The 72,089-nt window shown below is 49.5% G+C and overlaps 1 protein-coding gene across 3 annotated transcripts; it reads left to right on the top strand.

Moving 5' to 3' along the window:
• The first annotated feature begins 17,723 nt into the window (after positions 1-17,723).
• Positions 17,724-70,453, top strand: PTBP2 (polypyrimidine tract binding protein 2). Of its 3 annotated transcripts, none has more exons than XM_069967722.1 (14): positions 17,724-17,840; positions 29,442-29,472; positions 39,482-39,557; positions 47,772-47,944; positions 49,942-50,085; positions 52,406-52,570; positions 52,650-52,760; positions 56,641-56,836; positions 57,749-57,888; positions 59,617-59,650; positions 60,111-60,203; positions 67,259-67,475; positions 67,635-67,712; positions 69,075-70,453. In XM_069967722.1, the coding sequence occupies exons 1-14, from the start codon at positions 17,833-17,835 to the stop codon at positions 69,202-69,204; spliced, it is 1,596 nt and encodes a 531-aa protein (XP_069823823.1). In that variant the 5' UTR covers positions 17,724-17,832; the 3' UTR covers positions 69,205-70,453. The 3 variants fall into 3 exon arrangements, with proteins under 3 accessions (XP_069823823.1, XP_069823824.1, XP_069823825.1); XM_069967723.1 differs by lacking the exon at positions 17,724-17,840 and adding an exon at positions 17,968-17,988; XM_069967724.1 differs by lacking the exon at positions 17,724-17,840 and adding an exon at positions 19,818-19,840.
• Positions 70,454-72,089: the final 1,636 nt, after the last annotated feature.

Below are 72,089 nucleotides of genomic sequence, written 5' to 3'. Positions count from 1 at the left end.
CCAGGCTGTTGCACAGAATTAGGCATAATGGTGCCATTAGGCAGCCTCAGAGGCATGCATACATGCTGCCCCTGCTGTTTCCTGTCCATTTCCGTTGTGTTTCCATCAATTTCTGAGGTTGACAGGTTTTCACACGACCTTCTCTCTACCGAACTTGAGTCTCCTGCAAAAAGGCTCAAGTCTACCATTGACTTCAATGAGGTTTGTTACTCGAAACGAGCACTCGAGTATCGGGAAATACTCGTCTCAAGTAACGAGCACCCGAGTATTTTAGTACTCGCTCATCACTAGTCCATACGTATCAGCCTTTCTTTTTCTTTTATGTGTCAGTCAGTTGCGGATCATTGTATATTGTATATAATATATGGTATATTTTCCCATTACGCTTTTAATCCATACATATTTTTTTTGGTGCAGTTTTGATTGGTTCAGCATCTTTTCGTATTGGTTCTTTACATTATCTAAACGTCTACAGAAGCTGCCTGGCTTAGAAGACAAAAACATCTGCAGCAATTTGCCTCTGCTGTAAGTGATGTCTTTCCTCAAAAAGAGCAATAATGTCTTAATTTCATCATTAATCTTTCTACCTGAGAATTATTGATGAGGGAATTAGCTGAGGACGCCCTACAGCAGTCTGATCTGAGCGCAATATGTTCTATTCCTCCTATAGTGGCGGCTGCATCAGGAGCACATTAGTTCCCTTTAATACCGGCCCATTCATCATCACTTCTCATCACCCCCCCAAAACCACCAAGTGCTGTTAAAGAACACAGTTTTTTTTTTAAAGGTTTTATTTATTTTGTCATAGTCAACATTGACAACAATAAACATAATAAACAACCAGCCCTTACAGGCAGCTAGTCACAGCATGTATATTCAGAAAGTATGTCCCACCATTCAGCATATTGTATGGCAAAAAAGTCCCAGATCTAGAGAGTCCATGGTAGGATCAATGAGTCTAAGGCAGAGAACACAGTTTTAACACAAATTCCAAGGAATTTAGTATATTTTACAGAACAATGAAGAACAACAAATGAGCAAAGAGAAACTGAGGCTCCTCCATCTGACACCGACAACAGAAAGATGACTAGCAGTGTCCAGACTACAACATAGCAGGCACATCGCACTCACCAAGTATTACGTATATAGTAATTGTAACAGACAGCGAGCATGGACACCCACTAGGCTACTCAACTGTCTTGGGCCACACCAGGGAACAGAGTCTATGTGCCTTATAGGTCTTCACCCTTTATCCTGGTCCAGGATGCAGAAGCCGGACTTCTGCACCTAGAGGGCACCAGGTCACTCTACAAGGTCCGGGAGCAGACACTGGTTTTAAGGAACCAGACCAGAACCCAAGAATCAGTGCAAGGCACAGGGGTACAAGCCAGGTATATGTGGTCAGCAAGCTGAGTCCCAGTGCAGTACCAGGGATAAGACGGGTATCATAATCAAACAGGTGAAGGTTTAGGGCACTTTTGGCAATCAGCAACAAGAGAGGAAGGCAGTATACATAAGGGTCAGGCAGAAAGTGTAATCTAAACAGGGTCAGAATACATGGGAATACACCAGACAGATACCTTTGGATGGAAAGCTAGACTCCAACAATGCTCAGGCTTGGGGAAGGGCAGGTGGGGCTAGTTTAAATAGGCGCAAATGCCCCTGGATTGGCAGACGGCACTTGCAGGTAGAGACAAACTGCCTTTATAAATCTAGAGCAGTTGGCCGCCTGCGCACCCCGGAGGCATCATGAGAGCAGAAGGAGGGAGAAGATGGCGGAAGACACAAACAGCCAAAGAACAAGCATGGGGCACAGCAGAGAAGCTAGCTTAAGAAACGCTGTATATCATTTTCCTCCTAGGTAATGAAAGCGGATCTTCATGTTCCTTCTGACTAGGAATTCTGTTGCTCAACTTCCTCCTGGATAAAGGAACGTCACTCCTCATCTTTCTCCTGGATAAAAAACGTCACTCCTCGTCTTTCTCCTGGATAATGGAACGTCGCTCCTCGTCTTTCTCCTGGATAATGGAACGTCGCTCCTTGTCTTCCTCCTGAATAATGGAACGTCAGTCCTCCTGGGCAAAAGAGGCAGTTTCTCATCTCCCTTCTGGGTAATGAAAGTGGCAACTCATCTTCCTCCTGTGTACAGGAATGCTGCTTCTCATGTTCCTCCTGACTAAAGGAACTCTGCTGCTCATCTTCCTCCTAGGTACAGGAACAATGCTCCTTATGTTCCTCCTGGGTAAAGGAATGATGCTCCTCATGTTCCTCCAGGCTAAAGGAGGCAGCTCTTTATCTTCCTTCGGGGTAAAGAAACGCTGCTCTTCATGTTCCTCCGGGGTAAAGGAGGCAGCTCTTCATCTTCCTCCAGGGTAAAGGAGGCAGCTCTTCATCTTCCTCCAGGGTAAAGGAGGCAGCTTTTCATCTTCCTCCAGGGTAAAGGAGGCAGCTCTTCTTCTTCCTCCAGGGTAAAGGAGGCAGCTCTCCATCTTCCTCCAGGGTAAAGGCGTCAGCTCTTCATCTTCCTCCTGGGTAAAAGTGGCAGCTCTGCATCTTCCTCCAGGGTAAAGGCAGCAGCTCTTCATCTTCCTCCAGGGTAAAGGCGTCAGCTCTTCATCTTCCTCCAGGGTAAAGGATGCAGCTCTTCATCTTCCTCCAGGGTAAAGGAGGCAGCTCCTCATCTTCCTCCAGGGTAAAGGAGGCAGCTCTTCATCTTACTCCAGGGTAAAGGACATAATCTGGAGGGATTTTATTAAATTGGAAACTATTATTTATGTGAATTAACTCAACAAAATCCTCTAGAAAGATTAAGTCGGTGGTGGTTTCCCAGTGGTCAGTAATGCTTCTTCAACGTAGATCTGCCTGGATTGTAAAGCATTGGGCCGATACCAGAAACCTCACACTGCACATTATTTGCGGGTTTATAGAACAGAACTTTTTTCTATTATCAGCTGACCACATTACTTTACAGTCTAAGGCTATGTTCACACTACTGATGAGACCTGCCGTTCCATGACCCCGGCCGGGTCTCTGGCCGGATCATCTCGGCAAGTACCAGCTGGATGATCTTTCCGGCCGCAGAGCTCTGATGCGGGCACATCAGCGTGCGCCCGCATCAGAGCTTACCATAGCACACAGTGAAGCCACCCTCTCTGAATTCCGGCCGCAGAAAACTGACCTGTCAGTTATTTGCGGGGCCGCACAGATCCCGGCCGGAGCATATACGGTGTGTGTACGCTCCGGCCGGGATCCCATTGCTTAATAGGCTGTGTTCGACTGCACAAAAACTACGGCCGTTGTTGCCATCGGCAACAACGGTCGTAGTTTTACGTAGTGTGAACATAGCCTAAATATTAATTAAATGAAAGCTGAATGTTGATTTCTTTGAGGAATATGGGAAACAGATTACTGATCTCAGGGAGAGCAGCTTAAGAAAACACTGTTGACTGCCAGTTAAAGCGCTCAATGCAGTAACATCCAAGGTGCATTGCTCCCTGGGAAATACAAATATGCAAAAAAAAGTCTGCAGAGCCTCAGTTTAGAGTCTCAAAACACAGGACCAGCCAGATATCCCTCTGGGAAGAACCTGGCAAGGAGGCGGCTCCTGTGTGAAGACCACCAAAACCACCATATTAACCTCTTAAGGACCCATGACGTACCGGTACGTCATGGATCACTGTCACTTAAGGACTCATGACGTACCGGTACGCCGGCCCTTTAAACGGGCGCCGTGCGAAATCGCGCGGCACTCCGGTAAAGATGGCTGCTGATCATTACAGCAGACATCTTCCTTTGTCACGTAGGGGGCAGTTTCCCTGCCCCCCGTGACGACGATCGCTGTAATTGGCTAATGACTTCTCATCGGCCAATCACAGCAATTTCCCGGTTTCCGGGACCGGACCTCGGCACTAAGCTGTAATTGGTGCTGCACAGCAGTGTCCCGGCATCACCTGCCCGTGGATCCGGCCCCCAGATCGCCCGTGATTGGGCGGTAACCACGAGCCGGCCAATCACGGGTGATGTTTACTACTACACCCATCATCTCCTTCTCTGCTAGCCGGAATCAGCTAGCTGAGAAGGAGATGATGGGAGCAGCGTGGGGTGAGCCCGGCGCCCGGTGCGGTCCTGTGGTATGCCGGGCGCCTTCTCCCCCATGCTGCCTCCTCCTCCCCCTTCCCCCGTGCTGCCTCCGTTACAGGGAGATCAGCGAGCGGTTCCACGCTGCTTGCTGACCTCCCTGTGTTGTCTCCTCCTCCCCCAGTCCCCCATCACCTCCCCCTTCCCCCTCCGGGATACCTCCTCCTCCTCCTGTCCGGTCCACGGTGCCTCTGCCTCCTCCCCGTGTGCTGCCGCTGCCGCCGAGGTGCTGCCCTCTGCTCTGTTCTTGCCACCCTCCCTCCTTGCTGCCACCCTCCCTCCATGCCGACACCCTCCCTCCCTCCATGCCGACACCCTCCATCCATGCTGACACCCGCCCTCCATGCTGCCACCCTCCCTCCTTGCTGCCACCCTCTCTCCCTTCATGCTGCCACCCTCCCTCCCTCCTTGCTGCCACCCTCCCTCCCTCCATGCTGCCACCCTCCCTCCATGCTGCCTCCCTCCCACCCTCCCTCCTTGCTGCCACCCTCCCTCCATGCTGCCAGCCACCCTCCCTCCTGCCACCCTCCCTCCATGCTGCCACCCTCCCTCCCTGCTGCCTCCCTCACTCCTTGCTGCCACCTTCCCTCCTTGCTGCCACCCTCCCTCCCCTCATTGCCAATGCTGCCACCCTCCCACCCTCTCCTGATTGACACCCACCCACCCTCTCCGCTGCCACCCACCCTCTCTTGATTGCCTCCCACTAACCCTGCTGCCACCCACCCTTTCCTGATTGACACCCACCGCCCCTTCTGCCACCCACCCTCTCCTGACTGTCACACACCCTCTCTGTTGCCAACCACCCTCCCTCCCTGCTGCCACCCACCCTCTCCTGACTGCCACCCACCCACCCTCTCTGCTGCCACCCACCCTCCCTGCTGCCACCCACCCTCTCCTCACTGCCACCCACCCTCTCCCTGCTGCCACCCACTCTCTTCTGACTGCCAATCACTCTCTCCTGACTGCCACCCACCCTCTCCTGACTGCCACTCACCCTCTCTCCTTCAGCCTGCCGCCCCTCCCCTGCCACCCACCCTCTCTGCTGCCACCCACCCTCTCCTATTACCCTCTCTCCTCTCCTCTTACCCTCTCCTGCCACCCTTTCCTTTTTCCTGACACTGTCTCCCCTGGATCAGGGGTGTTACAGTGTCCCCTGCCGCTGCCCTCTTCTGGGTTTTGTTTTTCTTTTTTTTAGTGTACATTTTTTTTTTTTTTTAGTAAAAAAATATTTTTCTCCTCTCCCCCCCCCCTCCCCAGCTGTGCCCAAGCTAAAAAAAAAAAAGTCAAAAACACACACAAATAAAATGTAAAAACAGTAGTCAACAGTGGGGTCCATATGCCCACTATACTTCTTGTTACAATCTTTGAGGGGTGTAGTTTCCATAATGGGGTCACTTGTGGGGGGGTTTACAATGTTTTGGCAGCACGTACACTCTGCGAATCAGACATGGCCTTCGTCCTCCATTCTGGCCAAATCCGGCTTTCAAAATGCAAATTGCGCTCCTTCCCTTTAGAGGCTTTCCGTGCGCCGGCTTTGCACTTTGTGTCCACATGTGGGGTATTTTTGTACTCGGGGGAAATTTCTCTACAAGTTTTAAGTTTTTTTTTCCTTTTAACCCTTTGACAACCTGAAATATTTAAGGCTAGACCAAGTTTTAGTGTAAAAAAATAAAATTTTTCAATTTCAAGCCACATTGTGCCTGTCACCAGTGGGGTCCATATGCCCACTATACCCCTTGTTAGATTCCATGAGGGGTGTAGTTTCCATAATGGGGTCTTTTGTGCGGTGTTTACAATGTTTTGGCAGCACGGGGGCTCTGCGAACCTGACATGGCCTTCATCCTCCATTCTGGCCAAATCGAGCTTCCAAAATCCAAATTGCGCTCCTTCCCTTTGGAGGCTTTCCGTGCGCCGGCTTTGCACTTTGTATCCACATGTGGGGCATTCCTATAATCGGGGGAAATTGCTCTACATTATTAGTGGTTTATTTTTTCTTTTAACCCCTTGTGAACATGAAATATTCAAAATTACACCAAAGTTTTAGTGTAAAAAATTTAATTTTTAATTTTCACGGCACATTGTTCCACATTTGTGCCTGTTACCAGTGGGGTCCATATGCTCAGGATACTTCTTGTTACATTCCTCGAGGGGTGTAGTTTCCATAATGGGGTCATTTGTGGGGGGTTTACAATGTTTTGGCAGCACGCAGGCTCTGGGAACCCGACATGGCCTTCCTCCTCCATTCTGGCCAAATCCAGCTTCCTAAATCCAAACTGCGCTCCTTCCCTTTGGAGGCTTTCCATGTGCCGGCTTTGCACTTTATGTCCACAAGTGGGGTATTTTTGTACTCGGGGGAAATTTCTCTACAAGTTTTATGGGTTTTTTTTCCCTTTTAACCCCTTGTCAACCTGAAATATTTAAGGCTAGACCAAGTTTTAGTGTAAAAAATTAATTTTTTCAATTTCACGGCACATTGTGTCTGTCACTAATGGGGTCCATGTGCTCACTATACCCCTTGTTACATTCCTCAAGGGGTCTAGTTTCCTTAATGGTGTCCCTTTAGGGGTGTTTGTTAGGTTTTGGCACCCCAGAGCCTCTGTCAACCAGAAGTGGTACTTTTAAAATTGGGCAATTGTAAGAAAACTTCAAAATTCACTAGGCGCTCCTTTGTATCTGAGGCTTGTGGTTGCATCAAATAGCGCAATAGGGCCACATATCATACATTTCTATAAACTGCAGACATGGGGCGATAAAAATTGGGGTGCATTTATCTGGAAATAGGTTTTCCATTAAGAGAGATATTGGATCACAATATAATTTCTGCAAAGAAAATTGACATTTTCAATTTTCTAACACACTTGGCTTTTATTTCTGTGACTCACCTTAAGGGTTAAAAAACTTTCTGGAATTGATTTTGAACAGTGTGGGGGGGGGGGGCAGTTTCTGAAATGGGGTGCTTTGTGGGGCTTCATAATATACAGCCCCCTTAAATCCACTTCAAATGTTAACTGGTCCCTTGAAAAATCAGATTTTGAAATTCTTGTGAAAATTTGGAAAAATGCTGCTAAACTTTGATGATTTCTATTGTCTTAAACAATTGAAGGCAAGTTTAATAAATGCTGCCAACATAAGACATGTTGCTTATGCTATTTAATATATAAATTATGTGGCATATCCATTGTCCTTACAAGCACAACATTTCAAAGTTTGAAAAATGCAATTTTTCTCAATTTTACACCTTATTTTGGGGTTTTTCATAAAGATAGGCTGTAAGTATCGACTCAATTTTACTAGAAATATAAAGTACAATATGTCACGAGAAAACAATCTCAGAATCAACAGGATAGGTAAAAGCATCCCGAAGTTATTAATGGATAAAGTGACACATGTCATATTCCTGAAATTTGCTCCGGTCCTTAAGGCCATTTTGGGCTCCGTCCTTAAGGGGTTAAGTGGCCCTATAAGTCAATATTGAACTCAATTACGTTTCTAATCATATTAAAAGGGAAATACCAAGGCCAGGTATCCAACCACATACAGCTGCCCCAGGGTATTGCCCCACATCAGTGTGGAGCAGGATTCTGGCTAGTTGGCAGCAATGCATGGTAGACCACCAAAGTAAAACAATCATTGATCTCCGGGAGATCAGCCATAGAAAACCCTGTCGGCTGCTGGTTAAAGCGCTAATTACAGTGAAATCCTAGTTACATTGCCGCCTGGGAAACATGAAACACAGTCACTGTCAAACACTGCACACACCAACCAATCCCGGCAAGACTATAGTGTACAGCAGGCATAGGGAGATCTTACGTAAAGTGGCGCGTATGATGGCAGACTGTTACTGTGATGGAAGAGTATGTAACCATACTCCTGTACGTCACTACTGGCATGAGTGACGTCTTTTAGGAAGAGGAGACAGGGACTTTCAGGAGACTGGACCTGGCTACAGTAAGTATAGCTGTTATATAGCAGCCTTCTGGAGACTGGAACCTGGATACAGTAAGTATAGCTGTTATATAGCTGCCTTCAGGAGACTGGACCTGGATACAGTAAGTATAGCTGTTATATAGGAGACTGGACCTGGATACAGTAAGTATAGCTGTTATATAGCTGCCATCAGGAGACTGGACCTGGATACAGTAAGTATAGCTGTTATATAGCTGCCTTCAGGAGACTGGACATGGATACAGTAAGTATAGCTGTTATATAGCAGTCTTCAGGAGACTGGACCTGGGTACAGTAAGTATAGCTGTTATATAGCTACTTTCAGGAGACTGGACCTGGATACAGTAAGTATAGCTGTTATATAGCTGCCTTCAGGAGACTGGACATGGATACAGTAAGTATAGCTGTTATATAGCAGCCTTCAGGAGACTGGACCTGGATACAGTAAGTATAGCTGTTATATAGCTACTTTCAGGAGACTGGACCTGGGTACAGTAAGTTTAGCTGTTATATAGCTGTCTTTAGGAGGCTGGACCTGGATACAGTAAGTATAGCTGTTATATAGCATCAACCAGGAGACTCAACCTGGATACAGTAAGTACAACTGTTATATAGCTGTCTTCTGTTTAAACGCTTTTGCGGATGATGTGAAATCTCCTACCACAATACATGAAAGGATAGTTGTTGTTATGTTCTCACGCCGGATAACCCACAAAGCATGTTGAGGCTATGTTCACACTACGTAAGTCTCCGGACGTAGCACGTTCCGTGAATAAGCGGCCAGAGATTTACGTAGTTTTCGTACAATGTAAAGTATACGATGTACGGCTGCACAGTTCACACTACGTACGAACTTACGCCCGGATCGTACGCGCCGCCGTAAAAAATGAACCAGACCATTGTTTGAGGACAAAAATGCCGTAACTTACGCCCGTAGCGTAACATGCGGTCCCGTACGTAGTGGTGATTTCTTCATTTTTGCACTTTTCTTTGCAGATCCAAAAGGTTCTGTGGGGTGTCCGGAGCTAGGCGAAGATTTCCAAGTAAAAGACCGCTGTCAGATCGCTACGTAGGGCGCTTGGGAAGCGTAAGTAGACTACGGGCGTAAGTTCGCGGACCGTACGTAGCCGGGCCGCAACTTACGTAAATCCCTGGCCGGAGTTTAACACGTATATGTCCGGCCGGACATATACGTAGTGTGAACATAGCCTCAAGCTGCGAACGACTTAAAAGACAGATATGCGAACAATTGACAAACTACTAACAATGAAATCTTGACATGTTGAAAAATAATGACGAATGACTTATCATTTGTCATGTGATTGTTAGGTGTTATTACACGTGCAGATAATTGCTCATTTTTGGTCGTTATGGCAAGTTTTTAAACTGTGCAATTTTAATGAATATTTTAACTTTTTATCTGCTTCTTTCTGTTGGAGTCTTTTGGGCAGCGCTAACATTTATGGATAAGTCACAGACCATTTTTGTACTTAGACTAGCCTTATCCCCACGGACCCCTACCTGGGAGCATCCCGTTTGGACTATCCTAGTTGGCTTGCAGCTCTGCACCCTCCACGAAAGCACTGCATCCTGGTCTCTTCTGTAGACCTGGTACCCATTTGGGTGCTATGCATAAGGCTTCGTTCCCACTCAGCAAAACTAACGGAATTCCGCGACGGACAATTCCGTTAGCCTCCCTCTCATAATGGGAGTCTATGGGAGGCGCGCGCTCCTGCTTTGTCTGCGCTGAAGAATGAACATGTTCAGACAGAGCAGTGGGAACGAAGCCTAAAGCCCAAAGGACCTGCAGACACAAAGACTAAGTGGGAGATTTATCAAACATGGTGTAAAGTGAAACTGGCTCAGTTGCCCCTAGCAACCAATCAGATTCCACCTTTTATTCCTCACAGACTCTTTGGAAAATGAAAGGTGGAATCTGATTGGTTGCTAGGGGCAACTGAGACAGTTTCACTTTTCACCATGTTTGATAAATCTCCCCCTAAGGGTTTATTCCCATGTCCCGTATTCTACGAATGGGGAAGACCAATGTGGAGTCCCTTCCTGTCCTTCCTTATGTATAAATATCATGCCCCGAGCGGGGGAAGTGTCTGAATCTTTGCAGCAGTGTAATGACGCAGCCGGGCGGCTCCACTACAGGGCTTCCCCATCCATAGAATACGGGACATGGGTGTAAGCCCAAACAGGTGTACCCACAGGACCCACAGACACAATCAAAAGACTAACAGGTACAGACACAGGACTTAGGGCCGAGCAACCATGTAAACGAGCGCCGATCTGCTAGGTTGGCTCTCGTGTTCTGGGCCTATTCCACGGCCCGATGATCGTTAAGCAAGGGCTGCAGGGACATTGTTACCGGGGTCCTTGCAGCAATACTTTACCTGTCCGGGCTTCTCCTCCGCTCCATCTTCCTCCCTGGGTCCCGCAGCGTAGGATTTGCAGCTCCGGAGCGGCCTGAGTGAGCTGTCAGACCGCTCAGCCAATCACTGGCTGCGGCGGTCCCGGCCTGTGATTGGCTGAGCGTCTGACAGCTCAGTCAGGCCGCTCTGGAGCTGCTGATGCTGGGCACCGGAGCACCGCGATGCGGGACCCGCCGCTGGAACCGGGGAGGTAAGTGGACGTCTTTTCCCTCGTCCACCTCCTCCCCGATCCCAGCAAAAAAGTGCCCCCCCCCCCCCGCTGGAGTACCCCTTTAAGCCCAAAGTTCAGATACCCATCACTGACCTCTGTGCTGAAGACCTGGCCTCCTACTTCAATCTAACATGGACACCATTCACTCTGACGTCCCCTCCTAGCCCCAAAGTACCATAGGAATCTGCCTGACCATAGAATGGAGTCTCTGGGACCGGTGAAGATGCACGCGGGCGCGAGCTGTGGGATCAGTGGTGGGTGATCCGCCCAGATTCTTTAGTGTGCACATACCCTATCTCGGACGCTTCCTGTAGTTCGTAGCTGTACTCAGAGACTGACGGACCAGTCTCTGGACTGGCTGACCCACACTTTCCCATTTTATGTACAATACAGCGCCACACACAGTACACACTCATACACCCCTCACAGAGTACACAATCATACACTCCCAAACACAGAGTACACACTAATACAGCCCCCCACACACAGTCACAGTACACACTCATACACCCCCTGACACAGTCACAGTACACACTCATACACCCCCCACACACCGTACACACTCATAAAGCCCTGCACACAGTACACACTCATACACTCCCAATCACAGAGTACACACTTATACAGCCCGCCACACAGTCACAGCACACACTCATACCCCTCCCCACACAGTACACACTAATACACCCCCTGACACAGTCACAGTACACACTCATACACCCCATCCACACAGTCACAGTACACACTCATACAGCCCCGCACACAGTACACACTCATACATACCTCACAGAGTACACACTCATACACCCCCACACACACAGTACACACTCACAGACCCCTCACAGAGTACACACTCACACACACCCACAGAGTACACACTCACACCCCCCCACAGAGTACACACTCAAACACCCCTCACAGAGTACACACTCATACACCCCTCATAGAGTACACACTCATACACCCCTCACAGAGTACACACTCATACACCCCCTCACACAGTACACACTCATACACCCCCTCACACAGTACACACTCATACACCCCCTCACACAGTACACACTCATACACCCCCTCACACAGTACACACTCATACACCCCCACACACAGTACACACTCATACACCCCCACACACAGTACACTCATACACCCCTCACAGAGTACACAATCATACACTCCCAGAGTACAAACTAATAAAGCCCCCCACACACAGTCACAGTACACACTCATACACCCCCCCCACACACAGTACACACTCATAAAGCCCTGCACACAGTACACACTCATACACTCCCAAACACAGAGTACACACTTATACAGCCCGCCACACAGTCACAGCACACACTCATACACCCCCACACACAGTACACACTAATACACCCCCTGACACAGTCACAGTACACACTCATACGCTCCCCACACACAGTACACACTCATACAGCCCCGCACACAGTACACACTCATACATGCCTCAGAGTACACACTCATACACCCCCACACACACAGTACACACTCATACACCACTCACAGAGTACACAGTCATACACCCCCACACAGAGTACACACTCACACATCCCTCACAGAGTACACACTCACACACACACCCACAGAGTACACACTCACCCCCCCCCCCCCACAGAGTACACACTCATACACCCCTCACAGAGTACACACTCACACACCTCTCACAGAGTACACATTCACACACCTCTCACAGAGTACACACTTACACATCCCTCACAGAGTACACACTCACCCCCCCCCCCACAGAGTACACACTCACCCCCCCCCACAGAGTACACACTCACACCCCCCCACAGAGTACACACTCATACACCCCTCACAGAGTACACACTCATACACCCCTCACAGAGTACACACTCACACAACTCTCACAGAGTACACACTCATACACCCCCTCACACAGTACACACTCATACACCCCCTCACACAGTACACACCCATACACCCCCACACACAGTACACACTCATACACCCCCACACACTCATACACCCCCACACACAGTACACACTCATACACCCCTCAGAGTACACACTCATACACCCCCAGAGTACACACTCATACACCCCTCACAGAGTACACACTCATACACCCCTCACACACAGAGTACACACTCATACACCTTCTCACACAGTACACACTCATACCCCCCCCTCACACAGTACACACTCATACACCCCCACACACACAGTACACACTCATACACCCCCACACACAGTACACACTCATACACCCCTCAGAGTACACACTCATTCACCCCCACACACAGAGTACACACTCATACACCCCCCTACACAGAGTACACACTCATACACCACCACACACAGAGTACACACTCATACACATCCACACAGAGTACACACTCATACACCCCCTCAGAGTACACACTCATACACCCCCTCAGAGTACACACTCATACACCCCCACACAGAGTACACATTCAGACACCCCCTACACAGTACACACTCATACACCCCTCACAGAGTACACAGTCATACACCCCTCACAGAGTTCACAGTCATACACCCCCAGAGTACACAGTCATACACCCCTCACAGAGTACACACTAATACACCCCCACACAGTACACACTCATACACCTCTCACAGAGTACACAGTCATACACCCCCACAGAGTACACACTCATACACCCCTCACAGAGTACACACTCATACACCCCCACAAAGAGTACACACTCATACACCCCCAGAAAGAGTACACACTCATACACCCCTCACAGAGTACACATTAATACACCCCCACACAGTACACACTCATACACCTCTCACAGAGTACACAGTCATACACCCCTCAAAGAGTACACACTCATACACCCCCACAGAGTACACACTCATACACCCCCACAGAGTACACACTTATACACCCCTCACAGAGTACACACTCATAAACCCCCACAAAGAGTACACACTCATACACCCCCTCAGAGTACACACTCATACACCCCCTCACAGAGTACACAGTCATACACCCCCACACAGAGTACACATTCATACACCCGCTACACAGTACACACTCATATACCCCTCAGAGTACACAGTCATACACCCCCACACAGAGTACACACTCATACACCCCTTACAGAGTACACACTCATACACCCCTCACAGAGTACACACTAATACACCCCTCACAGAGTACACACATACACCCCCTCACAGAGTACACTCATACACCCCCTCACACAGTACACACTCATACACCCCTCACAGAATACACACTCATACAACCCCACACACAGTACACACTCATACACCCCAGAGTACACACTCATACACCCCTCACAGAATACACACTCATACAACCCCACACACAGTACACACTCATACAACCCCACACAGAGTACACACTCATACACATCTCACAGAGTACACACTCATACACCCCCACACAGTACACAGTCATACACCCCCTCACAGTCAGAGTACACACTCATACAGCCCTCAGAGTACACACTCATACACCCCCACACAGAGTACACACTCATACACCTCTCACAGAGTACACACTCATACAGCCCACACAGAGTACACACTCATACACATCTCACAGAGTACACACTCATACACCCCTCACAGAGTACACACTCATACAACCCCACACAGAGTACACAGTCATACACCCCCACACAGTACACAGTCATACACCCCCTCACAGTCAGAGTACACACTCATACAGCCCTCAGAGTACACACTCATACACCCCCACACAGAGTACACACTCATACACCTCTCACAGAGTACACACTCATACAGCCCACACAGAGTACACACTCATACACATCTCACAGAGTACACACTCATACACCCCTCACAGAGTACACACTCATACAACCCCACACAGAGTACACAGTCATACACCCCCACAGAGTACACATTCATACACCCGCTACACAGTACACACTCATATACCCCTCAGAGTACACAGTCATACACCCCCACACAGAGTACACACTCATACACCCCTTACAGAGTACACACTCATACACCCCTCAGAGTACACACTAATACACCCCTCACAGAGTACACACTAACACACCCCTCACAGAGTACACACTCATACACCCCCTCACAGAGTACACACTCATACACCCCCTCACAGAGTACACACTCATACACCCCCTCACACAGTACACACTCATACATCCCTCACAGAATACACACTCATACAACCCCACACACAGTACACACTCATACACCCCACACAGAGTACACACTAATACACCCCTCACAGAGTACACACTCATACACCCCCTCACAGAGTACACACTCATACACCCCCTCACACAGTACACACTCATACACCCCTCACAGAATACACACTCATACAACCCCACACACAGTACACACTCATACACCCCAGAGTACACACTCATACACCCCTCACAGAATACACACTCATACAACCCCACACACAGTACACACTCATACAACCCCACACAGAGTACACACTCATACACATCTCACAGAGTACACACTCATACACCCCTTACAGAGTACACACTCATACACCCCCACACAGTACACAGTCATACACCCCCTCACAGTCAGAGTACACACTCATACAGCCCTCACAGAGTACACACTCATACACCCCCACACAGAGTACACACTCATACACATCTCACAGAGTACACACTCATACACCCCTCACAGAGTACACACTCATACACCCCTCACAGAGTACACACTTATACACCCCCTCACAGAGTACACACTCATACACCCCCACACACAGTACACACTCATACACCCCCACACACAGCACACACTCATACACCACCACACAGAGTACAAACTCATACACCCCCCACACAGAGTACACACTCATACACCCCCCCACACAGAGTACACACTCATACACCCCTCACAGAATACACACTCATACACACCTAACAGAGTACACACTCATTCACCCCCCCCCCACACAGAGTACAAACTCATACACCCCCACACAGAGTACACACTCATACACCCCCACACAGAGTACACACCCCTCACAGAATACACACTCATACACCCCCTACACAGTACACAGTCATACACCCCTCACAGAGTACACACTCATACACCCCTCACAGAGTACACACTCATACACCCCCACACAGAGCACACACTCATACACATCTCACAGACTACACACTCATACACATCTCACAGAGTACACACTCATACACCCCTTACAGAGTACACACTCATACACCCCCTCACAGTCAGAGTACACACTCATACACCCCTCACAGAGTACACACTCATACACCCCCACACAGAGTACACACTCATACACCTCTCACAGAGTACACACTCATACACATCTCACAGAGTACACACTTATACACCCCTCACAGAGTACACACTAATACACCCCTCACAGAGTACACACTCATACACCCCTCACAGAGTACACACTCATACACCCCTCACACAGTACACACTCATACAACCCCACACACAGTACACACTCATACAACCCCACACACAGTACACACTCATACACCCCCCCACACAGAGTACACACTCATACACCCCTCACAGAATACACACTCATACACACCTCACAGAGTACACACTCATTCACCCCCCCCCCACACAGAGTACAAACTCATACACCCCCACACAGAGTACACACTCATACACCCCCACACAGAGTACACACCCCTCACAGAATACACACTCATACACCCCCTACACAGTACACAGTCATACACCCCTCACAGAGTACACAGTCATACACCCCTCACAGAGTACACACTCATACACCCCCACACAGAGCACACACTCATACACATCTCACAGACTACACACTCATACACATCTCACAGAGTACACACTCATACACCCCCTCACAGTCAGAGTACACACTCATACACCCCTCACAGAGTACACACTCATACACCCCCACACAGAGTACACACTCATACACCTCTCACAGAGTACACACTCATACAGCCCACACAGAGTACACACTCATACACATCTCACAGAGTAGACACTTATACACCCCTCACAGAATACACACTCATACACCCCCTACACAGTACACAGTCATACACCCCTCACAGAGTACACACTCATACACCCCTCACAGAGTACACACTCACACACCTCTCACAGAGTACACACTCATACACCCCCTCACAGAGTACACACTCATACACCCCCTCACAGAGTACACACTCATACACCCCCACACAGAGTACACACTCATACACCCCCACACAGAGTACACACTCATACACCCCTCACAGAGTACACACTCCTACACCCCTCACAGAGTACACACTCATACACCCCCACACAGAGTACACACTCATACACATCTCACAGAGTACACACTCATACACATCTCACAGAGTACACACTCATACACCCCTCACAGAGTACACACTAATACACCCCTCACAGAGTACACACTCATACACCCCTCACAGAATACACACTCATACAACCCCACACACAGTACACACTCATACAACCCCACACAGAGTACACACTCATACAGCCCACACACAGAGTAAGCACTCATACACATCTCACAGAGTACACACTCATACAACCCCACACACAGTACACACATTTATACAACCCCACACAGAGTACACACTCATACAGCCCACACACAGAGTAAGCACTCATACATCTCCTCGACACATTTTCCCCTCAGACTCCAGACAGCTTCAGTCCCCTTCACGGGATTCGTCCCTCCTGGCACCATATTCGGTAATTTCCGTAAAGTGTCATATTCAGCTCGCCCAGCACTCGTTAATTTCCGTACAGTTTCATGTTCGGCTCGCCCAGCACTCGGTAATTTCCGTACAGTGTTATGTTCGTCTCGCCCAGCACTGGGTAATTTCCGTACAGTGTTATGTTCGGCTCGCCCAGCACTCGGTAATTTCCGTACAGTGTTATGTTCGGCTCCCCTGGCACTCGGTAATTTCCGTACAGTGTCATCATTCGGCTCGGCTATTCCCGGCCCATCGGGCGGCGCCATTTTGTTTATACGTGGAGTCGGCGGCGGAGGTGCACTTTCGGCTCACATAAGGAGTGGCGACCAATCCGGCAATGGACGGGTACGTGATTGTGGCCCGAGGCCGTGGGGGTGAGGGGGACCGGGCTGGGCCCGTCTGTGGGCGGCGGGTGTGCGGGGCGTGACTTTACCTCAGGACCCTGTGTGTCCCGTTATGGCGGGAAGGTGTGAGGAGAGACAGCGGCGGCCGGGTGAGGGCCCCTGTGTGCGGGGAGAGGAGGGCGAGGGCCCCTGTGTGCGGGGAGAGGAGGAGGGCGAGGGCCCCTGTGTGCGGGGAGAGGAGGAGGGCGAGGGCCCCTGTGTGCGGGGAGAGGAGGAGGGCGAGGGCCCCTGTGTGCGGGGAGATGAGGAGGGCGAGGGCCCCTGTGTGCGGGGAGAGGAGGAGGGCGAGGGCCCCTGTGTGCGGGGAGATGAGGAGGGCGAGGGCCCCTGTGTGCGGGGAGAGGAGGAGGGCGAGGGCCCCTGTGTGCGGGGAGATGAGGAGGGCGAGGGCCCCTGTGTGCGGGGAGAGGAGGAGGGCCCCTGTGTGCGGGGAGAGGAGGAGGGCGAGGGCCCCTGTGTGCGGGGAGAGGAGGGGGGCGAGGGCCCCTGTGTGCGGGGAGAGGAGGAGGGCGAGGGCCCCTGTGTGCGGGGAGAGGAGGAGGGCGAGGGCCCCTGTGTGCTGGGAGAGGAGGAGGAGGGCGAGGGCCCCTGTGTGCGGGGAGAGGAGGAGGGCGAGGGCCCCTGTGTGCGGGGAGAGGAGGAGGGCGAGGGCCCCTGTGTGCGGGGAGAGGAGGAGGGCGAGGGCCCCTGTGTGCGGGGAGAGGAGGAGGGCGAGGGCCCCTGTGTGCGGGGAGAGGAGGAGGGCGAGGGCCCCTGTGTGCGGGGAGAGGAGGAGGGCGAGGGCCCCTGTGTGCGGGGAGAGGAGGGGGGCGAGGGCCCCTGTGTGCGGGGAGATGAGGAGGGCGAGGGCCCCTGTGTGCGGGGAGAGGAGGAGGGCCCCTGTGTGCGGGGAGAGGAGGAGGGCGAGGGCCCCTGTGTGCGGGGAGAGGAGGAGGGCGAGGGCCCCTGTGTGCGGGGAGAGGAGGAGGGCGAGGGCCCCTGTGTGCGGGGAGAGGAGGAGGGCGAGGGCCCCTGTGTGCTGGGAGAGGAGGAGGAGGGCGAGGGCCCCTGTGTGCGGGGAGAGGAGGAGGGCGAGGGCCCCTGTGTGCGGGGAGAGGAGGAGGGCGAGGGCCCCTGTGTGCGGGGAGAGGAGGAGGGCGAGGGCCCCTGTGTGCGGGGAGAGGAGGAGGGCGAGGGCCCCTGTGTGCGGGGAGAGGAGGAGGGCGAGGGCCCCTGTGTGCGGGGAGAGGAGGAGGGCGAGGGCCCCCTGTGTGCGGGGAGAGGAGGGCGAGGGCCCCTGTGTGCGGGGAGAGGAGGGGGGCGAGGGCCCCTGTGTGCGGGGAGAGGAGGGCGAGGGCCCCTGTGTGCGGGGAGAGGAGGGCGAGGAGGGCGAGGGCCCCTGTGTGCGGGGAGAGGAGGGAGAGGAGGGCGAGGGCCCCTGTGTGCGGGGAGAGGAGGAGGGCGAGGGCCCCTTTGTGCGGGGAGAGGAGGAGGGCGAGGGCCCCTGTGTGCGGGGAGAGGAGGAGGGCGAGGGCCCCTGTGTGCGGGGAGAGGAGGAGGGCCCCTGTGTGCGGGGAGAGGAGGAGGGCGAGGGCCCCCTGTGTGCGGGGAGAGGAGGAGGGCGAGGGCCCCTGTGTGCGGGGAGAGGAGGAGGAGGGCGAGGGCCCCTGTGTGCGGGGAGAGGAGGAGGGGGGCCCCTGTGTGCGGGGAGAGGAGGGGGGCGAGGGCCCCTGTGTGCGGGGAGAGGAGGAGGAGGGAGAGGGCCCCTGTGTGCGGGGAGAGGAGGAGGAGGGCGAGGGCCCCTGTGTGCGGGGAGAGGAGGAGGAGGGAGAGGGCCCCTGTGTGCGGGGAGAGGAGGAGGGCCCCGGGGTGAGGACTGGCGGCGTTGGCCTCCTTAGTCGGTGACTGGTGGTCGCGGTGTGTGGAGAGCTCTGGCCCCCTGGTAATCTCTGGATCTAGTGGGTAATAATTCATCACTTATTAATAATATGAACATTGGAGGAGATTTATCAGACATGGTGTATAGTGACACTGGCTCAGTCACCCCCGGCAACCAATCAGATTCCATCTCTCATTTTCAAAAGAGTCTGTGAGGAATAAAAGGTGGAATCTGATTGGTTGCCGGGGGTGACTGAGCCTGTGTCACTTTACACCATGTCTGATAAATCTCCCAGATAGAACCTAAATAAAGAGTGAGGTACTGACTGATGCCAGGGTCCATGGGTGAGGTACTGACTGATGCCAGGGCCCATGGGTGAGGTACTGACTGATGCCAGGGTCTATGGGTGAGGTACTGACTGATGCCAGGGTCTATGGGTGAGGTACTGACTGATGCCAGGGTCTATGGGTGAGGTACTGACTGATGCCAGGGTCTATGGGTGAGGTACTGACTGATGCCAGGGTCTATGGGTGAGGTACTGACTGATGCCAGGGTCTATGGGTGAGGTACTGACTGATGCCAGGGTCTATGGGTGAGGTACTGACTGATGCCAGGGTCTATGGGTGAGGTACTGACTGATGCCAGGGTCTATGGGTGAGGTACTGACTGATGCCAGGGTCTATGGGTGAGGTACTGACTGATGCCAGGGTCTATGGGTGAGGACTGTGGGCAGTAGTGACTCTGATACCATGGATATGGGGGGGGGGGTTGGGTTATTGGGACCCCCCCCCCCCTACTTAAAAATCACCATTGTGAATGGCTGATGGTGTCTCTCCCCCTGGATTCCCTATTAAAATGCATCTTAATGAGGTGGGGGCTGGGCGGTGGGGAAACAAAGCCTCCCTGGGTGACCTTACAATCGTACCCTATAGATATTTGCGACATTGGGCCTTGTTCCTATTACATCTGCAGCCTGTTCTGTAAGGTTGGGGTGTACGCAGCTGTATATGTTATTGAGGTGCCGTACACCTTAGGGCAGAGTTACCATAACAGTGGCTTGGGATGATATACATTGGTCTGAAGGCCTTATTTCCTGACAATAGGTTATTGTTACCCCATGTAAGGCCCCGTTCCCACTGAGCAAAACTAGTGGAATTCTGCGGCGGAATGCCGTTAGCCTCCCGTTCATAATGGGAGTCTATGGGAGGTGCGCGCTCCTGCTCTGTCCGCGCTAAAGAATGAACAGACCGATGTTAAAGGGGTGGAAAATTTTAAGGTATTGCATTTTCCCCCAAAAGTTATACAAATTTCTAATATACACTTATTCTCGCCGTCCCTCCGCTGGGTCCCGGCGCCTTCTCGCCGTCCCTCCGCTGGGTCCCGGCGCCTTCTCGCCGTCCCTCCGCTGGGTCCCGGCGCCTTCTCGTCGTCCCTCCGCTGGGTCCCGGCGCCTTCTCATCGTCCCTCCGCCGGGTCCCAGTCATTATCTCTGGCTTCCTTGGACCTGTTGTTTAGTAGCCGGTGTATAATGAAACAGTAGTCTTATGGTCACTTGGATCTGCCATCAGCTTTTAGCACATTCTCTGTGTAATCTCCTGGTTTACTCTGTTTACTTTGACGCTCAGTAGTTCTAGACATAAGAGAAGAGAGGCTTTGTTAGCGGACAGTCTGGCGGTGGAAGTTTCAGCCATATGGAATTGGTCATTTGTTTCCTGGCGTTGGTCCAGGGAGCAGTCAGCATATTACATGGCTGTGTCTGATGATGGAGCGGGGGAGGGGGTCGCTGCTTATTGTGACCAGAGCATCCGCCCTCATAGATGCAGCATGGTGGAGATCATTCAGCTTTATGTCCCTGCACTCCGATGCTGCAGTTCTGATGGCTCCCGGCCTTCTCACCGTCCTCTTGTGACGTGCCGCCTCAGCAATCACCAGCTTTCTTGTGTTTTTGTAGCACTTTCCCCATTTCGTGCATTTAATTTTTTTTTGTCTTTTTGTAGGTCAGTGGGAAATGGCTTCTGCTCATTGGCATTTATTTTTACATCTGCAGTATATTGTAGGGATGGGTCTCTCCTGTGGGCCCAGTATCTGCAGTATATTGTAGGGATGGGTCTCTCCTGTGGGCCCAGTATCTGCAGTATATTGTAGGGATGGGTCTCTGTGCTGTGGGCCCAGTATCTGCAGTATATTGTAGGGATGGGTCTCTGTGCTGTGGGCCCAGTATCTGCAGTATATTGTAGGGATGGGTCTCTGTGCTGTGGGCCCAGTATCTGCAGTATATTGTAGGGATGGGTCTCTGTGCTGTGGGCCCAGTATCTGCAGTATATTGTAGGGATGGGTCTCTCCTGTGGGCCCAGTATCTGCAGTATATTGTAGGGATGGGTCTCTCCTGTGGGCCCAGTATCTGCAGTATATTGTAGGGATGGGTCTCTCTCCTGTGGGCCCAGTATCTGCAGTATATTGTAGGGATGGGTCTCTGTGCTGTGGGCCCAGTATCTGCAGTATATTGTAGGGATGGGTCTCTCCTGTGGGCCCAGTATCTGCAGTATATTGTAGGGATGGGTCTCTGTGCTGTGGGCCCAGTATCTGCAGTATATTGTAGGGATGGGTCTCTGTGCTGTGGGCCCAGTATCTGCAGTATATTGTAGGGATGGGTCTCTGTGCTGTGGGCCCAGTATCTGCAGTATATTGTAGGGATGGGTCTCTGTGCTGTGGGCCCAGTATCTGCAGTATATTGTAGGGATGGGTCTCTCCTGTGGGCCCAGTATCTGCAGTATATTGTAGGGATGGGTCTCTCCTGTGGGCCCAGTATCTGCAGTATATTGTAGGATGGGTCTCTCTCCTGTGGGCCCAGTATCTGCAGTATATTGTAGGGATGGGTCTCTGTGCTGTGGGCCCAGTATCTGCAGTATATTGTAGGGATGGGTCTCTCCTGTGGGCCCAGTATCTGCAGTATATTGTAGGGATGGGTCTCTCCTGTGGGCCCAGTATCTGCAGTATATTGTAGGGATGGGTCTATCTCCTCTGGGCCCAGTATCTGCAGTATATTGTAGGGATGGGTCTCTCCTGTGGGCCCAGTATCTGCAGTATATTGTAGGGATGGGTCTCTCCTGTGGGCCCAGTATCTGCAGTATATTGTAGGGATGGGTCTCTCCTGTGGGCCCAGTATCTGCAGTATATTGTAGGGATGGGTCTGTGCTGTGGGCCCAGTATCTGCAGTATATTGTAGGGATGGGTCTCTGTGCTGTGGGCCCAGTATCTGCAGTATATTGTAGGGATGGGTCTCTCCTGTGGGCCCAGTATCTGCAGTATATTGTAGGGATGGGTCTCTCTCCTGTGGGCCCAGTATCTGCAGTATATTGTAGGGATGGGTCTCTCCTGTGGGCCCAGTATCTGCAGTATATTGTAGGGATGGGTCTCTCTCCTGTGGGCCCAGTATCTGCAGTATATTGTAGGGATGGGTCTCTCCTGTGGGCCCAGTATCTGCAGTATATTGTAGGGATGGGTCTCTCCTGTGGGCCCAGTATCTGCAGTATATTGTAGGGATGGGTCTCTGTGCTGTGGGCCCAGTATCTGCAGTATATTGTAGGGATGGGTCTCTCTCCTGTGGGCCCAGTATCTGCAGTATATTGTAGGGATGGGTCTCTCCTGTGGGCCCAGTATCTGCAGTATATTGTAGGGATGGGTCTCTCCTGTGGGCCCAGTATCTGCAGTATATTGTAGGGATGGGTCTCTCCTGTGGGCCCAGTATCTGCAGTATATTGTAGGGATGGGTCTCTCCTGTGGGCCCAGTATCTGCAGTATATTGTAGGGATGGGTCTCTGTGCTGTGGGCCCAGTATCTGCAGTATATTGTAGGGATGGGTCTCTGTGCTATGGGCCCAGTATCTGCAGTATATTGTAGTGATCGGTCTCTCTCCTGTGGGCCCAGTATCTGTAGTATATTGTAGGGATGGGTCTCTCTCCTGTGGGCCCAGTATCTGCAGTATATTGTAGGGATGGGTCTCTCCTGTGGGCCCAGTATCTGCAGTATATTGTAGGGATGGGTCTCTCCTGTGGGCCCAGTATCTGCAGTATATTGTAGGGATGGGTCTCTCCTGTGGGCCCAGTATCTGCAGTATATTGTAGGGATGGGTCTCTCCTGTGGGCCCAGTATCTGCAGTATATTGTAGGGATGGGTCTCTCCTGTGGGCCCAGTATCTGCAGTATATTGTAGGGATGGGTCTCTCTCCTGTGGGCCCAGTATCTGCAGTATATTGTAGGGATGGGTCTCTGTGCTGTGGGCCCAGTATCTGCAGTATATTGTAGGGTTGGGTCTCTCCTGTGGGCCCAGTATCTGCAGTATATTGTAGGGATGGGTCTCTGTGCTGTGGCCCAGTATCTGCAGTATATTGTAGGGATGGGTCTCTGTGCTGTGGGCCCAGTATCTGCAGTATATTGTAGGGATGGGTCTCTCCTGGTGGGCCCAGTATCTGCAGTATATTGTAGGGATGGGTCCTGTGCTGTGGGCCTAGTATCTGCAGTATATTGTAGGGATGGGTCTCTGTGCTGTGGGCCTAGTATCTGCAGTATATTGTAGGGATGGGTCTCTGTGCTGTGGGCCTAGTATCTGCAGTATATTGTAGGGATGGGTCTCTGTGCTGTGGGCCCAGTATATGCAGTATATTGTAGGGATGGGTCTCTCCTGTGGGCCCAGTATCTGCAGTATATTGTAGGGATGGGTCTCTCTCCTGTGGGCCCAGTATCTGCAGTATATTGTAGGGATGGGTCTCTCTCCTGTGGGCCCAGTATATGCAGTATATTGTAGGGATGGGTCTCTCTCCTGTGGGCCCAGTATCTGCAGTATATTGTAGGGATGGGTCTCTCCTGTGGGCCCAGTATCTGCAGTATATTGTAGGGATGGGTCTCTCCTGTGGGCCCAGTATCTGCAGTATATTGTAGGGATGGGTCTCTGTGCTGTGGGGCCCAGTATCTGCAGTATATTGTAGGGATGGGTCTCTCCTGTGGGCCCAGTATCTGCAGTATATTGTAGGGATGGGTCTCTGTGCTGTGGGCCCAGTATCTGCAGTATATTGTAGGGATGGGTCTCTCCTGTGGGCCCAGTATCTGCAGTATATTGTAGGGATGGGTCTCTGTGCTGTGGGCCCAGTATCTGCAGTATATTGTAGGGATGGGTCTCTGTGCTGTGGGCCCAGTATCTGCAGTATATTGTAGGGATGGGTCTCTCCTGTGGGCCCAGTATCTGCAGTATATTGTAGGGATGGGTCTGTCCTGTGGGCCCAGTATCTGCAGTATATTGTAGGGATGGGTCTCTGTGCTGTGGGCCCAGTATCTGCAGTATATTGTAGGGATGGGTCTCTCCTGTGGGCCCAGTATCTGCTGTATTTTGTAGGGATGGGTCTCTCTCCTGTGGGCCCAGTATCTGCAGTATATTGTAGGGATGGGTCTGTCTCCTGTGGGCCCAGTATCTGCAGTATATTGTAGGGATGGGTCTCTCCTGTGGGCCCAGTATCTGTAGTATATTGTAGGGATGGGTCTCTCTCCTGTGGGCCCAGTATCTGCAGTATATTGTAGGGATGGGTCTCTCCTGTGGGCCCAGTATCTGCAGTATATTGTAGGGATGGGTCTCTGTGCTGTGGGCCCAGTATCTGCAGTATATTGTAGGGATGGGTCTCTGTGCTGTAGGCCCAGTATCTGTAGTATATTGTAGGGATGGGTCTCTCCTGTGGGCCCAGTATCTGCAGTATATTGTAGGGATGGGTCTCTCTCCTGTGGGCCCAGTATCTGCAGTATATTGTAGGGATGGGTCTCTGTGCTGTGGGCCCAGTATCTGCAGTATATTGTAGGGATGGGTCTCTCCTGTGGGCCCAGTATCTGCAGTATATTGTAGGGATGGGTCTCTGTGCTGTGGGCCCAGTATCTGCAGTATATTGTAGGGGATGGGTCTCTGTGCTGTGGGCCCAGTATCTGCAGTATATTGTAGGGATGGGTCTCTCCTGTGGGCCCAGTATCTGCAGTATATTGTAGGGATGGGTCTCTCCTGTGGGCCCAGTATCTGCAGTATATTGTAGGGATGGGTCTCTGTGCTGTGGGCCCAGTATCTGCAGTATATTGTAGGGATGGGTCTCTGTGCTGTGGGCCCAGTATCTGCAGTATATTGTAGGGATGGGTCTCTCCTGTGGGCCCAGTATCTGCAGTATATTGTAGGGATGGGTCTCTCCTGTGGGCCCAGTATATGCAGTATATTGTAGGGATGGGTCTCTCTCCTGTGGGCCCAGTATCTGCAGTATATTGTAGGGATGGGTCTCTCCTGTGGGCCCAGTATCTGCAGTATATTGTAGGGATGGGTCTCTCCTGTGGGCCCAGTATCTGCAGTATATTGTAGGGATGGGTCTCTGTGCTGTGGGCCCAGTATCTGCAGTATATTGTAGGGATGGGTCTCTGTGCTGTGGGCCCAGTATATGCAGTATATTGTAGGGATGGGTCTCTCCTGTGGGCCCAGTATCTGCAGTATATTGTAGGGATGGGTCTCTGTGCTGTGGGCCCAGTATCTGCAGTATATTGTAGGGATGGGTCTCTCCTGTGGGCCAGTATCTGCAGTATATTGTAGGGATGGGTCTCTGTGCTGTGGGCCCAGTATCTGCAGTATATTGTAGGGATGGGTCTCTCCTGTGGGCCCAGTATCTGCAGTATATTGTAGGGATGGGTCTCTGTGCTGTGGGCCCAGTATCTGCAGTATATTGTAGGGATGGGTCTCTCCTGTGGGCCCAGTATCTGCAGTATATTGTAGGGATGGGTCTCTCCTGTGGGCCCAGTATCTGCAGTATATTGTAGGGATGGGTCTGTGCTGTGGGCCCAGTATCTGCAGTATATTGTAGGGATGGGTCTCTGTGCTGTGGGCCCAGTATCTGCAGTATATTGTAGGGATGGGTCTCTCCTGTGGGGCCCAGTATCTGCAGTATATTGTAGGGATGGGTCTCTCTGTGGGCCCAGTATCTGCAGTATATTGTAGGGATGGGTCTCTCCTGTGGGCCCAGTATCTGCAGTATATTGTAGGGATGGGTCTCTGTGCTGTGGGCCCAGTATCTGCAGTATATTGTAGGGATGGGTCTCTGTGCTGTGGGCCCAGTATCTGCAGTATATTGTAGGGATGGGTCTCTCCTGTGGGCCCAGTATCTGCAGTATATTGTAGGGATGGGTCTCTGTGCTGTGGGCCCAGTATCTGCAGTATATTGTATGGATGGGTCTGTCCTGTGGGCCCAGTATCTGCAGTATATTGTAGGGATGTGTCTCTCCTGTGGGCCCAGTATCTGCAGTATATTGTAGGGATGGGTCTCTGTGCTGTGGGCCCAGTATCTGCAGTATATTGTAGGGATGGGTCTCTGTGCTGTGGGCCCAGTATCTGCAGTATATTGTATGGATGGGTCTCTCCTGTGGGCCCAGTATCTGCAGTATATTGTAGGGATGGGTCTGTCCTGTGGGCCCAGTATCTGCAGTATATTGTAGGGATGGGTCTCACCTGTGGGCCCAGTATCTGCAGTATATTGTAGGGATGGGTTTCTCCCGTGGGCCCAGTATCTGCAGTATATTGTAGGGATGGGTCTGTCCTGTGGGCCCAGTATCTGCAGTATATTGTAGGGATGGGTCTCACCTGTGGGCCCAGTATCTGCAGTATATTGTAGGGATGTGTCTCACCTGTGGGCCCAGTATCTGCAGTATATTGTAGGGCTGGGTCTCTGTGCTGTGGTCCCAGTATCTGCAGTATATTGTAGGGATGGGTTTCTCCCGTGGGCCCAGTATCTGTAGTATATTGCAGAACTGCTCCTTTAGGGTGTGTTCACACTTCGGAAATGGCATGGGATTTCGAATGGAGTTTGCGCCACAGTCTCTGCTTGAAATTCTGCTATCCCATTTGATTCCATGGGATTCCTCGAGCACAGTCTTACAAATCCCATGGAATTAATGGAACTGCAGAATTTCAAGCAGACACTGACGCAAACTCCACTTGAAATTCCTCAATGATTCCATAGTGTGAACACACCCTTATGTCCTGCTTATTGCCGATCAGTTCTGCCTGTTTGATCCATTTGCACACCAGCCATTATTCTTGTATATGCCATTCTTCAGCCGATTTCTGCCTTTAATCCCTTTTCCACAGGGCGATTTACCTGCAAGGAGCGTTCCTAGGAATGCCCATTTGGTTGATCAGCCTGTATAAAATTGCCAGGGATCAGCGTGACCGTAAAACCGTATCCTTATTGGCCACATATTTCCCTATATACAGGGGACCGTGGCTGATAACTGTTAGTGCACACGTGAACCCAGCACTGTGACTTATCAGGCCTTGTAAAGGCACTGTGGGCGAGCGCCAATCTTGCTGGTCAGTGCTCGTTTGTGTCTTTGTATGGTCCTGTATTGGGGCATGTAAAACCTCGCTCTCATACCCTCTGGTAGGTTGTCGATTTAGAACCTAAAATTATCGCTAATCGTTCGCTGTAATTCCACATTTACCCAAGTTCTGCATTTTTTTTTCACTTATCGTTCAGTGTAATAGCGCATTGTTCATTGTGTTGCTGGGATCAGAAGGAATAAACGATCATAGTAACGCAATAACGATCGTACCGAACGACGATCATTCTGTGTAATATGGTGAACGATTTCAGGTTAATGATAAACAATCTCATTTACGTTTGTTAATCGTTAACATTCGCTCCTTGTAATAGGACCCTTAGAGTACAGGACAGTTTAGCTATTCGGGGGGTGGGGCTTTTAACAGAAGAGGCATTTCTGTCTGATAAGATATATTACTTATTTCTTATATTTGCTTGTACTATTGATTTATGTGTCGTTGGCTGTAATGACTGTTACCCTGGTTTGGCTGTTATAATGAAGGTTTTTTTTGGGGGGCGCAGACATTTCTCTCTACTACTAACTAGTTGTTTATTAGAGTGTGTGCACACTGAGGAAATATTGCAGACAACTAGCCGTGGATTCTGCCGCTCATCCCTGCGTGCTCCCGCTTTACTCTGCCTGTCCCATAGGCTCCATTTTATGCTCAGGCAAATTCCGCTGTCTGCCCCAAGAATGGACATGTCATATGGGGCGGGCGGAGAGTGAAGCGGGGACGAGTGGCAGAATCCACAGCAAGTTATCTGTGAGAATACCTCAGCGTGCACATACCATAAAAGGGAATGTGCTCTGAGCTCAGCCTCCTCCTCTCTCTGCATCGGTCACAGAGCATGCCCCACAAACTCTCCCATAGAATCAACGAGGTCAGCTTCAGTCTAGTCCCTTCCAAGACTGTCCATGGAGCTTGTTTATAGATGAGCTAATTTACAGTAGGAAAGAAGCGTTCTGTTCATCAGTCTGCAGGGCTTTGAAGTGTGCTGCACTCCATGCCGCTCCTCCCCAGGTGCTGGGGAAAGATGGATCCCATCCAGGGGAGTAGGGGTACGGAGCTGAGAACGCTTCAAAGCCCCACAGCCCAAATTGCTTTGCTTTGTTCCTACTGTAAATTTGCTAATTCCTAGGCTTGTTGTAAAGCATGTCACAAAATGCTGTGATAAGTATTTCAGCCAAGATGGCCACCCCCTTTATTTATGATCACTTAATTGCTTCGTATGTGTGATCAGTAATAATCTATACAACATTCACTGTTTAAAAGTTCCTTTCTTTTCTCTTGTTACAGCATTGTTACTGATGTTGCAGTGGGCGTTAAGGTAAGCTGTCCTGTGTCCTTGGTTCTTCTGTGTATGGAGCCTCATTCTCCTCATTACATGTGTGCCACATACCTGACGCAACTTTATCTCACTACTAGAGTATGGGTGTCAGTGGTGTGACACTACTAGAGATTGTAGTCTACTGCACTTTACATAGTTGGACAATTTTGATCCCTGTCCCCATTAGGGCTCACAATCTAAATAACAGGAGTGACTGCACAGTGCGACCGCTCATAATCCTTAGCAATAAGAGGGGTGACTACGAGGTGCGGCCACTCAAAGCCCTAGGCAATAAGAGAGGTCACTGCACAGTGCGTCCACTCATAATCCCTAACAATAAGAGAGGTGACTGCGCGGTGTGGCTGCTCATAATCCTCAGGAATAAGAGGTGACTGCACGGTGCAACCGCTCATAATCCTCAGTAATAAGAGGGGTAACTGCAGAGTGTGGCCGCGCATAAGACTCAGCAATAAGAGGGGTCACTGCACGCTCCGGCCGCTCATAATCCTCAGGAATAAGAGAGGTGACTGCATGGTGCGGCTGCTCATAAGCTTCAGGAATAAGAGAGGTGACTGCATGGTGCGGCTGCTCATAAGCCTCAGGAATAAGAGAGGTGACTGCATGGTGCGGCTGCTCATAATCCTCAGGAATAAGAGAGGTGACTGCATGGTGCGGCTGCTCATAAGCCTCAGGAATAAGAGAGGTGACTGCATGGTGCGGCTGCTCATAATCCTCAGAAATAAGAGAGGTGACTGCATGGTGCTGCTGCTCATAAGCCTCAGGAATAAGAGAGGTGACTGCATGGTGCGGCTGCTCATAAGCTTCAGGAATAAGAGCGGTGACTGCACGATCCGGCCGCTCATAATCCTCAGGAATAAGAGGTGACTGCATGGTGCGGCTGCTCATAAGCCTCAGGAATAAGAGAGGTGACTGCATGGTGCGGCTGCTCATAAGCCTCAGGAATAAGAGAGGTGACTGCATGGTGCGGCTGCTCATAAGCCTCAGGAATAAGAGAGGTGACTGCATGGTGCGGCTGCTCATAAGCCTCAGGAATAAGAGAGGTGACTGCATGGTGCGGCTGCTCATAAGCTTCAGGAATAAGAGAGGTGACTGCACTGTGAGGCCGCTCATAAGGCTCAGGAATAAGAGAGGTGACTGCACGATCCGGCCGCTCATAATCCTCAGGAATAAGAGAGGTGACTGCACTGTGAGGCCGCTCATAAGGCTCAGGAATAAGAAGGGTGACTGCACGGTGCGGCTGCTCATAAGCCTCAGAAATAAGAGGGGTCACTGCACGATCCGGCCGCTCATAATCCTCAGGAATAAGAGAGGTGACTGCACGGTGCGGCTGCTCACAAGTCTCACCCCCCCCCCCCCCCCCAAGTAGTTCTCCATACAGTGGTCACCCCCCGCCCCTCCCCCCCAGTAGTGCTCCATACAGTGGTCACACCTCCCCCCCAGTAGTGCTCCATAAAGTGGTCACCCCCCCCAGTAGTGCTCCATAAAGTGGTCACCCCCCCCCCCCTCAGTGGTCATCCCCCCCTCAGTAGTGCCCCATACAGTGGTCATCCCCCCCTCAGTAGTGCCCCACACAGTGGTCATCCCCCCCTCAGTAGTGCTCCATACAGTGGTCATCCTCCCCTCAGTAGTGCCCCATAGTGGTCATCCCCCCCTCAGTAGTGCCCCATACAGTGGTCATTCCCCCCCCCCCCTCATTAGTGCCCCATACAGTGGTCATCCCCCCCCTCAGTAGTGCCCCATACAGTGGTCATTCCCCCCCCTCATTAGTGCCCCATACAGTGGTCATCCCCCCCTCAGTAGTGCCCCATACAGTGGTCATCCCCCCTCAGTAGTGCTCCATACAGTGGTCATCCCCCCCTCAGTAGTGCCCCATAGTGGTCATCCCCCCCCTCAGTAGTGCCCCATACAGTGGTTTCCCCCCCCCCTCATTAGTGCCCCATACAGTGGTCATCCCCCCCTCAGTAGTGCTCCATACAGTGGTCATCCCCCCCTCAGTAGTGCCCCATACAGTGGTCATCCCCCCCCCCCCTCAGTAGTGCCCCATACAGTGGTCATCCCCCCCCTCAGTAGTGCCCCATACAGTGGTCATCCCCCCCCCTCAGTAGTGCCCCATACAGTGGTCATCCCCCCCCCTCAGTAGTGCCCCATACAGTGGTCATCCCCCCCCCCTCAGTAGTGCCCCATACAGTGGTCATCCCCCCCCTCAGTAGTGCCCCATACAGTGGTCATCCCCCCCCTCAGTAGTGCCCCATACAGTGGTCATCCCCCCCTCAGTAGTGCTCCATACAGTGGTCATCCCCCCCTCAGTAGTGCCCCATACAGTGGTCATCCCCCCCCCCCCCTCAGTAGTGCCCCATACAGTGGTCATCCCCCCCCCTCAGTAGTGCCCCATACAGTGTCATCCCCCCCCTCAGTAGTGCCCCATACAGTGGTCATCCCCCCCCCCTCAGTAGTGCCCCATACAGTGGTCATCCCCCCCTCAGTAGTGCCCCATACAGTGGTCATCCCCCCCCTCAGTAGTGCCCCATACAGTGGTCATCCCCCCCCTCAGTAGTGCCCCATACAGTGGTCATCCCCCCCCCCCCTCAGTAGTGCCCCATACAGTGGTCATCCCCCCCCCCTCAGTAGTGCCCCATACAGTGGTCATCCCCCCCCTCAGTAGTGCCCCATACAGTGGTCATCCCCCCCTCAGTAGTGCCCCATACAGTGGTCATCCCCCCCTCAGTAGTGCCCCATACAGTGGTCATCCCCCCCTCAGTAGTGCCCCACACAGTGGTCATCCCCCCCTCAGTAGTGCTCCATACAGTGGTCATCCTCCCCTCAGTAGTGCCCCATAGTGGTCATCCCCCCCCTCAGTAGTGCCCCATACAGTGGTCATTCCCCCCCCCCCTCATTAGTGCCCCATACAGTGGTCATCCCCCCCTCAGTAGTGCCCCATACAGTGGTCATTCCCCCCCCCCTCATTAGTGCCCCATACAGTGGTCATCCCCCCCCTCAGTAGTGCCCCATACAGTGGTCATCCCCCCCTCAGTAGTGCTCCATACAGTGGTCATCCCCCCCTCAGTAGTGCCCCATAGTGGTCATCCCCCCCCCCTCAGTAGTGCCCCATACAGTGGTTTCCCCCCCCCCCTCATTAGTGCCCCATACAGTGGTCATCCCCCCCCTCAGTAGTGCTCCATACAGTGGTCATCCCCCCCTCAGTAGTGCCCCATACAGTGGTCATCCCCCCCCCTCAGTAGTGCCCCATACAGTGGTCATCCCCCCCTCAGTAGTGCTCCATACAGTGGTCATCCCCCCCTCAGTAGTGCCCCATACAGTGGTCATCCCCCCCCCCTCAGTAGTGCCCCATACAGTGGTCATCCCCCCCCCTCAGTAGTGCCCCATACAGTGGTCATCCCCCCCTCAGTAGTGCCCCATACAGTGGTCATCCCCCCTCAGTAGTGCCCCATACAGTGGTCATCCCCCCCTCAGTAGTGCCCCATACAGTGGTCATCCCCCCCCCCCCCCTCAGTAGTGCCCCATACAGTGGTCATCCCCCCCCCTCAGTAGTGCCCCATACAGTGGTCATCCCCCCCCTCAGTAGTGCCCCATACAGTGGTCATCCCCCCCCCCCCCTCAGTAGTGCCCCATACAGTGGTCATCCCCCCCCCCTCAGTAGTGCCCCATACAGTGGTCATCCCCCCCCCCCCTCAAGTAGTGCCCCATACAGTGGTCATCCCCCCCCCCCTCAGTAGTGCCCCATACAGTGGTCATCCCCCCCCCCCTCAGTAGTGCCCCATACAGTGGTCATCCCCCCCCTCAGTAGTGCCCCATACAGTGGTCCCCCCCCCCTCAGTAGTGCCCCATACAGTGGTCCCCCCCCTCAGTAGTGCCCCATACAGTGGTCAGCCCCCCTCTGTTGTTCTCCTGTTGGCGGGTCAGCTGTAGGAAATCAACAGATTGCTTCTGAGGGCCAAAACTAATGTCACAGCGGGTCAGGGCATGGCTGGACAATACGTAGTAAAGGGCAAATAAAACGCAACAAAACCAACCATGTCAGTAAGGAAACAAACGCACATGTATTTACACGCTTGATAAAAATGCACAAACTTTTTTACAGTTTATCGCTCGATAATTTACTCTGGATATGTTTAGAAATGGTTTTCAGTCTGTAATTATTAGCCGATCTCCATGGGGCAGGGGGGACAGAGCGGGTCTCTAGTGTACAGCAGGGGGGACAGAGCGGGTCTCCAGTGTACAGCATGGGGCAGGGGGGACAGAGCGGGTCTCCAGTGTACAGCATGGGGCAGGGGGGACAGAGCGGGTCTCCCGTGTACAGCATGGGGCAGGGGGGACAGAGCGGGTCTCCAGTGTACAGCAGGGGGTCAGAGCGGGTCTCCAGTGTACAGCAGGGGGTCAGAGCGGGTCTCCAGTGTACAGCATGGGGCAGGGGGGACAGAGCGGGTCTCCAGTGTACAGCATGGGGCAGGGGGGGACAGAGCGGGTCTCCAGTGTACAGCATGGGGCAGGGGGGACAGAGCGGGTCTCCAGTGTACAGCATGGGGCAGGGGGGGACAGAGCGGGTCTCCAGTGTACAGCAGGGGGGACAGAGCGGGTCTCCAGTGTACAGCAGGGGGGACAGAGCGGGTCTCCAGTGTACAGCATGGGGCAGGGGGGACAGAGCGGGTCTCCAGTGTACAGCATGGGGCAGGGGGGACAGAGCGGGTCTCCAGTGTACAGCATGGGGCAGGGGGGACAGAGCGGGTCTCCAGTGTACAGCAGGGGGTCAGAGCGGGTCTCCAGTGTACAGCATGGGGCAGGGGGGACAGAGCGGGTCTCCAGTGTACAGCAGGGGGGACAAAGCGGGTCTCCAGTGTACAGCAGGGGGGACAGAGTGGGTCTCCAGTGTACAGCATGGGGCAGGGGGGACAGAGCAGGTCTCAAGTGTACAGCATGGGGCAGGGGGGACAGAGCGGATCTCCAGTGTACAGCAGGGGGGACAGAGCGGGTCTCCAGTGTACAGCATGGGGCAGGGGGGACAGAGCGGGTCTCCAGTGTACAGCAGGGGGGACAGAGCGGGTCTCCAGTGTACAGCAGGGGGGACAGAGCGGGTCTCCAGTGTACAGCAGGGTGGACAGAGTGGGTCTCCAGTGTACAGCATGGGGCAGGGGGGACAGAGCGGGTCTCCCGTGTACAGCATGGGGCAGGGGGGACAGAGCGGGTCTTCCAGTGTACAGCATGGGGCATGGGGGGGACAGAGCGGGTCTCCAGTGTACAGCATGGGCAGGGGACAGAGCGGGTCTCCAGTGTACAGCAGGGGTCAGAGCGGGTCTCCAGTGTACAGCATGGGCAGGGGGGACAGAGCGGGTCTCCAGTGTACAGCCATGGGGCAGGGGGGGACAGAGCGGGTCTCCAGTGTACAGCATGGGGCAGGGGGGACAGAGCGGGTCTCCAGTGTGACAGCATGGGGCAGGGGGGGACAGAGCGGGTCTCCAGTGTACAGCAGGGGGACAGAGCGGGTCTCCAGTGTACAGCATGGGGCAGGGGGGACAGAGCGGGTCTCCAGTGTACAGCATGGGGCAGGGGGGACAGAGCGGGTCTCCAGTGTACAGCATGGGGCAGGGGGACAGAGCGGGTCTCTCAGTGTACAGCATGGGCAGGGGGGATCAGAGCGGGTTCTCCAGTGTACAGCAGGGGGGACAGAGCGGGTCTATCCAGTGTACAGCAGGGGGGACAGAGTGGTCTCCAGTGTACAGCATGGGGCAGGGGACCGAGCAGGTCTCAAGTGTACCAGCATGGGGCAGGGGGGACGAGCGGATCTCCAGGGTACAGCAGGGGGGGACAGAGCGGTGTCTCCAGTGTACAAGCATGGGGCAGGGGGGAACAGAGCGGGTCTCAGTGTACAGCAGGGGGACAGAGCGGGTCTCCAGTGTACAGCAGGGGGGACAAGAGCGGGTCTCCAGGTACAGCAGGGGGGACAGAGCGGGTCTCCAGTGTACAGCAGGGTGGGACAGAGTGGGTCTCCAGTGTACAGCATGGGGCAGGGGGGACAGAGCGGGTCTCCCGTGTACAGCATGGGCAGGGGGGACAGAGCGGGTCTCCGTGTACAGCATGGGGGCCAGGGGGGACAGAGCGGGTCTCCAGTGTACAGCATGGGGCAGGGGGGACAGAGCGGGTCTCCAGTGTAACAGCAGGGGGGACAGAGCGGGTCTCCAGTGTACAGCAGGGGGTCAGAGAGGGTCTCCAGTGTACAGCATGGGGCAGGGGGGACAGAGCATGTCTCTAGTGTACAGCAGGGGGGACAGAGCGGGTCTCCAGTGTACAGCATGGGGCAGGGGGGACAGAGCGGGTCTCCAGTGTACAGCATGGGGCAGGGGGGGACAGACGGGTCTCCAGTGTACAGCATGGGGCAGGGGGGACAGAGCGGGTCTCCAGTGTACAGCATGGGGCAGGGGGACAGAGCGGGGTCTCCAGTGTACAGCAGGGGGTCAGAGCGGGTCTCCAGTGTACAGCAGGGGGTCAGAGCGGGTCTCCAGTGTACAGCATGGGGCAGGGGGGACAGAGCGGGGTCTCCAGTGTACAGCATGGGGCAGGGGGGACAGAGCGGGTCTCCAGTGTACAGCATGGGGCAGGGGGGACAGAGCGGGTCTCCAGTGTAGCAGCATGGGGCAGGGTGGACAGAGCGGGTCTTCCAGTGTACAGCAGGGTGGACAGAGCGGGTCTCCAGTGTACAGCATGGGGCAGGGGGGACAGAGCGGGTCTCCAGTGTACAGCATGGGGCAGGGGGGACAGAGCGGGTCTCCAGTGTACAGCATGGGGCAGGGGGGACAGAGCGGGTCTCCAGTGTACAGCAGGGGGGACAGAGCGGGTCTCCAGTGTACAGCATGGGGCAGGGGGGACAGAGCGGGTCTCCAGTGTACAGCAGGGGGGACAGAGCGGGTCTCCAGTGTACAGCAGGGGGGACAGAGCGGGTCTCCAGTGTACAGCATGGGGCAGGGGGGGACAGAGCGGATCTCCAGTGTACAGCAGGGGGGACAGAGCGGGTCTCCAGTGTACAGCATGGGGCAGGGGGGACAGAGCGGGTCTCCAGTGTACAGCAGGGGGGACAGAGCGGGTCTCCAGTGTACAGCAGGGTGGACAGAGTGGGTCTCCAGTGTACAGCATGGGGCAGGGGGGACAGAGCGGGTCTCCAGTGTACAGCATGGGGCAGGGGGGACAGAGCGGGTCTCCAGTGTACAGCAGGGGGGACAGAGCGGGTCTCCAGTGTACAGCAGGGGGACAGAGCGGGTGCTACAAGTGTACAAGCAGGGTGGACAGTAGTGGGTCTCCTAGTGTACAGCATGAGTGCAGGGGGACAGCATGGGTTCTTCCAGTGTACAGCATGGGGCAGGGGGGGACAGAGCGGCGTACTCCACGTGTACAGTCATGGGGCAGTGGGGACAGAGCGGGTCTCCAGTGTACAGCCGGGGGGACAGTGAGCGGGTCTCCAGTGCTACACGCAGGGAGGGACAGAGCGGATCTCCAGTGTTACAGCAGGGGGGACAGAGCGGGTCTCCAGTGTACAGCATGGGGCAGGGGGGACAGAGCGGGTCTCCAGTGTACAGCATGGGCAGGGGGACAGAGCGGATCTCCAGTGTTACAGCATGGGGCAGGGGGGACAGAGCGGGTCTCCAGTGTACAGCAGGGGGCAGGGGGACAGAGCGGGTCTCCAGTGTACAGCATGGGGCAGGGGGGACAGAGCGGGGTCTCCAGTGTACAGCAGGGGGGGCAGGGGGGACAGAGCGGGGTCTCCAGTGTACAGCAGGGGGGGCAAGGGGGGACAGAGCGGGTCTCCAGTGTACAGCAGGGGGGGCAGGGGGGACAGAGCGGGTCTCTAGTGTACAGCATGGGGCAGGGGGGACAGAGCGGGTCTCCAGTGTACAGCATGGGGGACAGAGCGGGTCTCCAGTGTACAGCATGGGGCAGGGGGACAGAGGCTGGTCTCCAGTGTACAGCATGGGGCAGGGGGGACAGAGCGGGTCTCCAGTGTACAGCATGGGGCAGGGGGGACAGAGCGGGTCTCCAGTGTACAGCATGGGGCAGGGGGGACAGAGCGGGTCTCCAGTGTACAGCATGGGGGACAGAGCGGGTCTCCAGTGTACAGCCATGGGGCAGGGGGGGACAGAGCTGGTCTCCAGTGTACAGCATGGGGCAGGGGGGACAGAGCGGGTCTCCAGTGTACAGCATGGGGCAGGGGGGGACAGAGCGGGGTCTCCAGTGTACAGCATGGGCCAGGGGGGACAGAGCTGGTCTCCAGTGTACAGCAGGGGGGACAGAGCGGATCTCCAGTGTACAGCAGGGGGGACAGAGCGGGTCTCCAGTGTACAGCATGGGGCAGGGGGGACAGAGCGGGTCTCCAGTGTACAGCATGGGGCAGGGGGGACAGAGCGGATCTCCAGTGTACAGCATGGGGCAGGGGGGACAGAGCGGGTCTCCAGTGTACAGCATGGGGCAGGGGGGACAGAGCGGGTCTCCAGTGTACAGCATTGGGCAGGGGGGACAGAGCGGGTCTCCAGTGTACAGCAGGGGGGGCAGGGGGGACAGAGCGGGTCTCCAGTGTACAGCAGGGGGGGCAGGGGGGACAGAGCGGGTCTCCAGTGTACAGCAGGGGGGGCAGGGGGGACAGAGCGGGTCTCTAGTGTACAGCATGGGGCAGGGGGGACAGAGCGGGTCTCCAGTGTACAGCATGGGGGACAGAGCGGGTCTCCAGTGTACAGCATGGGGCAGGGGGGACAGAGCTGGTCTCCAGTGTACAGCATGGGGCAGGGGGGACAGAGCGGGTCTCCAGTGTACAGCATGGGGCAGGGGGGACAGAGCGGGTCTCCAGTGTACAGCATGGGGCAGGGGGGACAGAGCGGGTCTCCAGTGTACAGCATGGGGGACAGAGCGGGTCTCCAGTGTACAGCATGGGCAGGGGGGACAGAGCTGGTCTCCAGTGTACAGCATGGGGCAGGGGGACAGAGCGGGTCTCCAGTGTACAGCATGGGGCAGGGGGGACAGAGCGGGTCTCCAGTGTACAGCATGGGGCAGGGGGGACAGAGCTGGTCTCCAGTGTACAGCATGGGGCAGGGGGGACAGAGCTGGTCTCCAGTGTACAGCATGGGGCAGGGGGACAGAGCGGGTCTCCAGTGTACAGCATGGGGCAGGGGGGACAGAGCGGGTCTCCAGTGTACAGCATGGGGCAGGGGGACAGAGCGGGTCTCCAGTGTACAGCATGGGGCAGGGGGGGCAGGGGGGACAGAGCGGGTCTCCAGTGTACAGCATGGGGCAGGGGGGGACAGAGCGGGTCTCCAGTGTACAGCATGGGGCAGGGGGGACAGAGCGGGTCTCCAGTGTACAGCATGGGGCAGGGGGGGCAGGGGGGACAGAGCGGGTCTCCAGTGTACAGCATGGGGCAGGGGGGACAGAGCGGGTCTCCAGTGTACAGCATGGGGCAGGGGCAGAGAAGCGTGACCAGAATGTTATCGAGCTGTGTACAAGAGCTGCGGTCTCTGTACCTGTGTAGTATTTTAAAGTGTAACTGTTATAAAAGAAATAAAACTTCTGACATATCTTAGCGACTTGTCAGATGTGTTTATCTGTTGGGGTTCAGGTGCTGAGACCCCCGCTGATCGCTAGAATGAAGGGGCGGATGCGTTCAGCAGCACAGGCTCTGTCTCTTCGTCAGACGCTAATACAAGAAGTGTACGGGAAAATAATGGGAGCCTATGGAACCTCTGGCTATTCCGTATAGCAGGAAGGAGTCCCATAGGCTTCCATTGTAAGGCCGATTGCTGATATTGGCAGTGTATAGCCGAGTGGCAGAGTGTGGGCTGTGGAGTCTATCTACCCCTTTATTCTAGTGATTGACGAGGGTCACAGCACCCGGCCTGCACTGATACACACGTGTGACATATACCCCTGTACTATGTATGATGCACCAGACTGTCAGGGGCGGCTGTCTAACCTTTGACCTTTCTCTCCCCTTTAGAGAGGTTCTGACGAGCTGCTTTCTGGAAGCGTCCTTAATGGTCCCAGTTCTAACATGAGCAGCATAGTTGTGACAGGTGAGTAAACCTTATCTATTGATGGTCACTAGTGATGGCGCTGGAGCTTGTGAGTTACTATACGCCGTGTCGCCCAACATGTAGCTCTACATGTTATATATAATGTCACATTAACCGTCCAGATGGGCAGATGCTGCCGTGCTCTGTGTGCTGTCACTGTACAGGAACGTTCTGTGTTAGATCCCATCCACATATCCCATCTGCAGGATCCACATATCCCTTCTGCTGGATCCACATATCCCTTCTGCAGGATCCACATATCCCTTCTGCAGGATCCACATATCCCTTCTGCAGGATCCACATATCCCGTCTGCAGGATCCAAATATCCCTTCTGCAGGATCCACATATCCCGTCTGCTGGATCCACATATCCCGTCTGCAGGATCCACATATCCCGTCTGCAGGATCCACGTATCCCTTCTGCTGGATCCACGTATCCCTTCTGCTGGATCCACGTATCCCTTCTGCTGGATCCACGTATCCCTTCTGCTGGATCCACGTATCCCTTCTGCTGGATCCACGTATCCCTTCTGCTGGATCCACGTATCCCTTCTGCTGGATCCACGTATCCCTTCTGCTGGATCCACGTATCCCTTCTGCTGGATCCACGTATCCTGTCTGCTGGATACTGCTGGATCCACGTATCCCACCTGCTGGATCCACATATCCCGCCAGCTGGATCCACGTATCCCGTCTGCAGGATTCACGTATTCCATTGGCTGGATCAAAGAAACCATTAGTTTTGCATAACTTTTTGCGGACCAGCAAATGACAGGTCTATAAATCTCCGTAGAGTGGAGGCGGCCTGGGCGCTCAAGGATAGTACTTCAGTGTGTTGTCCATTAAAAACAGACCCATTGACGTCTATTGGAGCTTCTGTTCCAAGAACACGTAGCATATAAGTACAGAACGCGCTAATTTAACCCTTAGAGGACCGGGCCAATTTACATTTTTGCGGTTTCGTTTTTTCCTCCTTGTGCTTAAAAGGCCATAGCACTTGCAGTTTTTCCCCTAAAAACCCACATGAGCCCTTATCCTTATTTTTTGAGTCACTAATTGTACTTTACAATGACGGCTGAATTATACCATAAAGTACACTGCGAAACCAGAAAAAAATTCAATGTGTGGTGAAATAAAAAAAAACAAACCCAAATTTCTTTTATTTGGGGGTATTTGTTATTACGCCGTTCGCCCTGGGGTAAAATTGACTTGTTATATATGTTCCTCAAGTTGTTACGATTACAACGATATATAACATGTATAACTTATATTGTATCTGATGGCCGGTAAAAAATTCAAACCATTGTTAAAGGGGTATTCCAGGGAAAATCAATAATTTAGCAATGGAAAGGGTTAACCAAGGTTAACCCTTTCCTAATATACTTACCTGTCCGTTTTTGGCCCCCCAAGGAGAGCTCTGGTCCGGTCACGTGAGCGTCCAGCTTGCCTCTCCCGGATCCTCTGTCCTTCCGGTTCGGTGACGTCACCACCCGGCCGGCGACTGCTGTCTTTCTTATTAGCAGCAGAGCACTGAACCCTGACTGGTTTGTTAGCGTGCAGCCAATCAGGGTTCAGTGCTCTGCATCCCCTGCTGTAAGTTATCAGGGTTTGGGGGGGGGGCTCAGTGCCGGTGTCAGAACTACATTAGGGCAATGTGAGGGGTCCCTGCGGCATAACTTCATTCATAGCCACCAGACACCTGGAGCGGAGCTATGAATGAAGTGATGCCGCCCACCGCATCCCTTCCCCTCCCGGGACTCGGGGTCAGTATCACTGACACCCAGGGGGGGAAGTCCTGTAAAGCAATGCTGATCATCTGCTGCTGATCCCCCCCCGGCCCCCCTCCCTGTGTCCCCGTCAGATCTCTCACCCCCAGAGCGCGCTGCCGCACTGGCCCGATCTCTGCACCTCTGATCTCCTGCATCAAGCAGCCGGCGGTACCCAGCTGACAGGCGCTGTGTGACTGAGGCAGGAGAGATCTCTTCCTTGCTCCCTACACAGCGCCTGTCAGCTTAGTTTTATCGGGGTGATTGACAGGCGCTGTGTAGGGAGCAAGGAAGAGATCTCTCCTGCCTCAGTCACACAGCGCCTGTCAGCTGAGTACAGGTGCAGAGATAGGTGCAGAGATCAGGGCCAGCGCGCTCCGGGGGTGGGGGTGAGAGATCTCTGACAGGGACACAGGGCGGGGGGGGGGGGGAATCAGCAGCCGAAACACATTACTTTGCAGAACTCCCCCCTCCCTGTGTCCCTGTCAGAGATCTCTCACCCCCCACCCCCGGAGCGCGCTGGCCCTGATCTCTGCACCTATCTCTGCACCTGTACTCAGCTGACAGGCGCTGTGTGACTGAGGCAGGAGAGATCTCTTCCTTGCTCCCTACACAGCGCCTGTCAATCACCCCGATAAAACTAAGCTGACAGGCGCTGTGTAGGGAGCAAGGAAGAGATCTCTCCTGCCTCAGTCACACAGCGCCTGTCAGCTGAGTACAGGTGCAGAGATAGGTGCAGAGATCAGGGCCAGCGCGCTCCGGGGGTGGGGGTGAGAGATCTCTGACAGGGACACAGGGAGGGGGGAGTTCTGCAAAGTAATGTGTTTCGGCTGCTGATTCCCCCCCCCCCCCCCGCCCTGTGTCCCTGTCAGAGATCTCTCACCCCCACCCCCGGAGCGCGCTGGCCCTGATCTCTGCACCTATCTCTGCACCTGTACTCAGCTGACAGGCGCTGTGTGACTGAGGCAGGAGAGATCTCTTCCTTGCTCCCTACACAGCGCCTGTCAATCACCCCGATAAAACTAAGCTGACAGGCGCTGTGTAGGGAGCAAGGAAGAGATCTCTCCTGCCTCAGTCACACAGCGCCTGTCAGCTGTGTACCGCCGGCTGCTTGATGCAGGAGATCAGAGGTGCAGAGATCGGGCCAGTGCGGCAGCGCGCTCTGGGGGTGAGAGATCTGACGGGGACACAGGGAGGGGGGCCGGGGGGATCAGCAGCAGATGATCAGCATTGCTTTACAGGACTTCCCCCCTGGGTGTCAGTGATACTGACCCTGAGTCCCGGGAGGGGAAGGGATGCGGTGGGCGGCATCACTTCATTCATAGCTCCGCTCCAGGTGTCTGGTGGCTATGAATGAAGTTATGCCGCAGGGACCCCTCACATTGCCCTAATGTAGTTCTGACACCGGCACTGAGCCCCCCCCCCAAACCCTGATAACTTACAGCAGGGGACGCAGAGCACTGAACCCTGATTGGCTGCACGCTAACAAACCAGTCAGGGTTCAGTGCTCTGCTGCTAATAAGAAAGACAGCAGTCGCCGGCCGGGTGGTGACGTCACCGAACCGGAAGGACAGAGGATCCGGGAGAGGCAAGCTGGACGCTCACGTGACCGGACCAGAGCTCTCCTTGGGGGGCCAAAAACGGACAGGTAAGTATATTAGGAAAGGGTTAACCTTGGTTAACCCTTTCCATTGCTAAATTATTGATTTTCCCTGGAATACCCCTTTAACAAATATATGTTCCTTACAATCGCTCCATTCCCCGGCTTATAGCGCTTTTATCCTTAGGTCTATGGGGATGTGTGAGGTGTCATTTTTTTGCGCCATGATGTGTTCTTTCTATCGGTACCTTGATTGCGCATATACGACTTTTTGATCACTTTTTATTACAATTTTTCTGGATTTGATGCGACCAAAAATGCGCAATTTTGCTCTTTGGGATTTTTTTATGCGATTACGCACGCGGCGATAGCAAACATATTTTTTATTTGTAGCATGGGAAAAAGGGGGTGATTCTGACTTTAATTAGGGGAGGGGGCTTTTTGTTTTTTTAATGACCTTTTTTTTTTTTTTTACTGCTACACTTACACTAGAAGCCCCCCTGGGGTTAGGGTTATTTATCCCCCCACCCCCCCACCCCCCCCAGTATAAGTACACTGATCTCTCATTACGATCTATGCTGCATAGTAATACAGCATAGATCGATGAGATAAGCACTCGATTGCTCCGGGGCGGGGGGGGGGGGGGGGGGGGGGGGGCGATCTCCGCCACTAGACACCAGGGAACGGCTGCATCAGGTAACTGCTAGACACCGGGGACCGGCTGCATCTTTGACAGCTGCATCCAATTACCTTATTAGCGGGCACGGCGATCGAGCCCTGCCTGCTAATGGCTTCGGTCCCGGGCTACATGCGGCACCCGGGACCACGGCGGTTCAAAGCGCGGCCCAGCTCTAAACACCTGTGGGCGGCCCTGGACATACAGGTACGTCCAGGGTCGCCTAAGGGTTAGAGGATTAGTTTTCCACCGTTTCGGCAGCGGCTGTGCTGTCTGGCACCTGGTAGCTCATGGATGTTTGTACCTTTTCATTTCACTTTTGTGCCTTTTACTTTTAATGTTTGTTTATTAGTCCTTTATTCTATAATTCGCAATTTCTTGAAATAAGTGTATATATACGTTGCATTTAATTACTTTTAGTATATTTTGGTCTTATATATTGGGACAGACATTTCTTCTGTTTGTTTTTCTTTTTTCTTTTTTTAAATTGCATATTATTTACTACACCCTTTAGGATTGCTTACTGTTTTACAATATGTACATGTGCCTGTGCTCTCTGGCACATTGTAGGGCTGTGTATCAGTAGAGGTATACAGATCGGCCTGTGCTCTCTGGCACATGGTAGGGCTGTGTATCAGTAGAGGTATACAGATCGGCCTGTGCTCTCTGGCACATGGTAGGGCTGTGTATCAGTAGAGGTATACAGATCGGCCTGTGCTCTCTGGCACATTGTAGGGCTGTGTATCAGTAGAGGTATACAGATCGGCCTGTGCTCTCTGGCACATGGTAGGGCTGTGTATCAGTAGAGGTATACAGATCGGCCTGTGCTCTCTGGCACATGGTAGGGCTGTGTATCAGTAGAGGTATACAGATCGGCCTGTGCTCTCTGGCACATTGTAGGAATCTGTCAAGTTATGTCAGGTGATTTGTATAATCCTTTTTTAGTGACTGTTTGTTCTCCTTTCATAACTAGATTCTTTTAGGAGTTTTTGTTGTGTTTTTGACAAAACGGTTAGATGGGATTGAGGCTGTAACAGATCCCATCCTCTTCTCCGTGTCCTCCGTTATTGGTTCCATAAGTTTCCGGTGTCTGGATTGTGCGGCTCATGTAGTTTCCCTTGAAGAGGCCATGGTGTGGCCCGGGGAGCTTCCTTTCTTCCCGCTGGATGATGTGAATAGCGCTCTGTACATTCAGGAGACTTAGACGTGAAGCTGCTCAGGATTCTTTTGTTCTGCGGGATTCAGCCGTACAGGGTGGAATTATTCCTGTGATTATGACATTGTGGAGCGTCTATTCATCGCTTCTCTCCTCACTTATTTCGGGGTCATTTTCTGCTGCGAGACGACAGTAAAGCAGGTGCGGAGATGCCCAGAACACACAGACCTAAATGTTCTCACACAAAACACCAGATTTCTCTTCTCCAAGAACAAAGCCCTCTTTATGGAAGGACTTCGCACAGAGGCGCGATTTACCGTTCGCTTTCACCTTCCTGTACATGAGGTGCAGGACTATTATAAAGAATGATGTAAATTCCCATTCACCATTCAAAATCGTGTATATTATAAAAAAAAAAAACATTTTGTACTTCAGGTTATTCTCAATGTGTGGATCCCTAATGTCAGGGTTTCCTTTGTTCAACTTCTATGTTAAAGTGATTTTTCCATCTACCCCGGATCAACTTCTCATCTTTTATCATGTGGATAGGGGACAGCTTATGATCCTTGAATAGCCCCTTTAATAAACAGGCAACCTTTGAGTCCCCAGGCCTGGCCACAGAGTGTTTCTAGTGTATAGTCTACGGGAAAGGGAGGACATGATGAAAACCTTTATATATGTTATAGGAGGAAGAAGGGAAAGGAGGGACATGATGGAAACCTTTATATATGTTACAGGGAAACCTTTATATATATGTTACAGGGGGGAAGAAGGGAAAGGAGGGACATCTATATATATATATATATATATATATATATATATATATATATATATGTGTGTTTTTATCTAATTTTATTATTTAATTTTACTATTATTAATCTATATAATATATTCTCCCCCCCACACACACACATATCCAGCTGCAGTGTTATCAGGGTTATGCAGTTACCATACATTATATACCACATGCTGCTATACTGTACAGTAACTTATATATCACATGTTCAGCTGCTGCTGTGTTATCAGGGTTATACAGTTACTATACATTATATACCACATGCTGCTATACTGTACAGTAACTTATATATCACATATCCAGCTGCTGCTGTGTTATCAGGGTTATACAGTTACTATACATTATATACCACATGCTGCTATACTGTACAGTAACTTATATATCACATATCCAGCTTCTGTGTTATCAGGGTTATACAGTTACTATACATTATATACCACATGCTGCTATACTGTACAGTAACTTATATATCACATATTCAACTGCAGTGTTATCAGGGTTTACAGTTACCATACATTATATACCACATGCTGCTATACTGTACAGTAACTTATATATCACATGTTCAGCTGCTGCTGTGTTATCAGGGTTATACAGTTACTATACATTATATACCACATGCTGCTATACTGTACAGTAACTTATATATCACATATCCAGCTGCTGCTGTGTTATCAGGGTTATACAGTTACTATACATTATATACCACATTAACTTATATATCACATATCCAGCTTCTGTGTTATCAGGGTTATACAGTTACTATACATTATATACCACATGCTGCTATACTGTACAGTAACTTATTTATCACATATCCAGCTTCTGTGTTATCAGGGTTATACAGTTACTATACATTATATACCACATGCTGCTATACTGTACAGTAACTTGTATATCACATATCCAGCTGCTGCAGTGTTATCAGGGTTATACAGTTACTATACATTATACACCACATGCTGCTATACTGTACAGTAACTTATATATCACATATCCAGCTGCTGGGTTATCAGGGGTTATACAGTTACTATACATTATACACCACATGCTGCTATACTGTACAGTAACTTATATATCACATATCCAGCTGCTGCTGTGTTATCAGGGTTATACAGTTACTATACATTATACACCACATGCTGCTATACTGTACAGTAACTTATATATCACATATCCAGCTGCTGCTGTATTATCAGGGTTATACAGTTACTATACATTATACACCACATGCTGCTATACTGTACAGTAATTTATATATCACATATCCAGCTGCTGTGTTATCAGGGTTATACAGTTACTATACATTATATACCACATGCTGCTATACTGTACAGTAACTTATATATCACATATCCAGCTGCTGTGTTATCAGGGTTATACAGTTACTATACATTATACACCACATGCTGATTGCTATACTGTACAGTAACTTATATATCACATATCCAGCTGCTGTGTTATCAGGATTATACAGTTACTATACATTATATACCACATGCTGCTATACTGTACAGTAACTTATATATCACATATCCAGCTTCTGTGTTATCAGGGTTATACAGTTACTATACATTATACACCACATGCTGCTATACTGTACAGTAACTTATATATCACATATCCAGCTGCTGTGTTATCAGGGTTATACAGTTACTATACATTATACACCACATGCTGATCACTATACTGTAAAGTAACATATATAACACATATCCAGCTGCTGTGTTATCAGGGTTATACAGTTACTACACATTATACACCACATGCTGATTGCTATACTGTACAGTAACTTATATATCACATATCCAGCTGCTGTGTTATCAGGGTTATACAGTTACTATACATTATACACCACATGCTGCTATACTGTACAGTAACTTATATATCACACATCCAGCTGCTTCTCATTGTTTCATCTCTTCTACATGTTATTCAGAATAATAATCATTATTTTTGGGGTGTGGAACCAATTGTCTGCAGATCAGTGATTTCTTATGGGAAAATTTGCTTTGATGTAAGAGTGATTTGGATTACAAGCGCCGTCCCGGAACAACTTATGCTCCTAATCAAAGTGGGGGGGTTGGTGGACTTTACTACTGCTTCTCCAGGAGGTGGGGTGGGGGTAGAGTTGCTCCTTTGTGTGGGTTTCAAAACATGGTATCCTCTATAGATTATATGACTTCTAGAAGTTAATTTTTCGTTTTTTTTCCCTCTAAGCCAATGGAAATGATAACAAAAAATTCAAAGGGGATGAAAAAATGGAAAGTGCCCCGTCCCGAGTTCTTCATATCCGGAAACTTCCTGGAGAAGTAACAGAGACTGAAGTCATTGCTCTGGGGTTACCCTTTGGGAAAGTAACAAATATTCTGATGCTGAAAGGAAAAAATCAGGTAATGTCTCTTGGTTTCTTCTACATTTTACTGTAATGCGTCATTGGAGTGGTCCCCGGCAGGTTCTCTGCACCATGAGTCATTGGAGTGGTCCCCGGCAGGTTCTCTGCACCATGAGTCATTGGAGTGGTCCCTGGCGGGTTCTCTGCACCATGAGTCATTGGAGTGGTCATGGGGGGGTTATCTGCACCATGAGTCATTGGAGTGGACCCCGGCAGGTTCTCTGCACCATGAGTCATTGGAGTGGTCCCCAGTGGGTTCTCTGCACCATGAGTCATTGGAGTGGTCCCCGGCAGGTTCCCACTGCACCATGAGTCATTGGAGTGGTCCCCGGCAGGTTCTCTGCACCATGAGTCATTGGAGTGGTCACCGGCAGGTTCTCTGCACCATGAGTCATTGGAGTGGTCACCGGCAAGTTCTCTGCACCATGAGTCATTGGAGTGGTCCCCGGCGGGTTCTCTGCACCATGAGTCATTGGAGTGGTCCCAGGCGGGTTCTCTGCACCATGAGTCATTGGAGTGGTCCCCAGTGGGTTCTCTGCACCATGAGTCATTGGAGTGGTCATGTGGGGGGTTCTCTGCACCATGAGTCATTGGAGTGGTCATGGGGGGGTTCTCTGCACCATGAGTCATTGGAGTGGTCATGGGGGGGTTCTCTGCACCATGAGTCATTGGAGTGGTCCCCGGCGGGTTCCCACTGCACCATGAGTCATTGGAGTGGTCCCCGGCAGGTTCTCTGCATCATGAGTCATTGGAGTGGTCACCGGCGGGTTCTCTGCACCATGAGTCATTGGAGTGGTCACCGGCGGGTTCTCTGCACCATGAGTCATTGGAGTGGTCACCGGCGGGTTCTCTGCACCATGAGTCATTGGAGTGGTCATGGGGGGGTTCTCTGCACCATGAGTCATTGGAGTGGTCCCCGGCAGGTTCTCTGCACCATGAGTCATTGGAGTGGTCACCGGCGGGTTCTCTGCACCATGAGTCATTGGAGTGGTCACCGGCGGGTTCTCTGCACCATGAGTCATTGGAGTGGTCACCGGCGGGTTCCCTCTGCACCATTTTTTTTTTTTTTTTTTTTTTCTAAGATCAGAAAATGTTGTTCAATAAACCTTTTATTTCATGCTCGTTCTCTGACAGCGGCTGTAGTCATATTTAGTCATGGTGCCTAACCCCATACCGCTCTCTTCAAGGGTATGTCCAAGCTTAGGAAAACATGTCTGCTTTCTTCCAGAAACTGAAGGACTCTGTACTGTTAGATGAGGTTTGATGCTCATTTCCATTAAATTCAATTGAGCTGAATTATAATACCACACACAACCTAAGGGCAGGGTGGTGCTGTTTTTGCAAGGAAGTAGCAGTTTTTTTTTCTAATCCCTGAGAACACCTGTAATGAATAGATATAAGATAACTTGTTATAATCCTTCTGTCTGGTGGGGGTGGGGGGGGGCATGGCTTCCTGACTAATGACATGGTTACAGTGAGCTCCATCCTGGGCATCCTCTTCTATAGCGGGTGTGGGGAGGCATGGCTTCCTGACTATGTTGTGGTGACCTCCATCCTGGGCATCCTCTTCTATAGCGGGTGTGGGGAGGCATGGCTTCCTGACTGACATGGTTCCGGTGACCTCCATCCTGGGCAGCCTCTTCTACAGCGGGTGTGGGGAGGCATGGCTTCCTGACTGACATGGTTACAGTGACCTCCATCCTGGGCAGCCTCTTCTATAGCGGGTGTGGGGAGGCATGGCTTCCTGACTATGTTGTGGTGACCTCCATCCTGGGCAGCCTCTTCTACAGCGGGTGTGGGGAGGCATGGCTTCCTGACTATGTTGTGGTGACCTCCATCCTGGGCAGCCTCTTCTATAGCGGGTGTGGGAAGGTTTGTGACATGGCCTACACCGGTGTAGTTGGGGAGTTCCCAGTACAGCCTCTCATTCTGCTAGGTCACATGAATTTTCCGTTTTGTGATGCATTGTCTTAATTCTAGTGTTTGTGTTTTTAGGCTTTTTTGGAATTGGCAACAGAGGAAGCGGCTGCCACAATGGTGAACTATTATAACTCAATGACTCCTCACCTGCGTAACCAGCCCATCTATATCCAGTACTCCAACCATAAGGAGCTTAAGACAGACAGCGCACTAAATCAGGTATTCCTGATGGCAGGTTGTAATTCCTAGAACGTCTCCCTGTGTGTCCAGAACTTCCATCAGTCTACAGCGGCCGGATCACACAGTGACCCCCGGTGTTACCAATGTGGGAGATGGTGATTAATGTAGCATAACACCCGGATGTATGACCGCCTGGGTCTCAGGACACTGTGCTGTACACGTATACCTTACCAGCAGCCAGTACTCGCTCACTGACAGACACCAGCGCGCATACTGATGTCTGCCATTAACCCCTTCAATGCCACACACTGGTCATGGCATTTGTGTGTGTCACAGTGGTAGCTGTCACTGATGATCAGCACCTGACCGCAGGAGACCTTCTGCTTACCTCCATGCTGTCCGGTCAGAGGTCTGCTCCTAGAGCCACCCTTCACCAGCCTTGACCAGTTTACACATCTCATGATTGCTAAAAGGGGAATTCTGTGGATTCCTGAAGTAAATGTAGTATAACGTTTTCGGGCGACGCTTGTGTTATGAATGGTGCACTGCTTGCTGACATCTGGTCGCCACACCCCTCTCCCCCCTGGTCGCCCTGATCATTGTCATCGGCTGATCGTTGATATAGGTTCTGACCTATAATTGTCGGGCGCCGATCGCGCATCGCTACATATAATAGCGGTGCGCGACCGGCGGCTGACGATATACATTACCTATCCAGGCTGCAGGGCTCCTCTTGCTCTGTGCTTCTCCCGGGTCAACGCGATCTAGCTTCAGAGCGGCCTGTCATAGCTGACAGGCCGCTCAGCCAATCACTGTCCGGGACCTGAGACAGGCTGTTCTGAAGCTAGAGTGCACGGACCCAGGGAGAAGCACTGACTCTTATCACTGACAGAGCGGGGAGCAGCAGCCAGTCCTCTCCTGGCTCGTTCTCCTGATCGGTATGGGTCTGAACACTGTCCCAGATTGATCAAAATTTTTGACTTGTCTCTGACATGTCAAAAGTTTTTCTGAATGACAGTGACACCTAAAACATTGTAAGGGAAAAAAGTTAATTGCCACCATCAAACCTATTTGATACTGTAGTGTGGGGAAGTATCTGAACTATTAAACCTATAACAATACTGATCCGACGCTGTGAATGGCATACAAGAAAAAAATTCCCATCCACCCCAATGTGGCATCAATAAAACCTATAGATCTTGGCACAAACATGCGAGATAAAAACATAATAAAGGTCAGAATATTTTCCTTTTTTTTTTTTTTTTTTTTTTTTTCTTTTAAAAAAAGTAATAAAACATGTCGGGAACTATACAAATTGGATATCATTGTAATTGTGCCAATCTGAAGAATACTGATGTCAATTTTACTGGCCAAAGAACGGGCTAAAAATGAAATTAATGTTGCATTTTGGCTGAGACATCAGGTGGTCAAGACCTTGGGGGGCAGTAGGTATTGTTCCTTCCCCCTCTGAGGTTTTGCACACCACCGGAGTGTGGATCGTCCCTGAAGACCTGTAACCTTTGTGGGAGACAGTGATGCTAAGAGGAATTGTCAGTGGTTGAGAATAACCCTTTAAGGGGGTAACATTGGTGAAAAATTTAATCTACAGTGGTACCTTGATTTAAGAGTGTTTTGGTGTAAGAGCTCCCTGTACTGGAGCAGATCCACTTCAGGCTGGGGCTTACATCAGGGGACAGGACTGTGGAGGTAATCTCTCCATAGCTGTAACCCCTTTCTCCCCGGACAGAGAGTGCTGCATGTATGTGCACACATCTGCCCTGCTCATTCCTCCCTGCTCCCTGCAGTCTCTGTCAGCCCTTGTGTTTCCCATCCTCTTTATTTTTGGGATGTGGAACCAATTGTCTGCATTTCTGATTTCTTATGGGAAAATTTACTTTGGTTTAACAGTGGATTTGGATTACAAGCGCGGGCCCGGAACGAATTATGCTTGTAATCCAAGGCAGCACTGTATGTAACTGTGGGTACCTCCTGTATTTGGACTGACATACAGAATAAAGATAATGTCAGCTATCGCCTAAAATGGATCCAAAATTTTCAGAAAATTATGGGTTGTATCATTTTATGGATGGTAGATTGCAAGGGGCCCCTGAAAAGTACAATTGTTCTATGGCCTCGTCTCCCTCCTCTTCCCCTGACGTGTGATACAGGACGCCTCGTCTTCCCTCCTCCTTTTCCCCTGACGTGTGATACAGGACGCCTCGTCTTCCCTCCTCTTCCCCTGACGTGTAATACAGGACGCCTCGTCTTCCCTCCTCTTCCCCTGACGTGTGATATGGGATGCCTCGTCTTCCCTTTCTTTGCTTTCTTGCCATCTCATGGTTGTTTGGTTTTTACGCAGAGAGCCCAGGCCGTGCTTCAGGCAGTATCTGCCGTTCAGACTACAAACTCCACTGTGGGTAATACAGCGGGAAGTGAGAATACAGTCTCCTCTGCCCAGAGCCCGGTGTTGAGAATAATCATCGACAATATGTACTACCCGGTGACACTGGACGTCCTTCACCAGGTCAGTGAGTCGCCGCTTCTCATGCATTGATTTGCACCGGTTGCTGTATGACTAATATCCATTGCTTTATCACCCCCAGATCTTCTCCAAGTTCGGAACGGTGTTAAAGATAATCACATTCACCAAAAACAATCAGTTCCAAGCATTGCTTCAGTATGCCGACCCCACAAATGCACAGCAAGCCAAGCTGGTAAGTAACGTAGCATCTGATGGACAATCAGTCTGCAGGGTTGTATGGTTTATGACACAACACACGGCTAAACCCCTGCTATTCCACATATGGTACAACATGGCTACACCCCTGCTACTCTACATATCCTCATACTAAGCTGCTGCTACTACATATCCTCATACTAAGCTGCTGCTACTACATATCCTCATACTAATCTGCTACTACATATCCTCATACTAATCCTCTGCTACTACTACATATCCTCATACTAATCTGCTACTACATATCCTCATACTAATCTGCTACTACATATCCTCATACTAATCTGCTACTACATATCCTCATACTAATCCTCTGCTACTACTACATATCCTCATACTAATCTGCTACTACATATCCTCATACTAATCTACTACTACATATCCTCATACTAATCCTCTGCTACTACTACATATCCTCATACTAAGCTGCTACTACTACATATCCTCATACTAATCTGCTACTACATATCCTCATACTTATCCTCTGCTACTACATATCCTCATACTAATCCTCTGCTACTACTACATATCCTCATACTAATCCTCTGCTACTTCATATCCTCATACTAATCCTCTGCTACTACTACTACATATCCTCATACTAATCCTCTGCTACTTCATATCCTCATACTAATCCTCTGCTACTACTACTACATATCCTCATACTAATCCTCTGCTACTTCATATCCTCATACTAATCCTCTGCTACTACTACTACATATCCTCATACTAATCCTCTGCTACTTCATATCCTCATACTAATCCTCTGCTACTACTACTACATATCCTCATACTAATCCTCTGCTACTTCATATCCTCATACTAATCCTCTGCTACTACTACATATCCTCATACTAATCCTCTGCTACTACTACATATCCTCATACTAATCCTCTGCTACTTCATATCCTCATACTAATCTGCTACTACATATCCTCATACTAATCTACTACTACATATCCTCATACTAATCTGCTACTACATATCCTCATACTAATCTACTACTACATATCCTCATACTAATCCTCTGCTACTACTACATATCCTCATACTAATCTGCTACTACATATCCTCATACTAATCCTCTGCTACTACATATCCTCATACTAAGCCTCTGCTACTACTACATATCCTTATACTAAGCCTCTGCTACTACTACATATCCTCATACTAATCCTCTGCTACTACTACTACATATCCTCATACTAATCCTCTGCTACTTCATATCCTCATACTAATCCTCTGCTACTACTACTACATATCCTCATACTAATCCTCTGCTACTACTACTACATATCCTCATACTAATCCTCTGCTACTACTTCATATCCTCATACTAATCCTCTGCTACTACTACTTCATATCCTCATACTAAGCCTCTGCTACTACTACTACATATCCTCATACTAATCCTCTGCTACTACTACTACATATCCTCATACTAATCCTCTGCTACTACTACTACATATCCTCATACTAATCCTCTGCTACTACTACATATCCTCATACTAATCCTCTGCTACTACTACTACATATCCTCATACTAATCCTCTGCTACTACTACTACATATCCTCATACTAATCCTCTGCTACTACTACATATCCTCATACTAATCCTCTGCTACTACTACTACATATCCTCATACTAATCCTCTGCTACTACTACATATCCTCATACTAATCCTCTGCTACTACTACATATCCTCATACTAAGCTGCTGCTACTACATATCCTCATACTAATCCTCTGCTACTACTACTACATATCCTCATACTAAGCCTCTGCTACTACTACTACATATCCTCATACTAAGCCTCTGCTACTACTACTACATATCCTCATACTAATCCTCTGCTACTACTACTACATATCCTCATACTAATACTCTGCTACTACTACATATCCTTATACTAATCCTCTGCTACTACTACATATCCTCATACTAATCCTCTGCTACTACTACTACATATCCTCATACTAATCCTCTGCTACTACTACTACATATCCTCATACTAATCCTCTGCTACTACTACTACATATCCTCATACTAATCCTCTGCTACTACTACATATCCTCATACTAATCCTCTGCTACTACATATCCTCATACTAATCCCCTGCTACTACATATCCTCATACTAATCCTCTGCTACTACTACATATCCTCATACTAATACTCTGATACTACTACATATCCTCATACTAATCCTCTGCTACTATTACATATCCTCATACTAATCCTCTGCTACTACTACATATCCTCATACTAATCTGCTACTACTACTACATATCCTCATACTAATCTGCTACTACTACATATCCTCATACTAATCCTCTGCTACTACTACTACATATCCTCATACTAATCCTCTGCTACTACTACATATCCTCATACTAATCCTCTGCTACTACTACATATCCTCATACTAAGCCTCTGATACTACTACATATCCTCATACTAATCCTGTGCTACTACTACTACATATCCTCATACTAATCCTCTGCTACTACTACTACATATCCTCATACTAATCCTCTGCTACTACTACATATCCTCATACTAATCCTCTGCTACTACTACATATCCTCATACTAATCTGCTACTACTACTACATATCCTCATACTAATCTGCTACTACTACATATCCTCATACTAATCCTCTGCTACTACTACTACATATCCTCATACTAATCCTCTGCTACTACTACATATCCTCATACTAATCCTCTGCTACTACTACATATCCTCATACTAAGCCTCTGATACTACTACATATCCTCATACTAATCCTGTGCTACTACTACTACATATCCTCATACTAATCCTCTGCTACTACTACTACATATCCTCATACTAATCCTCTGCTACTACTACATATCCTTATACTAAGCCTCTGCTACTACTACATATCCTCATACTAATCCTCTGCTACTACTACATATCCTCATACTAATCCTCTGCTACTACTACATATCCTCATACTAATCCTCTGCTACTACTACATATCCTCATACTAATCTACTACTACATATCCTCATACTAATCCTCTGTTACTACTACATATCCTTATACTAATCCTCTGCTACTACTACATATCCTCATACTAATCTACTACTACATATCCTCATACTAATCCCCTGCTACTACATATCCTCATACTAATCCCCTGCTACTACTACATATCCTCATACTAATCCTCTGCTACTACTACATATCCTCATACTAATCCTCTGCTACTACTACATATCCTCATACTAATCCCCTGCTACTACTACATATCCTCATACTAATCCTCTGCTACTACTACATATCCTCATACTAATCCTCTGCTACTACTACATATCCTCATACTAATCCTCTGCTACTACTACTTCATATCCTCATACTAATCCTCTGCTACTACTACTACATATCCTCATACTAATCCTCTGCTACTACTACATATCCTCATACTAATCCCCTGCTACTACTACATATCCTCATACTAATCCTCTGCTACTACTACTACATATCCTCATACTAATCCCCTGCTACTCTACATATCCTCATACTAATCCTCTGCTACTACTACATATCCTCATACTAATCCTCTGCTACTACTACATATCCTCATACTAATCCTCTGCTACTACTACATATCCTCATACTAAGCCTCTGCTACTACTACATATCCTCATACTAATACTCTGCTACTACTACATATCCTCATACTAATCCTCTGCTACTATTACATATCCTCATACTAATCCTCTGCTACTACTACATATCCTCATACTAATCTACTACTACATATCCTCATACTAAGCCTCTTCTACTACTACATATCCTCATACTAAGCCTGTGCTACTCTCTTGCAGGCGTTGGATGGTCAGAATATCTATAATGCTTGTTGTACCCTCCGGATTGATTTCTCTAAGCTGGTGAACCTCAATGTGAAGTACAACAATGACAAAAGTCGTGACTATACACGTCCAGATTTGCCGTCTGGGGATGGGCAGCCTGCGTTAGATCCAGCGATAGCTGCAGCGTTTGCTAAGGAGACCTCCCTTCTAGGTATGCTGCGGACACAGTGCCGCCCTGCGTCTCTCCCCCGGCTGACGTTGTGGCGTCCCGCGTCTCTCCCCCGGCTGACGTTGTGGCGTCCCGCGTCTCTCCCCCGGCTGACGTTGTGGCGTCCCGCGTCTCTCCCCCGGCTGACGTTGTGGCGTCCCGCGTCTCTCCCCCGGCTGACGTTGTGGCGTCCCGCGTCTCTCCCCCGGCTGACGTTGTGGCGCCCCGCGTCTCTCCCCCGGCTGACGTTGTGGCGTCCCGCGTCTCTCCCCCGGCCGACGCCCAGGTTAGGGAGCTTGGCCTTATATAGTGCTCTTCTCTTGGTACTTTATAGCAATGTTCTGTGTGCTGAGAGATTCACCTAATATGGTGGTGTGCACGTCTGCTTACATAGAGGATGATGTAAGCCATTCTGCTAATACTCACCTCTGAATACCTTGGGACGGCTCCATTTATACAGCGTGGTGTTATTGTAAACCATTTCTCTCATACAGTATATCAGTGTTCAGAGATGGCTGCAGGCCACCGAAGAGCTGTACAGGCACTATCTCGGCCTCTCCCAGAAGCGCTCATTACATCCTCATAGTCTTTTCTACACTGATGCGCTAACAATTGCAGCGTTCAGGCGTACCGAGAAAAATTCTATCTATTCTTGAGTCCTTCATTCCTGATTTTTATTATCCACAGTGCTAAAGGGTAAAGTACTGCAGCCAGGTAGAAAGTGGCAATAGTTGGATGGTGTAAATGATACGCCGTAGACGCTGCTGCTGGCAATCCCCTCCACATGCAGGATAACGCCAGGGCCGTGTGCCTCACGTTCTAGTCTCTCCTTCATACTGCTTTTGTAGTGTTACACTAGTGTGAAGAGGGTTCTTGCTGGGGGTCAGGGTTCATTTGAGCCTTTCTATTTTACAGCTGTTCCTGGTGCATTAAGTCCGTTAGGAATACCAAACGCCGCTGCTGCTGCGGCCGCCGCTGCCGCCGGCCGTGTTGGCATGCATGGAGTCCCAACAGCCAGCAACACTGTTCTCCTTGTAAGCAATCTGAATGAAGAGGTCAGTGACACACAGTCCTTTTACATACAACAAATCTCACACTTCTGATTTCTTTTACTTTTTATTTACAACATTTTTATTTCATTATTTGCAAAGACCTTTTACACTAAAGTCTATAGCTAAGCTGGGATTGTACAGCCATAAAGTTTACTGCCGTCAGGTGGTCAGGGCTGAAACTGAGTGCTGGTTCCCCCCGCCGGCTCCCTGTCCTGTCCTGGTTCCCCTCCCCCCCGACAGCTCCCTATCCTGTCCTGGTTCCCCTCCCCCCCCCCCCCCCCGGCAGCTCCCTGTCCTGGTCCACCCCCCCCCCCCCCCCCCCCCCGGCAGCTCCCTGTCCTGTACTGGTTCCCTCCCCCCCACCCCACCCCCCCCAGCAGCTCCCTGTCCTGGTTTCCCCCCGGCAGCTCCCTGTCCTGTCCTGGTTCCCTTCCCCCCCCCCCCCCCCCCCCCCAGCAGCTCCCTGTCCTGTCCTGGTTTCCCCCCGGCAGCTCCCTGTCCTGTCCTGGTTTCCCCCCGGCAGCTCCTGGCTTTATCCTCCCCCGTATCTGTCCTTACCTTCCTTGTATCAGTTCTTACCATGTTTCTTTCTCTCCTTTTATATTTTCTTTACTTCTTTTTGTTTGTTCTTTTAATCTTTATTATTTTTTTCAAATTTGTATCAACTCTAATACGTTTTTCTTTCAAGGTTGTTCCAAAGATTTTGATGAAGTTTTCTCTCTCTTCCTGTCTTAGTAATCTTATTCTGTAGAGTATCTGGCCATGCTCTCACCTTCTCTGTGCTGCTGTCTCTATCTCTCAGAGCTGTCTCTTCTCTCCCAGTATCGCTCTCCTCCTTCATTTCTGTCTGGATGCTGAGTATACTGGAGTGTGGCAAGTCTGAGGACCTGTGTTCCCGATGGCTGTGTTCTCATGTTCCGTTTCCTGTCTTGCTATGTTCTAGATTATAGGGGAGACACTTGCTGCCCTCCAGGTGTTGGTTTTTGAGGCTTTGATCCTGGAGTGAAGCAAGTTGTCTTCTCCCTTGTCACCCCGTGTTGGGTCCTGGTAAGCCTAGGTGAGGTGTATGGCCGGTGAGGTGTCTCGTAGGTCTCTGGTCCGTGTCTCGATCTGCAGCCAGCCATCACTCTCATCTCCGAGCCTGCCATGCTTTGTACCCTGTACGGCCTCTATGGCCGCCTCTACAGATAGCACTGTAACCTCTATGAATGTGACTTTTTTTTTTTCCCCCCCATATTTTGTCTTGGATGACTACATTTTAGTTTTTCTTGTACTGTACATAAACCAACCATTATTCTGACCAGACTCCTGCATTTCCTTTGTACTGACCTTTTATTTTATTTTCTCCCCACTTTTTTTTATTTTGTTCTGCATCATCTCCCTCCCCTCCCCTTACATCCTCCTCTTCCTCGTGTGTCGTGTTCTTCCTGTTTCTTGTTGTTTTTTTTCCCATATTCTGCTCTCACCCCTTTCCCATCTTACATGTCTGTCTTTGCCCTCCCCGTCCACCCCCCCTCCTCCTCCTCTTCCCCCTGTGTTCACGCTTCTTTGCTTGAACAATATGTTCCTCGGACCAACTTGCCCCAATTAACTGCCTTGAACCATGATCCATGACCACCTTCACCATTCTGCGGGATCCACCCTCCGTTATGGATGATCTGTTCATCTCCGCTCTTCCTCGACTCTTCTCTCTTCTTGTCTTACGCTGCTTGCTCTTCTCTCCTTCTAAAGATGGTTTCGCCCCAAAGTCTGTTTACCCTCTTCGGTATGTTATTGTTAGCACTATACTTTTATTATTTCATTTTTATTTCACCTTTAATTTTCTATTTTATTTGTAGCTAGCACTTTGGTGTAATTTTCAATAGTAATTAATTTAACTTATTTTTCTTCAGTTGTTTTTTTTTTTTTTTTTTTATTGGTTTTTTGTTTTTCTTTTTTTCCTTTTTTTTTTAAGTCTCCATAGTCACTATTATTTAAATGCATGTAAATTTTATTTTGCATGGTCTTTTAATTTGTCATTCACATTAGGTTTGAGGGTATATGGAATATATATTCTTATCCAGAATTCACTGTTGAAGATCTGCTCTCATTCTTGTGTATGTTAGGCCTGGTTGAATGGTACTTTTGGTGTCTGGTTGTCTCATTTGACCTTTCGATTCTATAGTTGCCGACCAAACTCCTATTTGCTATTTACATTCTGTTTTCCTTTTGGCTCCTAATAAAAGGTGTTTATGGCGATGTGCAGCGCGTGAAGATTTTATACAATAAGAAAGACAGCGCTCTTATACAGATGGCTGATGGCAACCAGTCACAACTGGGTAAGACGTCCTATTGCATTAAGCACATGGGAGATTCGCCACAAGCAAAATTATTACACGTTGTGTTTATTTGCTAAATGAAAACCTGTTATTGTGAACTCTGGGCGTTCGGTTTGTCCTCAAGTTGTGAAGTCTAAGGTGAAGAAAAGGTCATTGAGCGAAGTGTTTATGGTGACAGAGATGAACCCAGAAGAGTTCAAAAATAACACTTAGGGCTCTATTACATGGTGAGATTAGTGTGTAAAAAAAAATCATTATATTCCAACTTAAGCGATAATCCTTTCACAGGCGGCGATCAAGCGACTAACGGAAATTCGTTCATATGTTGTGGATCTTTTGAGCTGACCATAAAATCATTAACCCCTTGGCGACAGAGGCACATTTATGCCCCCACAGCCTGGGCTTTGGCACAAACAGGGGTAAATGAATTGCCTGACTGCACAGAGGAAAGTAAGAGACCCCCAGCAATCAGGTCTTCAGTCTTCTGATGGCAGATGACACTGATCCCTGCTATGGCCACAGGCAGGCTCTATCAGAAGATGGAAGATAACACTGATCCCTGCTTTGTCATGGCCACAGGCAGACTGTTATAGTTGCAGATAACACTGATCAGTGATATGGCCACAGGCAGGCTCTATGTAATGATCACCGATAACACAGATCCCTGCTATGCTATGGCCACAGGCAGGCTGTATGTAATGATCACAGATAACACTGATCAGTGCTATGCTATGGCCACAGGCTGTATGTAATGATCACAGATAACACTGATCAGTGCTATGCTATGGCCACAGGCTGTATGTAATGATCACAGATAACACTGATCAGTGCTATGCTATGGCCACAGGCAGGCTGTATGTAATGATCACAGATAACACTGATCAGTGCTATGGCCACAGGCAGGCTGTATGTAATGATCACAGATAACACTGATCAGTGCTATGGCCACAGGCAGGCTCTATGTAATGATCACCGATAACACAGATCCCTGCTATGCTATGGCCACAGGCAGGCTGTATGTAATGATCACAGATAACACTGATCAGTGCTATGGCCACAGGCTGTATGTAATGATCACAGATAACACTGATCAGTGCTATGGCCACAGGCAGGCTGTATGTAATGATCACAGATAACACTGATCAGTGCTATGCTATGGCCACAGGCTGTATGTAATGATCACAGATAACACTGATCAGTGCTATGGCCACAGGCAGGCTGTATGTAATGATCACAGATAACACTGATCAGTGCTATGGCCACAGGCAGGCTGTATGTAATGATCACAGATAACACTGATCAGTGCTATGGCCACAGGCAGGCTGTATGTAATGATCACAGATAGATAAAGATCACAGATTGCACTGATTCTTCTATGCTATGGCATAGCAGTGATAAGTGTATTAAATCTAATGTATTAATGTAAAAGTCCACTAAGGGGACTTAAAAAGTGTAAAAAAAAAAGTTTTAAAAAATGTCCCAAAGCCCCTCCCCCAATAAAATTGAAAATCACCCCTTTCCCATTTTATACATACAACACTTAATAATAACATATAATATACCGTAGCGTGTGTAATCATCCAATCTATTAAAATAAAACAATACTATTCCCACGGGGGGGAACAAAAAGTGATAAAAAAAACGCAGGGACTGCTTTTTTTTTATTTTATGTATAAAAAAATAATAAAAATTGATCACGTCTGATTTAGAAAAAAATGTTACTAATAAAAACTAGAGATCATGGTTCAAAAAATGACTCCCCATACGACCCCGTAGATGAAAAATAAAGAGTCACAATACGGCCATTTTAAATACACCTGTTTGCAATTTTTTTTTTTTTTACTGCTAATAAAAATAGTAAAACATTAGAAAACCTAGTAAACCTGCATATCGCTGTGTTCAGATGGACCTATAGAATAAAGAAAAAATGATAGTTTTAGCGTAAAGTGCATTATGTAATGGAACCCCCCAAAATTTGCGGAATCGCATTTTTTGACCCAAATTCACCCTATAAATGATATTTTGGGAGTTTTGGGATTCATTTTATGGCAGATTGAAAGATGGTGTTACAAAGTACACCTGCCCTAGGGGGAAAAATAAGTGTTATGGGTCTTAGAAGGCGAAGAGAAAGAAACACAAAAGCTGGCCCGGTCCTTAAGGGGTTAATGCATTTTAGAAGTCTTTGAAATACATATTGGACAGCGGATGTCAGCAGTATGGATATAAGGCAAGCCGGACAGAGCTCAATAAAGGGATCAGTGCTCTACACTTTGAACCTTTAGACGTAATTTACATTCTGAGCTGCTGACACTTAGATGTGGTTAGGACAAGGAGATATGTGGCACCTTCCATGTATCTGTCAGGGCCGTCACAATGTAGAAAACGCCTCTATTCTATACATTGAAGTCAGAAGATTTCCTGAGATCCTAGTAGATGCTGGATACAAATCTCCAGCAGATGTGGTTGGTAATTCTCCAGTAACTGGATGTAACCTGCCTGCTATATACATATATATATATATCTGAACATATAGATACACCCAGCGCAGATAATTATTGGGTCAGTCAGAATAAGGAGGGTCAGGATTATATACGTGACAAATACCTGTATAGAAATCCAGCTGGAAAGGTGAATATAACACTTGCCCAGATGCCGATATCAATGGAGTTCAGCCGAAGTCATATCCAGCTTTTATGCAGTGTAGAGAAGTTGATCAATGAGAAGAAATCTTCTGAACTCGGCAGATGCTCCGGCCGGTAGCTCTGCACAGAAGTTCACACAGTCAAGTTTTCCGTGGCAAAAAGTGGGATCCTGAGTGACGTCACTCTCCTTAGGTGTGGATCCTAGGGCAAGGCAGAAGTTATCCTATGCATTTCAGTGTACACGGACACCTTCATCAGGGCCTTTATAGTGTCATCAGTCTGGAACCTAAATTACAGCTGACAGATTCCCTTTAATGATCTGGACTATTTCTGCTATATATGTGGCAACTAGGCAACTTATGATCAGCACAAAAATTTGGCAAAGTTACTGTATGTTGCTTACAAATTGGAGATGAAGAGCTGGGCACCTCATTGAAGTGAAGGGGTCATGCAGTGGTTGAATGGCACAAGGAAAGGAATTGCCTTTGCAGTGCCAATGGTTTGTCGTGAGCAGAAAAATCACCATTTGGAATGAATATCTGGAGATTTTAGTCATGCAGAAATAACAAAGGCAAATAACAAAGAGAATCCCATGCCTGCCCCTCTGGCAGCAGGAACAGCAACTGAAACAGATCTGACCCTGATGAAGATTGGAAGGATGTAGATCTGATATGGAAGAACTGGAGGGACAACCGCCTTTCCTCAATCAGATTTAGATAAACTGCTAGCTTCTAGACTTCATGAATGGAATTGTGATTGACACACCACGTTAGCTGCATACTATCTTGGTTCCTGCACTAATGTCTTATTATGGAGATAGATGGTACACATGTTCTCGATTAATGGAGGCTAGCCAAATCATTTTGAAAGCTGACTTGTCTTGCACATTGGTAATGCAAACCATCTGTTCCATGGGATCACGAGTTTGGGATGAAACCCATGCTTCTATGAAGTTAAAGGGGTATTCCAGGAAAATGGGGAAGTTAAAGGGGTATTCCCTATCCACAGGATAGTGGAATATAGGAGATCGCAAGGGATCTGTACGCCCGCTGATCTTATTATCTGGCCCCGACTTCTGTATTATGAATAGAGCCGAGGGTACGGCATGTGACCTTCGGCTCTTTCTATCACTCCATAAGAATGAATAGAGCCGAGTATGCTGGAAGAGCGCTGTACTTGGCTCTTTCCATCCGCTCTGTAGGAATAAAAAGAACCACAGGTCGTGTGCCGTACCCACGGCTCTTTTCATTACACAGAAGCCAGGGCCTGATAATTAAATCAGCGGGGGTATTATCAGTGGAGGGACTGGCAGAGGCAAAGCGAGGGGAGAGGAGGATTAGTCGGGCAACAGAGTTAAGGATAGACTGGAGGCGAGCAAGGGGGTTAGTTGAAGGCCAGAGAGGAGGATGTTACAGTAGTCCAAGTGGGAGATAATGAGAGCATGGACCAGCAGTTTTGTGGAGTCAGGTGTGAGAAAAGAGCGGATTCTGGAAATGTTTTTGAGGTGAAGGCTGCAGGAGGTGGGCAGGGCCTGAATATGTGGTTTAAATGATAGGGCAGAATCAAAAGTGACTCCTAAACAGCGGACTTGGGTTGCAGGAGACAGAGTGTAGCCATTGAAAGTGATTGAAAGATTAGACGGCTGGGTGGAGTGAGGTAGGGGAAAGATGATTAGTTCTGTTTTGTCCATGTTGAGCTTTAGAAATCAATAGAAGAAGGAAGATATGGCCGACAAACACTCTGGCATCCTGGATAGCAAAGAGGTGACATCCTGACCAGAGAGGTAGATTGGTGTAGATGTGGCCAGAAATATAGGTGGAGAAGAGGCCCGAGGACAGAGCCTTGGGGAACACCAACAGTGAGGGGACGAAGAGAGGAGGTGGTGTGGAAGACACTAAAAGTGCGGTTGGAGAGGTAAGAGATCCAAGAGAGGGGTGAGCAAGTTGACACCAAGGGATGAAAGAATTTGAAAGTTGGTTAACTGTGTGGAAGGCAGAAAGATAGGTCAAGGAGAAGGAGCACAGAGTATCGGCGTGAGGCTTTGGCAGTTAGCAGGTCATTGGCCACTTTGGTTAAAGGGGTTGTCCGGCGAAAAAAAATTATTCACAGAATAACACACATTACAAAGTTATACAACTTTGTAATGTATGTTATGTCTGTGAATGGCCCCCTTCCCCGTGTTTCCCCCCACCCACGCTAGACCCGGAAGTGTGGTGCATTATACTCACCGCATGTCGTGTCGTCCACGGTCTCCGATCGTCAGCAGTGACGTCTTCTTCGGGAGCTTGGCGGATCTTCCCGAGTGCCGGCCGCCCTCTGCAGCGTCATCCGAAGCTCAGCCGCGATTGGCTGAGCATAACTGTGCTCAGCCAATCGCGGCTGAGCGGCTGATGACGCGGCCACGTCATCAGCTGCTCAGCCGCGATTGGCTGAGCACAGTTATGCTCAGCCAATCGCGGCTGAGCTTCGGATGACGCTGCAGAGGGCGGCCGGCACTCGGGAAGATCCGCCAAGCTCCCGAAGAAGACGTCACTGCTGACGATCGGAGACCGTGGTCGGCACGCGACAGGTAATGTATAGCGCACCACACTTCCGGGTACACGGGTGGGGGTGGTGGGACACGGGGAAGGGGGCCATTCACAGACATAACATACATTACAAAGTTGTATAACTTTGTAATGTGTGTTATTCTGTGAATAATTTTTTTTCGCCGGACAACCCCTTTAAGGAGGTTTCTGTGGAGTGATGGGAGCGGAAGCCGGATTGCAGGGAGTCAAAAAGCGTGTTGGATAAAAAGTGGGAGGATAGTTCAAGGTAGACATGTTCCAGGAGTTTTGAGGCAAAGGGGAGAAGTGAGGGGTACAGAGGTCAGACCCTCTGTGATCTCCTACTTTTCCTCTATCCTGTGGATAGGGTAGAAGTTGATTTTCCTCGAATACACCTCAGAAGATAAATGGAGCATTTAACCCAGGTCAGCTATCTACCAGTTACCCTGGTGCCTATGATGACAAAAACCCATAACACAATGAGACGGTGGCCTCTCGAGTCGAGGACGTGGTTGGTACAACATACGACCGAGATCACTGATCGATCAACTTCACGCTTATCTTCTACCGCTTCACATTAAACACGTTGTTGTAAAAAGGGGTCGTGATGTAAGTGGCTTCCAGTATTTAAAGGACAAGTTCAGGACACTGAAAAATGAGGTTAAATGAAGGCTGGAGTTTTTATTTTCCCCAAAATCAACAAAATAATGCATGATGACCTTCAGAGCAAAACTCAACCATCTGAAAGCTACAGCTTAGGAGGCATTAAGAGCAACATTTCCTTGGGACCAAACGAGCGAAAACTATGGTGAACTAGTAGACGACATGCTTAAAGCATAGGAACAAAATGGCTGCCGAATGTCATTGAAAGGCTTTTCTTACATTCCCAACTTGACGCTTTTGCCACTCAATTTGGTAAATATTAGGGACAGGCATGGAGAGCAGTTCAACAAAGATCTCTCTAAAATAGAGAACAGATATCAAGGCTGATGGAATTCCAGCATGATGGGGGCAACTGTAATGAAGCAAATCCCTTAGGTAGCTCAGCAGTCTGCTTATCAGCCGGCTTCCTTTTAACTCCATGCTGCTGGGAGAAGTTTCCCAGGACTGGATCCAGCTGTTCCAGGCATCTGGGAAGGAGCAGCATGGAGTTAAGAGGCAGCAGGCTGATAAGCAGACTGTTGAGCTACCGAACCGATTCACTTTATTATTACTGTAAATTTGCTCATCTCTAGCCCTGGGCCTCGCTCCAGGCTGCATTCACACGTTCACAGATCCGGGATCAGGGACCATTTTATAGCTCAATGCTTTCTATTGGTCTATTCACACGGTCCGTTTTTTTCACGGAAGTAGATATCCGACTTCATCCACGGACCTTGAAGATCACTGAATGTGTGAATGCAGCCTAACTTTTTAATTCAATAAAATTTTCATTAATACATGGTTAACCACAAAAACTTTGTACATCAGGTATTACTCTTTCTGTACAAACCTGTTTAATGCTTTCAGACTTCTTCATTGGTTTTTACTCCGGCTTTGGAATACACACACTCTCGATTTAGTTAGGACAAACTTTTTTTGTCCAGCAGCAGACAGAATTTTTTTGTTGCGCAGAGTTATTTGGGGGCCCCAGCAGTCGGGCCACCGCTGATCAGACTCTGGATAGGTGATAGGTTTATAACTTCTTGTTCTTGTACACAGCTTGGATAATTCCTAGTGTAAGCACACAGGGTTTTATCTACCTACATTACAATAGGACAGCCGAGCACAGTGTAAACAGACATGAGGAAGCCGATGACCATTGTGTGTGTTCTTTTGGCTTGCACCTGGCATATTCTTTTATATATTATTGTTTTTTCCTTCTCAGCTATGAGTCATCTTAATGGACAGAAGATGTATGGAAAGATTATCAGGGTTACATTGTCCAAACACCAGACAGTACAGCTACCTCGAGAAGGCCTGGATGATCAAGGGCTAACAAAAGATTTCGGCAACTCTCCTCTACATCGCTTCAAAAAGCCAGGCTCCAAAAACTTCCAGAATATCTTCCCACCATCTGCAACGCTTCACTTGTCCAACATTCCGTAAGTAATGGCGCATAGTGGGACAGGGCCCAGCTCGCACCTAGTCACGTGACCCCCCTCCATAGGTCACATGAGTCATTGCTACTTTGTTTTGCAGTCATCAGAAAAAATGATAGAAAATGGACGACTTTTTAATCTGAATCTGTTTTTCTCCTGTAGACAAACCATTACTGAAGACGACTTGCGCACACTGTTTACCAACACTGGAGGAACTGTGAAAGCTTTCAAGTTCTTTCAGTAAGTTCTAATGTAATATAATTTGTACATTTTAGGGGGAATAAGCTGGCGTCATAGGAGGGTGGCGTCCTCCAGCTTAGTAGCAGTCATTTCCCAGCATCGGGAGACGCAAGGTTTTTTCTCACCATATGCTTCATGTTTGAGGAGGACTTATCCACACTTGTATTTCCAGTAAGCTAACAATTCTGGAGTAGATTCCGCAGAACAGTATGTTGTGCTGATCCTCTGTTGTTCCACTTAGAGACACAGAATAAATTCGTTCCCAGTCTTTGTGTGAGGGATTTGTCAGTTTTTAGACAAGCCCTGACTGGGGATTCTTGGATATCGGTGCGTTTCTAGGAGATAGGGCTGAACTGCACTCCATAGAAAGCTTTCTATCCCCATACGGTTACTTGGCGTGCGCACGCTCATACATCACACGCACTATATGAAAATAATAAAACCCCTCCTTGGCCCATGTCTCCTGAATATTTCTTTGTATGACCAGGAGAGGAGAGTCTCTTTGAGGATAGACCATGTGGATGATGTCTTGCAGGTATTGCCTCCAGTTTGTTCCCAGATCTCGGGAGCGCGGGCTCTTTGAAGCCTCCACCATTCCTGCCAGTTTTTCTCTCTTGCTTTTCTGTATTTGTGTGGGCTTCATGGCTCAGCGCTTAGAGGACTGGCCTTGTAAACCAGGGGTCCGGAGTCTCTGCTTTCTAACCAAAGTATAGGATTTTAGGAAGACATGGGGAAGTATTAAAATAATAAATCAAAAAGGTGGAATAAACCTGCAGGAATGAGCACTCAATGGACAAGGCATCTTACGGGCAACTAGACTGTATGTATGACATAAGGAGAACCGCTTTGCTTTACTAGAGAGACAAGAACTAAGAAAAGCATAAGCCTACGAGAGGTATGAAGAGTCTGGAAGTGTAATGGATAAGATAGAAGGTCTTTGGTCACCACATCTTTACAGAGTCCACCATGTCAGATCATTACAAACTAACAATACAGTAAATGAGGCTGTATAAACTTCCTCCCAAAAAGCAGAAAGGAAAGTAATAAGTTGAACATGCCAAACAAGTCATATGTACCCAGAAAGGTACAACTTGTCCCCTGAACAAGCAGGAACCCATATGGGTAGATCTATAGATAAATAAGCAAGTTATGACTCGTGAAAGGTGACAAGCTAAAAAAAAAAAAAAAAATCTGGTGTGTGCCATCTAGGTATGGCCGTCTGCCTGTGCTGTCGAACGTATTTGTAGTTACATTTGACCTAATAAGTGCCGGTCCTTAATACGTCCCCTTTATATATAGGTACGTCACAGATTGGGACTGATTTTTGTTTTTCTTTTCCCTTTCTGATTTTTCTGTATCTAGGGACCACAAAATGGCCCTGCTTCAGATGTCTACTGTGGAAGAAGCAATCCAGGCGCTGATCGACCTCCACAACTACAACATTGGGGATAATCACCATCTGAGGGTTTCATTCTCCAAGTCGACCATTTAAGTAGAGAGGGAAGAATGAGGGAAAAAACAGAGCAGCGTCTGGTTTTATTGCATTGTTCAGTGTATTGTCACCAATAGACTGTTCAGAAAAGTGGGGACCAGAGTCTATTGTGTTTCTCACTCTCGTATCATTCCTTGGTTGATATAAAGCGCAGTTAACATTTAGCTGTGGCTCGTACATGGTGACTAGGGAAGACAACTGTGTTTGTTTCCATTTCAACTTTTTTCTTTTTCTTTCTTTTATCCGTGGACATGTGCCTTATAAAATGTGTACTTTCATTTCCCCCTTAGTTGTTACTGTTATAGAAGACAGCTGAATCATCATGGGCACATTGTTACGTGTGTATAGGTTCATTATACACCAGGAGATGTGGAGAAAGGTTAAAGCTTTGCCTCTTCCACTCACAACCACTTTCATTTACCCTGTTTCCCCCCCCCCCCCCTACTCTTATTTGCCGCCTTGTTGTTTTTATCTTTTTTTTTTTTTTTTTTTTTCTCTGTTAAATTTGCAGGATTAGAATTTTTAGTTCATTTGACATTGAGAGAGATCCCTGAAGTTTTGACCACACTATATGAAATTTTGTTGTTGGGTCTTAACCTTTTTGTACACTCTTGTGAGACGTATCATCTAAATGTCGGCACTAAAGTAACGTCTTGTTTGTGGCTGAATATTTTCTGTAGTTTTTTGAAGTTGACATGACTGATGTGCATTTAACTCTATATTGCCATCTTCTGTTTGTAATTCTACTTGGATATAGTTGTGGATTTCTGAGCATGTGCAGACTGGTCAAGCAATTTCAGAAACCGCTGCATGTCTTCTTACTATGGCAGGGAGCGCCTTTGACAGATGAGGAGAATAGGGGCAGTTTATGACAACTGACAACCAGGTGGGACCAAAGTTTATGTGCCTTTAGTCTTAATTTTTCCTTGCATTGTAATATTATGTTTTAATAAAAAAAAAAAACTTCAGAAATATTTTGTATTTAGAACCAGACCTGACTTATAGACATGGCTCAGAATCTACCGTGAACCTAAGCGAATGGCTCTGTCTTTTCACCGAGCTGCTCGCTTCAGTTTTGGGACAAGTACATTTTTTTTATTGATGTATTTGGGTAAAATCCATAGATTCTGTTTATGTAGGAAATAAATGGTCATGTATATTTTCTATTAGTTGAGTTTTTACATCTTTAGCAATGTAAAATTCAGTCTAGTTTGGTTGCGGCACAATTAAAAATTAATTTTCTAACAAAGTTGGAAGGTTTGACGGTGGTTTTGATTTCATCTTGTGTGTATTCTGCTTACCTCTGTAGCATGCTCAATAAACACTTCTGTAGCTCTGTATTCTCTCTTCTGTCTCTCTCTTGCTGCCTCTTCTTTCCTCAGCTCTGTTCTTTCTACTACTATGCTTCTAATTCCACACTTCTCTGCCAGGGTGCCAAATACTTACACACAACTCAATCGCCAGTGGAGACTTTCATAGTCCTGAAGTTGCTGAGAGTGAGAGGATTGAGCCGGGCGTCCTGCGCTGCTTCTGCGGCCTTTATAGACATCACGTTTGTTGGTCTTGAGTCACTTTACATCTATTGGAATAAAAGTAGTTAATGTGTTGTCCCTGTAATATAAAGGACAAACCTCAACTGCAGCTAATCCCCTCCTAAACAATAACACTCGAAGTTAAACTCTGATTATAATTTTTTATTTTTTTTTGTACCATTCGCACCCACATTCTTCTGGTTCCCTTTTGTCTTTGGACTATGGATATGTATAGGAGCTCTTTCCTGGCTTGGTGTATGACCATCTTTGTACAGTGCAGTTAGTGCTTTTCCCTCCATTAGTGGTAACTGGATCCAACCTTCAGAATGTATGGTGCCTCTGGGTTACTTGGTGTACATCTAGCATTGATCCCCCGAGTGTTTTGCAGTGATTGGTGCTGGGAGATGCAGCTTACACTGGGCAACAAAGGCGACTGCCCAGCATGTTCCGGCACAAGCTCTTTTCATCCATCGGTGCTGGATGTGGCTCCTTCAGTTTTCCTGTTCATAACAGGACCGTTCAGTCACATGGAGCTTTGTAGCAGGTCTCTGTATAGGTTCCTAGCTGTGTCAGGTATCCCCTTTACTTAAGGAACTCCGTGCACATCTCTTGTGGGCAACCACTGTCTGCAATGCATCAATGTTCACAGGGTTATCCATGATCTTGCAGAACTGTGAATGCAGCTCTGGAGTATAAAGTGGGCAGTACCTTGAGCTCAGCATAACAATACAACAAAGTACAACAATACGTTTTACAACGATAATGAACCCGGTGGTTCTGCCTAGCTTTGTGCCATCCTGGCTCCCACAGTGCACTGCAGTCTAGTGACAGGGACCCAGCAGAATGTTAGATGTGGTTTCGTGTGACAACAGATGGTGACTGATTAGCCTGTGAAACGCTGGTGAAATTTTAGCGATTTATTACAGTTTCCCTGGCGTGATAGTACGGTCTCGACCTAATAGGTGGTTAAACCTATGAATTATAATCGGGCTGTTTGTTTTTAATACAGCAGGGCATTTGCTACTCAATTACATTAAACAATCTAAATTGTGTTAGGGCTAAAAGGATGTTGAGTCTCTTTTGGGCCTTCGCTGTGCAGCTGTAACAGGACAGGACTCCAGTATCCGACAGCACTAGCCCCATTCACACCTTGGTATTTGTGCCTTCCTCAGTCCCTATACTATGTCTTGCCGTTTTCTCTTTTTGCCTCTGCTGTTTCTCTCTCAAATCTATATTGCTTCTTCTATAACTTTCCCTGTTGCATACAGCTCTACTGTTTATGTCTTTCTCTTTACTCTCACATAATTGCCATGTATTTAATGAGTTGATGAAATTCTGATATGACCTCATGGA

This window comes from Dendropsophus ebraccatus, chromosome 4 (genome assembly GCF_027789765.1).
Source record: "Dendropsophus ebraccatus isolate aDenEbr1 chromosome 4, aDenEbr1.pat, whole genome shotgun sequence".
Classification (NCBI taxonomy): domain Eukaryota; kingdom Metazoa; phylum Chordata; class Amphibia; order Anura; family Hylidae; genus Dendropsophus; species Dendropsophus ebraccatus.
The sequence above is the reverse complement of the archived record's forward strand: the minus strand, read 5'-3'. Positions and strand labels throughout refer to the sequence as shown.

Excerpts from the sequence above, each read along its gene's own strand:
- PTBP2 (XM_069967722.1), top strand. Across the intron at positions 56,837-57,748 it reads TAAGGAGACCTCCCTTCTAG|CTGTTCCTGGTGCATTAAGT; the intron begins GTATGCTGCGGA and ends TCTATTTTACAG. Across the intron at positions 67,476-67,634 it reads CTTCACTTGTCCAACATTCC|ACAAACCATTACTGAAGACG; the intron begins GTAAGTAATGGC and ends TTTCTCCTGTAG.